The 52,874-nt window shown below is 38.4% G+C and overlaps 2 protein-coding genes across 3 annotated transcripts; one reads left to right on the top strand and one right to left on the bottom strand.

The window, feature by feature from the left end:
- Positions 1 to 7,312: 7,312 nt before the first annotated feature.
- On the top strand, positions 7,313 to 40,287 carry wdr17 (WD repeat domain 17). The gene is made up of 30 exons (XM_051703042.1): positions 7,313 to 7,368; positions 8,900 to 9,028; positions 9,228 to 9,411; positions 9,626 to 9,856; positions 10,358 to 10,609; positions 14,253 to 14,375; positions 14,487 to 14,674; positions 19,642 to 19,810; positions 20,147 to 20,238; positions 20,453 to 20,541; positions 20,668 to 20,754; positions 20,848 to 21,012; positions 21,627 to 21,829; positions 22,516 to 22,665; positions 23,342 to 23,472; positions 23,579 to 23,704; positions 24,193 to 24,348; positions 24,437 to 24,501; positions 24,583 to 24,715; positions 24,800 to 24,891; positions 25,129 to 25,228; positions 27,317 to 27,456; positions 27,647 to 27,667; positions 28,200 to 28,311; positions 32,111 to 32,252; positions 32,624 to 32,726; positions 32,838 to 32,939; positions 33,055 to 33,150; positions 34,791 to 34,974; positions 35,494 to 40,287. Exons 1-30 carry the CDS (start codon positions 7,324 to 7,326, stop codon positions 35,611 to 35,613), a joined length of 3,930 nt encoding a protein of 1,309 aa, XP_051559002.1. The 5' UTR covers positions 7,313 to 7,323; the 3' UTR covers positions 35,614 to 40,287.
- Positions 40,288 to 41,035: 748 nt separating this feature from the next.
- asb5b (ankyrin repeat and SOCS box containing 5b) lies at positions 41,036 to 52,508 on the bottom strand. Of its 2 annotated transcripts, none has more exons than XM_051703005.1 (7): positions 52,270 to 52,508; positions 44,768 to 44,847; positions 44,450 to 44,557; positions 43,925 to 44,079; positions 42,316 to 42,446; positions 41,893 to 42,084; positions 41,036 to 41,541 (listed from the first exon to the last, which is right to left on the bottom strand). In XM_051703005.1, the coding sequence occupies exons 1-7, from the start codon at positions 52,463 to 52,465 to the stop codon at positions 41,414 to 41,416; spliced, it is 990 nt and encodes a 329-aa protein (XP_051558965.1). In that variant the 5' UTR covers positions 52,466 to 52,508; the 3' UTR covers positions 41,036 to 41,413. The 2 variants fall into 2 exon arrangements, with proteins under 2 accessions (XP_051558965.1, XP_051558966.1); XM_051703006.1 differs by lacking the exon at positions 52,270 to 52,508 and adding an exon at positions 50,572 to 50,738.
- Between the last annotated feature and the right edge of the window lie 366 nt (positions 52,509 to 52,874).

Genomic DNA, 52,874 nt, shown 5'->3' with positions numbered 1-52,874 from the left:
TGCAGGCTGCACTCACTTTCATAATTTGGAAAGAATGACCATTAAAAAATATTCTTAAAAAATGCACCTTTTGTGCTTCACAAAAGAAAGAAGTAATTTGAGTTTGGAACAACATGTGGGTGATTAAAAATTGACAGAATTTTTGGGTGAACTACTCCCTTAATCTAAGCAGCAAGCTATATACACCGATCAGCCACAAAATTAAAACCACCCGCATATTGTGTAGGTCCCCCTCATGCCGCCAAAACAGCGCCAACCCGCATCTCAGAATAGCATTCTGAGATGATGTTCTTCTCACCAAAATTGTACAGAGCGGTTATCTGAGTTACTGTAGACTTTGTCAGTTCGAATCAGTCTGGCTATTCTCTGTTGACCTCTCTCATCAACAAGGCATTTCCGTCCACAGAACTGCTGCTCACTGGATGTTTTTTTGTTTTTGGCACCATTCGGAGTAAATTCTAGAGACTGTTGTGCATGAAAATCCCAGGAGATCAGCAGTTACAGAAATCCTCTAACCAGCCCATCTGGCACCAACAATCATGCCACGGTCCAGATCACTGAGATCACATTTTTTATCCCATTCTGATGGTTGATGTGAACATTAACTGAAGCTCCTGACCCGTATCTACATGATTTTATGCACTGCTGCCACACGATTGGCTGATTAGATAATCACATGGATGATGGTTGATGCCAGACGGGCTGGTTTGAATATTTCTGTAACTGCTGATCTCCTGGGATTTTTACACACAACAGTCTCTAGAAGTTACTCAGAATGGTGCCAAAAACAAAAAACATCCAGTGAGCTGTAGTTCTGTGGACGAAAACGCCTTGTTGATGAGAGAGGTCAACAGTAGTCTACAGTCTACAGTAACTCAAATAACCGCTCTGTACAATTGGGGTGAGAAGAATAGCATCTCAGAATGCTATTCTGAGATGCGGGTTGGCGCTGTTTTGGCGACACAAGGGGGACCTACACAATATTAGGCGGGTGGTTTCAATGTTGTGGCTGATCGGTGTATATAAGCACATACCCTGACCCTCAACTACTTGGATTCGTGCCCAGAGAGAAGTAAACAAAGATGAGCATGTCGGTAGTCTTACATTAGTAATGAAAAAGAGGTACTTACTGAGCTATCAAAATTATGCAAATGTTATCACAGATCTCATTTAAGCATTATTTGTATGGAAACATCGTCTGAGAAAGGAACTGCCATGAAGCAATTTTCTCAGGGTCTGTACTTCGACATAATGTGATGTCAGTAATTTTGCTCTCTGTGTTTTAGAAGATACATTTTGTACTTTTTTATAAATGTTTCACATATATTAAATGCCTTTCAATGTAGATGAAATGGCCATGCATGACTCACTGAAGTTACTCACAATCTGAGTACAGGAGCCTTGGATGGTGTTTGAGCCAACGCAGTGTGTGTGTAGGTGGTGTGGGCTGTTGGCTATATGTAGGCATGGTGTGTGGTGTGTGTGCTACCCAGGTGTAGGATGTTTGATTCTGGCCAGGACTCTCGCCTCTCCAGAAGAGCTCCTGCCACTTCATCTCAACCGCTTCTCAGAGTTAAAGTCTTCATTGCCTAGGAAACGGTTTCATGAGTGGCCCCTCTCTCTCTGTCGCTCTCTGTGTGTGTGATTTACCCTGTCTGCATCTCACTCACGCTCTCCCCCGCAGCCCAGCCATAGGGGTGGGAGGTGTAGTGGGGGTGACATCGCTAACAGAGCCAAATTTCTGCTGATCACGGCCTCTGTGGCATTTGGAGGCTTGAGGTCACACATAGTCACACACTAACACACACACACACACACACACACACACACACACACACACACACACACACACACACACGGGTACTTGATGCATAGTCTCAGCCTCAGATGCCCACAGACTGCCCGTGGTCTGTTAAGTATCCATCTGATGAATATTGCACACAAAACTGGAAAACACTTTCTTAATCTAGCAAGCGCTAATCTGATTGGCTGACTTTATGCAATTTTCGAGAGTAAGGAAACATATGCTTTTTATATTTTTTGTGTTTTTATGGTACCGGGTTGGTACAGAAATCACTTTTGACGATTAAATAATCACTTGATTTGTAAAAGATGCGAGGTTAGTGGCATAACATCTTTGAAAGATACTTAATTTGTTTGAGGCACTTAGTAAAAAGTAAACTAGATATTCACCAGCAAATTTTACATTTAAGGAATGACTTTGAAATAGTCTGTACTTATATTCCATACATTACTCTCTACAATTTATTTTCAAGGAAAGAGAAGGCTCACACACGAATGTCCATAGAAAAAATGGGACACTGATGACAATGTAAATCTTAAACGTTTTGTTTCTGCACTGAGCACATTTTTTTTTTACACTTTCTGCCCTTTAAATAAAATTCCTGAAAGTTATTTTTGCTATGGACTTTCACGTGCGAGCCATCTGTTTCCTTGGATTTAATTTTCTGAGCCTACGCACTGAAGCAACACAGATATATAAGCTTTTTCGGTATTTGGCACGGACATTTTTCTGCTTTTTGTCCACACTAAAATAATTTTTTGTGCAATTATTGCGGAGACTGTCGTGCCATTATTTAAATTTACTTCTTCCGTGCCAGTCTATTGTTGTGGAATAATATGTTTCAAATAACCCCGCCCCTAAATGGCATGTAGGAAAGATACGAATTGATTGCTTTATATGTCAGTCAGTAGCTCCTCCTGTCAAACTGGATGGATTCTTCCCAGAATATGCTGCAATACGAACCTTTTTGCCACAAAAGGAATAGATATATGCAAGACTAGTTGACACATAATGTGTCCATGGACTTTTTCAACACGATTTTAAGTTCAAATTTATATTAATGTACTGTTAAAAGAAAAGTGTATATCTTAATTCACTGGCCAACATTTTTTATCATTTTTAAACACATTTTTTGCCGACCGTAGTTCATTTCATTACGTTGTGAAAAAATGTTGATTAAAAGGACAAATATTTCATTCACCCTCTCAATTAATTGTGATAAAATATATCTTCATAATAATTATAAAATAATTAGCTAAATGCTATTTAAAATAGTTTTAGATGGAGTACAGCATGCATTGTATACCCAGTATTTCATTTTCTACCCAGTCTGTCTAACACCTCTTATGTCTGCCTGTCTAAACAAGACAATTTGGAGGGCCATTGATGGACCATTTTTGCATTTGCATTTTTTGCATTTGCAATGCATTTTTATCATAGGGGTCCTTTAAAATGGTTTGAATGGGGCATATTTTTTTCTGACCACTGTGGAAAAAGCCCTTATGTACTGTATGTCCTGACTGCACTGATCACAGGGGGAGATGCAATGTGGGCTGAAAAGTAAAAGTACAGGTATGTGAGTGCAACATTAGGCTGGAGCTGTTGACCATCAATTACTTTCACTTGGTCAAAGGCGTGCTTGAGGGACTCGTCACGCATCTGCTCCATAGGGAAATGCCCCTCAGGGAAGCCCCTGAGTACGGGAATTCCCTTGTCTGCGTCATCATGATGCGGAGCAGATGTCGACGGCCCTGGCACCGCCTCTCCAGCCATAGCGTTGCATGTCACACACCGTGACACTACTTTACAGGACCCATCCACACACATTACCCTCAATAAATATTTAAAGCCAGGCCAATTGGTTCCCAGAATTAGTGGATGGGTGAGGCGGGAATTAACAACGGCCTTGACTCTATGCCTTTTTCCCCTGAATCGTATCTCAGTGGTAACCACTGGATACTTGTGAATGTCACCATGCATGCACCTCACCCGTTTATTCTTATCCAATGCCCCGCCTTGCACCAAGCGTTGGTGGATAGAGGTATGGGAACAACCCAAATCCACAAAATTTTTTATGTGTATCCCCTTTTATCTTTACCGGTATCCGATACTGCGTTAGGGATCCGGATCAGTGTCCCCACCTCCATCACCGGACATTGATCCTGGCAGTGCCTGGCTTCCCTGCAACCCTGACAGACCGGCCCAGGATTTCTTCTCACACTCATGGGGGTGGTCTCGCCAACCTGGGGAGGAGAGTGTAGAGAGACAGGGGAGTAGGAGGGACGGACATGAGGAGGGGTTTGGATGGGGCTCCTCCCCACTTCCGGGGAGCCGGAACAGGCCGGAGGTGGGAGGGACGAGGGGAGGGGGAAGAATGAGACACAGGGGGTGGAGAGAGAGAAGAAAAAACACTGCATCGCTGTCACCTGGAAACAGCGCCACGTAGTCCTCTGCCAGCTGGACGGCCTCCACCTGCGACGCCGGGCGGTGGCACTGGACCCACTCGGTCATTCCTCGAAGTAGCTGGGAGACGAATTGCTCCAGTACCACCAGATCGACGACATCCATGGCAGTGTGGGTTCCCTCTGCCAGCAACCATTTCCGGCCGGCATCCTGGAGCTATTGGGCAAAAGCGAACAGGCGGTCGTGCCTCCCAAAGCTCAGGGACCTGAAGAGCTGACGACTCGGTTCGGGGCTATGACCAACCCGTTGCTGGATGGCTTTCCTCAGCTGTTGATAGTTAAGGAGGCTGGCGGCGGGAAGTTGTTGTGTGACTAGCTGTGCCTCCCCGGAGAGTAGGGGCAATAAGCGGTCCGCCCACTGGTCAGGAGGCCACTTCCATACCTCAGCCATCTTTTCAAACGAATCTAAGAAGGCCTTTGGGTCGTCATTTGGCTCCATTCTCGTCAGAGACACAGGTGGGGTTGGCTCCAGGGGGGCCGCAACGCTAGCGCCCTTTCTGGCGATCAGGCTCCAGAATACATGCCAGTCCTCCGCTTGTGCCTGGAGCAGGGCTTGGAACCATTGTTCCAGCTCCAGGCGTAGCAACATGAGGGCTTGGTGTTGGTCTTGCTGGATTCTGGCGAGGGACATGATAACTTTGTCCAGCGGTGTAGACTCCATAACGACTTTATCCTCCAAAGCCGGGTTTTCAGCACCACTGTGATAAGATCAAGTTCGTGGATGATGGAGGAGTCAGGAGACAGCGAATAGTTGGGGTGAGTATTTATTCACTCTTTCAGCGTCACACAGAAACAAAAAAAAAGGGCTGTTGGTGGCCAAACACACAAACAGGTCAATAGTGTCAAACACAACTGCAGGAACAAGCTCTGGTCTCTGTCTTCCACTCTGACACTCTGGCGTGCCTTTTCAGGTCTCCCTCTGCCATCACTATAATTAGAGACAGGTGTTAGAGATAATTAAGACCCAGGTGACGAGCCTAACCACTCTCTCTCTCCCGCAGACCGACACATGACCATGCCCCCCATGCCACACTCAGTTATCTTGGTTAATATTAATTTCAATATATACTAATATACTAAAGCATCTGCCAAATGAATAAATGTACTAATGCATTTTTAACATTAACATTTGTATATGTTAAATGCAATCAATTAATGCAATATAAACCAACATTTTTATAAATTATCATTAACCAAGATTAATAAATGCTGTAAATTTATATTGTTCATTGTTAGTTTATGATACCTAATGCATTTACGGTTAATTAGTATAGAACCTTATTGTAAAGTGTTACCCTGTAATTATTATGCTTGCAGTTTCCATAAGCTTATATTACTTAGAAAAAAGATAAAGGTGATTCCAATTGTGAAAAAGTAAAGAAATGCTGACTTGTCACAGCACCTAAAATACACACTTTCCCTAATATATTCATGTACATTTTACCTGAACATCTCCATGTTGGGGAATACAAGTTTTTGGACACATTATTTGTCATCTTCCGAGCTATATAATGGTTATTTTTTGGTGTTTTCTCTTTTAAAAAATAATGTTCTCATTACGTTGGTAGTGGTTCAATGGATTTTATGACAATATTCACAATGGTGGGGCCCATTTTCATGATTTTGCCTAGGGCCTCCAAAATCCCACAGGCTTAGGGCTGCTACCCCTCCCGTAAAATATGGGATCGTCCCATATTTAAAGATGAAATAATGCGTCCAGTATCGAATCAATACGGGATGCGATTTGTCCCATATTTAAGCTGGCCCGATGGTGTCACCATGAAATCATTCAAATGATTAATTTAACCTTGATATTCATTGGAAAGTGTGCCAACGATGGGTAAGGGACTGTAACAAGTTCGCAAAGAGGTGAAAGGAGGAAGCGGGAGACTGCGAATCCAACTCAAAAGGTATTTTTATTTTACAACTCAAAACCACGCTTTTCAGCGGCAACAATTCGACACAGTCTCTGGGTGTGTGGGGGTAGCTCTTTCTCCCCCTCACTGGCGTCTGGCTCGCCCTTAAATCCGTCTCCAACTCGCACTGCAATGACAAACAGCTGATAGAGACAATCATTGACAGATGATCCTTACCGTTCTCATCTCCCGATCTTGCTCTCCATTCACAAGCCGGCGCTCGACCACGCCCCCACCACCACAGGGACCATCTGAAAAGTTCTCACATTGAGCTAAAACGTGCCAAAACTGTGGAGGGTGTGGTAAGGGACCATTTGAAAACGTCAGCCAGTGCACCCCAACCATTACCATTGACTATTCTAGATAGATTGTCCCGTATTTTAAAACATAAAAAGTGGCAATCCTACACAGGCTGTCTTTGCCTCATACAAATGAGAAAACCAAACTTAAAAAACATAGTTTAGTTAAGATTTTCACAAAATAAAAAATTAGATTCAGTTTTGTTTCTACCAAACCTTACAGTGCGCCTTCAGAACAAGGCATGAGTTGTATGGAATTGTTTATTAGATTTCTGAATTATACTTTTGCATCCTTTAAAAATTGAAGTGGTCACCATCCACAGCCAATGTATGATAGTGAACAGAAATTTTTTTCAAAATAAATAAAAAAGTAATTTGGGTTTGGAACAGCGGGAGGGTGAGTAAATAATGTCTGAATTTTCATTTTTTGGGTTAACTATACCTTTAATCATGATAAGGGAGATGGAGGACAAACACCTTCAAGGAGGCAGTGCTGGGGTGAGATGAGGTGTGTGGTTGTGCGTTTGTGTTTGTGTTTGGGGGGGGATGAAGTGAGGGAGTTGAAATGAAGGGATCTTGCTGTTGCCTGGCTACCGGCGGGAGCTGTTCCGTCGCTCTTGTCTCCTGCCTCCTCTCCCACACGAGCAGCCTGCACCAGTCAATGAGCATGTTCTCTCTCTCTCTACCTCACTTGCTCTCTTGTTCTCAACCCCCACTTCCACATATACATGCGCTGTGGGCAGCAGTCGCACATACGCGCTCTGCTTAAACACTTCTTCTTGTACTCGCTAAGGCAGAACCACATTCAGCTTTGCATCTGTGAAGGGGAGAGGAGAGCAGACATGGAAAGCCTGTGCTGGTATAGCAGATATCACAATGAATCAAAGGTAGGTGCTACACCGGCTGTCTTTAGCCAGAGACATCTGGTGTAGCCTTGTCCCTTCAAATGTAAACGAGAGAGAGGGAGACAGATAGAAAAGAGGACTGATTCTCCCTAGTTTAATCCTATGCCATTCAGGCAGTCTGCATGTGTGACGTTTATATACAAATGTGACTCTACCACAGTCTGCGTGTTTGATGTTTACATACGCTGTGTACCTGAATGATGCTTACAACAATTGAGAGAGAACATTGATGAATGGCGTTTTTTAGGTATGAAGCTTTCATACAATAACAGTTAGAATGTAAGATTTTTCTCAGTGTCGGCTGTTATGGTATATACTCTACTCAGATATATCCATTAAAGTATCTGAATGCTGTTATACATGCATGTTGAAGTCTGAGTGCTATTACTCCTACGTTAAAGGGATAGTTCAGCTAAAATGAAAATTCTGTCATCATTTAGTCACCCTCTTGTCATTCCAACCCATATGACTTACTTTCTTCTGTGAAACACAAAAGGAGATGTTAGAGGAGAATGACAGCCTCAGTCACCATTCACTTTTATATTGTATGGGGGAAAAAAAGATACATTGACTGACTGAGTGAATGGTGACTGAGGCTGACGGTTCTTTTCATACTGCCTAGTCTTGCGTAGCCAGACCTTTGACTTTAAAACGGCAAAGGTCTAGGATCTATAGAAGCTTCAGTTGGCCAAGAACCGCCTACTTAGATAGGAAAAGCTCTCTAATTGACATGTAAAGCGATCAATCACAGTTGGTTTTGGCATTACGTGCCGTTTAGGTGTAGGGTTATTGGAGATTTATCATGCCATAATAAAAGACCAACATGGGGGAAAAAATTATTTATATAAGATTGCACAGAAAATGTACTGGCAAAATAGCAGAAAATGTGTAAAGAGTGCATAACAACATAACTGAGACATAACTAAGTAAAACAAAGCACAATTTTCAGTTGTGCTTGTGGATATCCGCTTTACTTTCTGCTACGTTCCTCAAATGAAACTCTGAATATAGTTCAAAGATTTGAGGTCACTAACCTGGGAAACTTGGACAAATCTGGTGATTATTTCATCCATTAAAATGCTTATTGTATCAACTCGGAACCTTGTGAACACGACTCTGTTCCCAGGCAGACTAATGAAAAGTACTACGTGCTTCTACTCACGTAAGTTCCATCAAACCAGCCAATAAGATTTAAGCTGAGTAGTTCGAGAAAGTGTTTTCCAATTTTGTGTGCTATGTGCATCAGACGCTTAGAGCACAGACTATGGGTGGACCATGGGCAGCGGTCTGAGGCTGAGACTACATTCTGCCAAATGTGTTTCACAGAAGGTAAACATTTTTTTATATGGGATTGAAACAACATGAGGGTGAGTAAATTATGGCAGAATTGCTGGGTGAACTATGCCTTTAACATTTGTCTGTTTTCACTACTGCATCAGCAGTGTTTTTGATCTGAGTACTAAGTCTAGAGGTCACAGATTCTCTTTGGTGTCAATGACATCACTGTGTGCAGGTAAAGATGTCTCAGGTGAAGCAGGTGGGCCTTTTGCCTGCTGGATGTCAGCCCTGGAATAAAGACGTGTGTGCCGCTAGTGGAGATAGGTTTGCATATTGTGCCACACTCGCCATATATGTGTACCAGGTAAGTGCTTTGTGTAGATTCCCCTCTTTAACTATTAGATTGTTAATTATAGTAAAACATTGACAAAGAACTGTTAATATAAGGAATTATCTTCTCTTATCTTTTTATCATTAAGTATTGAAGGCTTTCTGTTTATGATATTGACGTAAGTCAGGTTTGAAATTGTTTTAGTGGAACTTACTGAAGTCTCTCCCACCAGCTCGATCACAGATATAATGAATTTAAGCTGCGAGCGATCATGTCTGAACACAAGAAGACCATCACAGCCATATCGTGGTGTCCGCACAACCCTGATGTGTTTGCCAGTGCCAGTGCAGATAACCTGCTCATCATCTGGAATGTGGCTGAGCAGAAGGCAGTTGCACGCCTAGATAACACCAAAGGTACCACTGACCTTCTGTAGGAACACACAAAACAAGTGATCTGATGCCAAGTATCTGTAAGATACACCCCAATATTCTTATTAGTTTTTTAACTAAATGGGTTATTTAATGATTGATTCTCAAACTTTAACATGTATTCCCATCGTTATTGAATATTTGTTTACTTCCTTGTTCATATATGTCTGTTTGTGCCTTGTTCATTTGTGCATATCAGGTATTCCAGCCTCTCTAAGCTGGTGCTGGAACTCAGGTGACAGTGTTGCATTCGTATCCCACCGGGGTCCTCTGTACATATGGACCATCTCTGGGCCTGACTCAGGAGTCACAGTGCACAAGGAAGCCCACAGTTTCCTCTCGGATATCTGCCTGTTCCGCTGGCATCCACTGAAGAAGGGAAAAGTTGTGTTTGGACACACTGATGGGAGTCTGTCCATCTTTCAACCAGGTACAGTGACCAGTTTGAGGTTAGCTCATGTACAGTGATTTTATTAAAGAGAAAACATAAAAAAAAGAAAGAAAAAGAAATACCTAAAACTGTAATTCTATTAATAATTTGAACTGCATCCAGATTAACTATTATAGCACACTGGGCCTTATTCATGAAACACAAATGATTTTTGTGTAAATCAAAAATCATGTTTATAGTTCAAGTTGCACTTGGTGGTTTGCTCTAAGTGCACACAATACAAAGTATACAGTTTATTGTACACGTACTAGATAAAATATATTTCATAAAACCATTCTTATGCAAATTGTCACATTCAATATAGCGTGTCACAATAAGAACGTATTTATGAACGATAAACACTGAAATGACTTCTGTTTTCCCCCCCAGTATTTACCATTTTCCTTCATTTAAGTTGATGTCTTTTAAACCAGCCAGAACTCTTAATTACCTTTTTTTTTTTTATAATTACCTGCATCTCTTTTACCTGCATTACCTCAGGCTCAAAGAATCAGAAGCATGTACTGCGGCCTGAATCGTTAGAAGGCACAGATGAGGAGGACCCCATCACAGCTCTAGAGTGGGACCCCCTCAGTACAGACTACCTGCTTGTGGCCAACATGCACAATGGCATCAGACTGCTGGACACTGAGTCCTTATCCTGCATCACTACCTTTAGTTTCCCTAGTGCTGCGGCCTCTGTGCAGTGCCTGGCCTGGGTGCCCAGTGCACCTGGCATGTTTATCACAGGGGGTAAGATAAACACAAATACACTTTCCACATACACAAAGGTGCCAGTGGGAAATGGTACTTTTTAGCTCAATAAGGCAGTGTAACAGATAAAGGACAGGCAAGGAGGAGGCGGGAACTGGCTGAACAGTAAACATAAAGTTGAATAAGAAACTCAGCGTAAAACAAACATAAACACAGACACACATGCAGCGTGGCTGCGTGCATCTCTCTCTCTCGAACTGGTGCCTCTAGCTCCCCTTTATCTCACTCTCCTGCTGACCAGCTGATTCAGCACCGGCCATGCCCTCCTCCTCATCACAGGCAACTTCAATCTTTTTGTAGATCTCTCTTTTAGTTAATTTTTTCATTTCAGCAGGAATGTAGTTTGAAATCCCAGTTTCATTTTCTATTTCTATAATTATAATTATGTATTTGTTTCATTCAAAGATGTTTCACGTGTTCACTGGTTCATATAGTCCTGGAGCGCTTTAAGGTAAATGAATTTGGCGTGCTGTCCATAACGGAGGGGCTCGAGCACAGGACAGGGCTGGACTATCTGACTAAAGCAAGAAAAGAAAGACAATTTTGAAATAATAATTTGTATAGGCATTATCAAAAATAAAGTTGAAGATGGTGAGATGGAGGGATGCTGGAAGAATTGTCACTGGTGCGAGGGAATCAGCCACTTCCTTGGAATATGATTGGGAGGCCTAGATGAACAAGCTGCTCCCCAGCTTATGTTTGGAACTTCATGGGCGAATTTCAAACTGCGTTTTTGCGCCCTTGAAGGGCACTGCAGGAATGGGACACCACATGAAGGGGGGTTCCAAATGAATATTATTATTATTATTATTATTAAAACAGCAACAGTAAGCAATTTTAAATAATACACAAAAGGCAAAGTTTGAAAAAAAAAACTATTACAAAAAGTATATTTATTTGCAACAAATTAACAGCAATAAATAAGAGATTCCTGTTGTTAGAACAGCTGTGCTGTGTTGTCATGGTAACGTTTCAGGCGAAGATAAAGTGGAAGTGACATTTGTCTTTCATTACTCCCTTCATCAAGGGTGATCCAAATGGTCATACATGAGACGCGAGTGCCCTGCTCCCTCCAGAGTTCCCACTTCAAGGGCTCAGCCCTTCGGAGGGAGTAGGGCATAGGGATGCTCACTTCCGTTTGTAATTCGCCACATATATTGTAACAGGGTTGCATGGTCAACCAGTACTAATGAAATATTGCGATACCAAAAATGTTAAAACTGTACGATATCATCTTGTTGGTAATTTCGAGACCATACTGCAGTATAGTGTTATGCTATAGCGCATGATGCTCAGTGTGGTGTGTTTAGTATTTGAGAAGCTGTGAACAATTACATAAATTCGTTCTTCAATGAGATTTCGGCTCACGAGTATTTCAGCATTTCTTCTTCTTCTTCTTCTGGTTATTGGCAGTTGGCAAACCAGCTTTTGGAGCTAAAAACTACCATCAAAAACACACAGGAAGAACTCAAAGATCCGTCAAAATAAAAGTTCTGCCAAAATAAAAGCTCTGTTTGAGACAGAAAAAGATTACTACTGTATAGAAAATGTTTATATTCAAAGTAATAGCAATAACACTACAAATAACAATAATTTAAATGGTTTTATTATTACAGTTACCATCTTCATTTTAAATAATAATAATAATAATAATCATTATTATTATTATTCAGTGGCGGGCCGTGCGTTTAAAGTCTAGGCCTTCAGTGTGATTCATGCCATTAAGAAAACACAGTTTCACAATTAATAAGACACCCTATGCCTTTGGGCATTATGTCGCAGCTAACTAGTAATAACAATTTACATTTTATAAAACACGTCCACGCACGAAAGCCAGAACTTGAAACGACACTTAATGCTCAAGCAAGCATAATTTTAACTGCAGCATGACTGTTTTATGAAATGAAGGTCTACCGAACAGACATTCAAAAATCATAATTTTTCATAAGAATCTACCAAGGAGGTCTATAATACCTGGAAAAATCTATCTAATAATATTTGCGATTTAAATGTTGCTTGCAATACATTTTGTTTCGTCAGGGTACACGGTTATGCTGCATTCCATTCAAGTTGGATGTGGGATATTCCTACTTGATATCTCCGAACATAAATGCATTCCATTCCCCGATATTCGGAACTGCAACGCTCCTGTTAGCTTAGCAGGGGTTTGACTCTCATTAGAGATGTCTCCTAGCAACCCAACTGATAAGCAATGCTGCAGCGCTAGCATTTGTGCTTCAGGTGTACGATTATTAAAAGAGATTATAATTTACCATGTTTTATACACCTGTTTCAGCAGGCGTTTGTTAAACAAGCTTTAATATCATGTAATGTGGAAACAAACTCATTTATCGATATTATTTAATAAAGTGAACGTTTATCACTTTGTATATCTCCCTGAGTGTGGACATGTTTGTGTGACATCATGCCCCTGCATCTCGGCGAAATGGGAGTTGAGAATTTCTGCATGAGCCTACAAGTTGTAATTCTGTCTTAAAGATGCATTCCATTGCACTTTTCCTAGCAGGAATGTGTAAAATCCGACTTTCCGAGTTGAATGGAACGCAGCACTACTTTTCAAAACTTGATCCGACACTGAATGCTCAAGCAGCCTAATTTACTGTTAGAAAACACCTGATGTTGCTATAACAATGCAAAAAGCACTTATCAATTTACTTGAAGTGAAAATCAGTCCTCCTTTCCTGTTTAATAAATTAAGCAATCACACGGTCATGCAGAACATACCGTGTATTTATATCCATAAGGATCTCTTTCTCAACGGCGATAGCGGCAGTGATGACAGCCGACTCGTCAGATAGCTTGATCTTACGCTTTTCGCTCTCGAATTACGTACATCACTTAAAGCGTGATTGTGTCACTCAAGGCCAGCTAGAAGGCCTAGACCGGGACATATCCTAAAGATCACATGCACCAAAAACAAATAAATCAATCTGATTGGCTGATGAATCTGACAATCTGACTTTAGTTGCCCATTCATTTGCACTGCTGAGGGATTCTGAAGAAATTCTGAAGGCCTGATGGGGTGGAGCTCAGACTCACGCGCTGCTTCGGATTCGGGCATGCGATTTGTGAAACAGTTGTCACATTTTGCATGTAAGCATCAAAGAATAAATTCTGACTGGATAAACTTTTCGTTTTTCTCTATTTGTTTGTAGATTAATTAAGAGTGGAAAGCGATTAAAAATACATAGGCAAAAAGGTCAATGAGAATTATTTGCCATGTTAGGCCAGCAGAGAAGGCTTTGCTGGCCCTGAGAAATCATCACTGTTATTATTATATGTAAGCAGTATCACAAAATCAAGTGTACTGAATATCAGCAGGCTGTGATTCAGCTGTAGCAGCCTTCTGCCACAGTTAATCAAACATTTTGTCATTAATGTTTTCATTTATAATGTACAGATTTGTTGTGCAGCATTTTATTTGACCAAAATCAAGTCCTTTTCTGTGTAATTTTATCAGTAATCTGAGGCTATTTATTTTTTGCCTAAGTATTGATTTAGTTTCAATACCAAGGTACCAGTGCTGGTATTGTACCGAATCCAACGTCTTGGCATCAGAGCAACCCTATATTTTATGTTATGTTGTTTCTTCTAATTAAAGATTCTCAAGTTGGCGTGTTGAGAATATGGAACGTATCAAGAGCGACACCTCTTGATAACTTCAAGCTGAAGAAAACCGGCTTCCATGCACTTCATGTTTTGAATTCCCCGCCAGCGAAAAAATGTATGTATTTTCTTGGTCACCATGTATTAGCATTTACGTTTGCCTGCCTGTGTGTGTTTATGTATGCCATCACAATGACTCATATTGATCTTGATGTTTTCTCACTCTTAGCCTTTAGCTCAAATTCCCCTTCCAAGAATCATTACACCTCCTCAACTAGCGAGGCTGTGCCTCCACCTACTCTCTCACAGAACCAGGCCTTCTCCCTCCCCCCTGGCCACGCTGTTTGCTGTTTTATGGATGGGGGGGTGGGACTCTATGACATGGGCGCCAAAAAATGGGACTTCCTGCGGGACCTGGTAGGATCACTGTCATACCTGTGGGGTAACATACACTAAAAGCCTGAAAGGATTGTTACAGTTTATAGAATTAGTGCACTGAAAATTATTTAATGTTTTCATGTTATATTTTTGTAATACATCTTACTAATTCATTCAAGTAAGCACCCATGGAGGATGTATTTAGTCATCTTGCTTTTGAAGAGGTGCTCTGGATGTGTTGTAATGCTGGTTTTAAAGGTCACCTGATCAATTCCTCCAAGAGTGCGTGTTGCTTAGTTAGAAAAACAGCTCATGTTGTTTCCTTGAAAATGCAATGCAACTCCAAACTTCATAAATAAATAGGGATTATTGTGGCCTTACTGAATTATTGAAATTGCATCCATTTTTCAAAATGGACCTTATTTGTGCATTATTTTTTGGTTTAGTTGTTTTTATTGTTTTATTGTTATAAAGGTTTTTCTCTTGTGTGTACAATTTAAATAAATAATATGAATAACTACAGTCTTGACCAACACAAAATTGGTAAACAGTGATGTGAAAACGTATTTCTGATTTCTTCTATTTTTGTGTATTTTTCATACTAAATTGTTTTAGATCTTCAAACTAGATATAACATAAAAAAAGGCAACCTGAGTAAACACAAAATATAGTTTTATTGAAGCAAAAAAATTAGCCAACACCTATATCACCCATGTGAAAACAAACTGCCCCCTTAAACTTAATAGCTGGTTGTGCCAACTTTAGCATTAACAACTACAGCCAAACGCTTTCGATAACTGCAGATCTGCGCCCGTATTCACATTGATTTGTATCTTACCACTAGGAGTTCTCCAAAGAGTTCCCAGCTAGGAGTTTTTGCTTAAAACCTATTCACAGAACTGCTAAGAGCAAGTTTTACTAAGGAAATCATAATATAAGAGTAAGGCAGAGTTGACCTCGTTGCTATGGATGATGTCATGTTATAAGAGTGCGCTTTTTTGGATCGCCCACAATGATTGGTAGACAGGGAACCGCTATTTGTCAGCTAAGACAGACAAAGATATATATACGTACAATATATACACCGGGTATCCCCGTGATGTATATACACCGGGTATCCCCGCGATGGTCGTGAATGCCCTCTTTTTTCTCTGCGGCGAGGGTGCATCTGTGTGCCAGGAAGCGCAGAGTTTTAAAAATCTTTATCTCCGGTGTAACTGGGTTGTTTCAGGTTTTGGGAGAGGTAACAGCATCTCTAACTAAGTTTATTTGCGATTCAGTCGATACCTTTTTTTAAAGGTCAATGTAAACATTATAATATTTATAATATTATAATATTATATTATTAAAATACATCAGCTCCATTGTGAATCAGGCAATACCTTTTAAAACGGTCAATGAGAATAATAGTATTCTAAACCATTGTATTTAATGTGGATTGACGACAGCAGCCATGCTTCGGATCGTTTGTGAGTCTGTCACTCTCAAGGATTTAGAAGTCCTCAGGAGGGCGTCTAAGCTGTCGTGGGTTTAAGAGTTACTTTTAGTTTCAGCGTTAAAATGCTTCATGAATTACTCTTAGATGAATATTTTACAAGTCCTAAAATTAGGATTGACATGCCCCTAATTTTTTAAATTTCCACATTAGTAGCTACTTTTAGCCTTAAGATTTTTTGTGAATACGGGCCCAGTCTTTCACAGCGCTGTGGTAGAATTTTGGCCCACTCTTCTCTAGTTCAGCCACATTGGAGGGTTTTCGAGCATGAACTGCCCATTTAAGTCCTGCCACAGCATCTCAATCGGGTTCAAGTCAGGACTTTGATTAGGCCACTCCAAAACTTTAATTTAGCTTCTTTTGAGCCATTCAGAGGTGGACTAACTCCTATGCTTTGGATCATTGTCTTGCTGCATAATCCAGTTGTGCTTGAGCTTCAACTCACGGACAGATGACCGAATGTTCTCCTTCAGGATTTTCTGGTAAAGAGTAGAATTAATGTTTCCCTCAGTTATTGCAAGTCGCCCTGTCTCTGAAGCAGCAAAGCATCCCCACACCATCACACATTGTTTGATTTACGCCAGATGTAACGGGACCCCTGTCTTCCAAACAGATCCACTTTTAACTTATCATTCAACAGAACATTCTCGCAAAAGGTTTGAGGATCATCAAGGTGTTTTTTGGCAAAATTCAGATGAGCCTTAATGTCCTTCTGGGTTAGCAGTGGTTTTCGCCTCGCCACACTTCCATGGATGCCATTTTTGGCCATTGTCTTTCTGATAGTGGAGTCATGAACAGTGACATTTATTGATGTGAGAGAGGCCTGCAGTTCCTTGGATATTGTCCTTTGCTTTTTTGTGACTTCCTGGATGAGTCGTCACTATGTTCTTAGAAGAATTTTGGAAGGTCGGCCACTTCTGGGAAGCTTCACTATTATTCCAAGTTTTCTCCATTTGGAGATAATGGCTCTCACTGTGTTTCTTTGGAGTCCCAGAGCCTTTGAAATAGCTTTGTAACCCTTCCCAGACTGATGTATTTCAATCACATTTTTCCTCATCATTTCTGGAATTTCGTTCGACCATGGCATAGCGTGCTACTGGGTGAGACATTTTAGCCAGCTTCATGCTGCTGAAAATGTTCTATTTATTTGCTGATTTGATTGAACAGGGCTGGCAGTAATCAGTAATGTGTCTGGTCCAGCTGAACCTCATTACGAATGCAGTTTCATAGATTTGAGGATTTAGTAAATAAGGGGGCAAATACTTTTTTCACACAGGCCCAGTTAGTATTGGATAACTTTTTGTTGAAAAAAATAACATTATCATTTAAAAACTGTATTTTGTGTTTACTCAGATTGCCTTTGTTTTATGTTAGATTTTGTTTGAATTTTTGAAATATTATATTTTGATTTTATAAAAATATGATAATATGATATTTGTGTATGAGATATACACAAAAACAGAAGAAATCTGTATAATTTTTCACAACACTGTATTTTAAAGCTTAGAAGCTCTGCTTTACAATTCATGTAGGCATTATGACCAAAATTGAACGAGTACTTTGAAATCTGCATACAAATCAGAAGAGTTCTGTTTTGATAATTTATATATATATATATATATATATATATATATATATATATATATATATATATATATATATATATATATATATAAATAAAATTGCAATCAGTCAACCTCATCAAATAGCTATGTGTCATATGTTGTTGGAAAGCTCTCAATGAGCAGAATACAACCAGCCTTGTTTTACTTACAGACACAAATATAGCGAGTAATAGCTAAGTATATGTCTTTGACATTTATGTTTCATCTGAACAGGAGTTGCTTATATGCAGCATTTTCGCTTATAACTTCACGAAAGTAAACAGAACATAAAATATCACATAACATTTATTAGAGGTGGCAATTATCTTTCAAACGAGCCCACACATAACGTAATCGGATGCATAGATCATTAGATAATCCACACGAAGCACAATGTTACATATGACCACCAGGAGATGGCACCAAGTACTTGACCGACTTGATGCAGACTTTTTGGGTGCTTCACAAATGGAAGGCTGCAGCCTAGTATGGCTTTGTCCTTCCTAGACCAGTCCTTCAGAGGCTGTAGGCTAGACTCCTCAGCATCCAGCGCTAGAATGAGACGGTTTATTAAGTGTGCATGGCAAACCATAAGCTTAGAACCATGTGTTATTTTACTTTGTTTAGAAAACCCATATACTTCAGAAAATGAGAAATATGTCCTTAATCCCTTAATTATTTTAGCAAAATGTTTTATTCACAAAGCTAGAGTCACTTTATATAATACATTTTGCAACACTGATCTTAGAATTTAAAACGGAACCCTAGACTTTTAAAAACTATAAAACTTTTCAAGCTTTTCAAATTCACGTAATTGCCTTTTTATTCATTTGATTTATTTCTCTTTTTGGCTTTGTATCTTCTAATTTGTTGTATTGTCTAAACAACTTGCATTTTTTTTATTTTTCTACATATTATCATTGCTGCAAATGCAAATACAAATCTGAAGAGAGAGAAAAAAGTAAGTTGCGTCATAAAGGTTTCTGCCTCCGCGGTCACTCGACTCGCTTTCCACCATTTTTTGCAATTATTTGGGACATGTGCAAAGGATTGTGGGTGATTTAAGGCCATGAAGGATACACCCGATGCGTCCTCCAAAATATGGCAAATGAAGGCTGCAAAACAAGGCTGCCTTCCAAGTGTCCTCACAATTGAGATGGCCTTCGATGGTGCTTGATGACGTGGCAGCCGAGATATCCAGCCAAACGAGGCTTCCGATTGAGAAGCACCCATTTAGTCAAAAGGCTAATTCTGTAAAATCTCTTTACTAAAATGATTTAATATTATTAAACCTAGAGTTTGCATATGTATTAGTTCTTATGTACAATTATTATGTTTTATGTGTTTGGCGAGACATTTGGACACATGGTGACGTTTTTTTTGTACACTAGGATAAATTATTTTTGTAATGGTATACATTTGTATTGCTTTTTCATATAAATACAAACATTTTTCTTAGTTACAGTTGACATGATTGGGAACAAAACAAGCAGTTTTTTGGAGCCACCTTATTTACACCCAGAAATATATAATGTGAAATCTGAAAAAATAAGAAACACTTTTTTTTTGTGATTTTTTTCGCAGTTTCTTAGGCTGAGATTCTCAGAATTTATCATAATCTATGTAATTAAAAAATTGGAAAAGTTTTCTTTATATTTATACCAAGACCCTCCTTTTTCCTTTTTTTTTATTTATTTTTTTTATAAGCCTTTACTTTTGGGTATGCAGCTCAAACAGGAAATCTTTAAAAACACCCTCAGAGCTTAAAGGGTTGAAGTTTGGAATGAATGTGGCAAAGCGCAATAGCCGTTTCTTAATCAATGTTAATCAATAATCCAACAATGCTGTAGTCTTTTGAATTAACAATACAAACATTGAATGTTGTTTAATTTCCATATGTGTTACAGGGTCATGTTGAAACTATATTTGACTGCAAATTCAAGCCAGATGATCCAAACCTTTTAGCTACAGCTTCATTTGATGGAACGATAAAAGTCTGGGATATAAACACCTTAACTGCTGTATACACATCACCTGGAAATGAGGGAGTGGTCTACTCTCTGTCCTGGGCCCCTGGTAAGAACGATACACAGCAGTAGCTCAGAACAACAGCCCATGTTACCACTGCACGCTGTAAAAAAGTGGTAACCTGAATTTGATACCTTTAGGATCATTTTTTTTTTTTTTTACCTGATCTAACCCTTAAAATTATTTTTGTTGGTGTAACCTAATGTATGTTGATTCATTGATGTTAAATAATAATTTTGACTTGAATAAAATCAATTAATTATAACAGATGTTGTTACCACATGAAGCAAAGTTTTTACGTTTTTTAGGGGGGCTATTAGTGAAACTCTTTGTAACTATTTGTTTGTATTTTATCTTCTTTATTTTCCCCACTGTAACCTAAAGGAGACTTGAACTGCATAGCAGGAGCCACGTCAAGGAATGGCGCCTTTATTTGGGATGTGAAGAAGGGGAAAATGATCATAAGATTTAATGAGGCAAGCCAAATACTAAACAAATTATGTATAAAAGATAGTTTTTTCTTGTTTTAACTGTGTACTGATTTGAAATAGTTTATAGTTATTCACCATTATTAAGGCTAATTTATTGTTTTAATTGGGATTAATATTGTCATTTGAAATTTTACAAATTTTAATTTTGATTACACAATCTTAACAATAATTTGAAGTCTTCATTTTGACTGGAATTGTCCTGCAGCATGGGAAGAATGGTATATTTTGTGTCGCTTGGAGCCATAAAGACTCCAAAAGAATTGCCACATGCAGTGGTGATGGATTTTGGTGAGGTCCATTTAAATTTGGGTTAACATTCTTACATATTATCCTCATAGATGTGACCTTTACATTCTTCCTTTTTTACTTTTTTTTTTTTTTTTTTTTTTTTTTGCATATGGTATCTGATTTCAGCATAATTCGAACCATTGATGGCAAAGTGTTGCATAAATACAAACATCCAGCAGCAGTGTTTGGCTGTGACTGGAGTCAAAATAACAAGTATGTATACAAATCAAATATGCTTTAATATGTAGAACTTCTATTCTCATTGTCTAGTTATACACTGTATAATCATCTATCTCTCTCTTGAAGAGATATGATTGCCACTGGCTGTGAAGACAAGAATGTTAGAGTCTATTACTTGGCCACCAGCTCAGACCAGCCACTAAAAGTCTTTGCGGGTCACACAGCCAAAGTATTCCATGTGCGTTGGTCACCACTCAGAGAGGGCATTCTGTGCAGCGGCTCAGATGATGGGTAACCAGTCAATTAAAATCTCCATTTACACTCAATAAATGTATAAGTTATAATCTTCAAATATTACGTATGGCATGTTTCCATAAAAGCTTTTGTCTTAATACATAGCTATCATTTAATAATTGATAATTAATACAAAAAGCCTTGGTTTAAAGTTTGAGTTATTTCGCTACATTACATTTTTTTATTTATGTGCCTTAATGTAGGTAAACCCTAACACCATTTTCTAACCAGGCATGATGGTACCAATTTCCAGCAACAAGCAATTTGTCTCTCCACACTTAACGCGAAACTGCTGCATGCAAGTCGTGATAATTGATGTTTAATATACATTTAGGTGAAGCGGGACCAGTTAGATTTCACAGTGGGTGGGGCTACTCAGCATGAAACCAGAAATACAAACCTTGCGATTGACCATATGTTCCGTCACTTGCTATTTTTCGCAGTTGGGCTGGTTATGATAAAAACTCAGATTTGCATGGAAAAGTTACCTTATTACCTTTTGCTTTATTGCATCGCGCCTAGTTAGGACACTGTGTAATGCTAATAATACTTCTGACATTTTACCTCACTTAATTTAGCTTCATACATGTCTGTTTCTGTATGTTTTATAGAACTGTTCGTATTTGGGATTATACCCAAGATGCCTGCATTAATGTGCTGAGTGGCCACACGGCTCCGGTTCGGGGTCTGATGTGGAACACAGAGGTTCCGTACCTTTTGACCTCAGGGAGCTGGGACTACACCATCCGTGTCTGGGACACCAGAGATGGCACCTGTCTAGACACTGTATATGACCATGGAGCTGACGTCTATGGTACTGTATTACATTCATAAGATATATATGCTGTGGTTATTATGGTGGTGTCTGTTTGAAAATATGTTATTATTAGTTCTACATGCAGTATACTGTAGATTAATTTCCAAGTCCAAATTAGAACACATACGGTGTTTGCTTGGTATTGTTATGGAGTTAATTAACAGAGGTTCGGGAGGAGCATGTTCATTTTAATCTGACAAATCACAGCCCATGAGCAGGAGTATATAAGCCACTGCTTACCTGCTTCCTGTGACAACTCTCCTGACATCCCACCTCCACCCTATCTCCACCTATTCTCTAGATTCATTATCTAAATAAGTAAAGTCCGAGGGGGTAATCAGGACTCGAGTTGAGTCTCGAGCTCCGAGCCCTCCAGTATACGGACAGCAAGCCAAATACGTTTAATGCTTCAACAAGATTACATTAACACATGAACTACTGAAATACATTACAACAGCTAGTCTTGAAAAACACAGCTGGCTGATTTGAGCTATGGCAATAGAAGTGAGAAAACTTTGAGTAGTGAGGACATCTGTAATACAGGCACACTTATTTTTCTCCATGGACTGTGATCTTGTAGGACCGTAGATAGGAGGAACACTCATATGTTATTTTGTGTCATTCCAAGTTACAGTAATAATATATTATTCATGCAGCCTTGTTAAAAATATGAAAACCCCCAGGTCTGACGTGTCACCCCAGCCGTCCGTTCACTATGGCTTCCTGTTCCAGAGACTCAACAGTCAGACTATGGTCACTCACTCCACTAATTGCCCCCCTAATGGTCAACATCCTCACTGACCACAGCTGGGATGACATCATTGGCAACACTGGTAAAATCATTCAGCAAAAGCTGAAGTGTGTAATTTTTTCGATGTTAAAACACTTTATCTCACCCAAACTTAAAACAAACATGATAATTCTCTCATCTATTACTCACCCTCATACGGTCTCATCCTTGGTGCGTTCATGAGAGAAGCTCATTCACACACTTCCACGTGCTTGATGTTGAAAATATCTTCATAAAATCTTCAAGTCATATGAGTTTGAGAGTAAATGAGGGTGAGTAAATGATGAGAGAATTATAATTTTTGGGTCAAGTATTCCTTTAATATGCAGAGACAACTATAAATATGTATATATATGTAAAATGTTCGTGGGTTGATTTCCGTGAAAAGTGTAAACATTGTGGCTCTGAGGCACTATCAGAACATGTTTGTTTGAGCATCCTGACCAGCCTGAAGCAGCAACATTAACTTAACCAGTGGATTTGGTTTGGAGCGGATCTTTCTGATTGTCCAACCAACAATAGATGAGAGGAGTGTTTAAGATACCTAAAAAACAATCATGATTTATGCTATTTCATTTTGTGACTCTGTTTTCACAGAAATTACACACTTTAGATTTAAAACACATAAACATATTATTTACTGTTTATATTATTATTATTTTTTACCTTATCTTGGTTTTTGAAGTTTGATATTAAGCAGTTTTACTTTATGATTGTAGATCGTGCAATGGTGCCTGGAGCCCCTCCCCTCCTGTGTGGAAAAGTTTCCCGAGATATCAAACAGGAGCTGGATAAACTCTCTAGTGATGTGCGCATGAAGAAGCTCCGATGGTTCTCTGAATGTTTCTCTGTGGGTAAATCTCAATGCAGAACTCTCACAGGACTTTCTATACAAATAAATGGCAGTTCTGTGGAGGCTTATTGAGAGGTCTAGAGGATTTGCTTTCTCTTTGTAGCCACCAGGGGGAAGTCATAACCTATGGGACTTGGTTGCTGTAATCAACGGGCAGGATGATAGTCTTCTCCCACAGAACTATGGGCAGGGTATAATGCATATGAAACACCTGGTGCTCTTCAAAACTGTAAGTATAAATTGAGACATAACGTTCATATAGTGTGAAAACTGAAATGTAAAATGGAGTTCTTCAAGTTTCTGTTGCATATTCTATTCTCATTAATGGTGCACTCTACTCTATTCACAGTCAGCCATGATTAATGTATTCCATCACCAAAAGTGTCTGATAATAGGGGGAATATTGAGATTAAATTAGTAGTATTCTGCTGATCATGTGCTCTCAACATGGCGACCCCCAGGATGCATGTAAAATAAAACAGCTTTTCATAGGCTAATGACGTGACTGGGGTTTTTGTCATATGTGAATATACATGATTTTACTTTTTTAATGACGGAAAACTACTGAGTGCACCTTTAAATACATACAGTATGTTAATATAGTCATTTTTAACTTTTTAAAATCTTATGAATAGATTGTTAGCAATAATTAATCATTCAGTGTTTTTAGTTATGGATAGTGATCATGAATTTTCACTGTAAGTCTCTTCTATGTAGTCTGAAGCACAAGAACTGACCATAGTAAAGATGTCGAAGTTCGGGGGTGGTATTGGAGCACCTAGTAAAGAGGAGAGACTAAAGAGTGCAGCAGAAATCCATATCAGACTGGGTCAAATCCAGAGATACTGTGAGCTTATGGTGGAACTGGGAGAGGTAAGATCTAAAAGCTTTAAAATCCACTAAAGGTTTTAAAGTTTTGGGATTTTTAGATGATTTTGATTGTTTATTATGTTATTTTTAGTGGGAGAAGGCTCTTTCTGTGGCCCCTGGTGTGTCCATGAAATACTGGAAGAAGCTCATGCAAAGGTATGTCATATAGTCCTCTTTATTTTTAAATCATTTGTTATGAATAAGTCGTTATCATCATTCTTTAATTGTTTTATGCAGGAGAGCAGATCAGCTCATGCAGGAAGGCAATGATGATGTCATTCCATACTGCATCGCTACTGGTGATGTGAAAAAGCTGGTGAATTTCTTCACCTCTAGAGGTCAGCTGAAAGAAGCAGTGCTGGTGGCTCAGGTACAGGTCATTGTGTTCTTTTTAAGACAGTGGACCTCTGTGTTGAGTGTCATATGATATTCTGACTTTTCTGTTGTTTATCAGGGTGCTTGTGAGGGCAACATTCATGGATCTCAGATCACATCAATAAACCATGCTGCAAATTCAGATAATGATAACATAGAGAAGTACTGTGGGTAAGTTATACTTAGTATAAAGGGGTCATATCATGGGGAATCAAATTTTCTTTGATCAAATGAGATAAAAGAGTTAATTGTGCTATATAAACATACTGTAATTTTCAGTACATAAAATTTACTCCTCACTCTAAAAAGAACATTTAACAAAACTAAGCTTTAAAAACAATTCGTTCCATATTTCCTCAGCAGACTTTCATCAGACAGATCTATTCTTTCTATTCTATCTATGTCCAGGCTGTTGCATCGAGTGTGTAAAGAGCTGGCTGAGTGGTATTTTCAAGATGGCCGTGCTGTGTTGGCAGCCTGCTGTCACCTAGCAGTAGACAACACAGAAGTAAGCACTCAATGCTGAGAGATAATAGTGACTATAACAACATTTAAAATCAGAGAATCTCCATTAATATTTGTGATCAATGCCAAGACAATAAAAACTTCAAATATATCTGCTACTATTGTCTTTGTGAAACATTAGCCTCTTAGGAATAATGCTGCCTTCATTTGCTATCTCAATTATCTTCTTCCCACTTCTGAAATTGTAATTACGAGTACTTCACTTTGAAGTGCTTTGTTGTCAGAAAGGAAAGGAAAGAAAACACGGAGGTCGACAGGTTCATTCTTGCATATTTCTTGGGGAACTCTTATTTTGACACCGTAATCAGTTTTGGGTGTAATATAATCACAAAGGAATCAATTACTGTAATCTAATAACTTTTTATACAAAAATTAGTGTAGCACATTACATTTCAAATGCTTTTAATGAGATTATAGTTACTGAATTTCAATTAAGTGAAAGAAAAATATACGTTCGGGAGGAGCTTGTTCATCTAGGCCTTCAAGTCATATACCAAGGATGTAAGCGCCTGCTTCCCTCGCTTCGGTGATGATTCTTCAAGCATTCCTCCACCTCCACCTCCCCATCTCCACCTTTATATTTCACAACGCCTATACCGATTATTACTTTAAAATTGTAATTCTGTTTCTTGCTTTAATCAGATAGTCCGGGGGTGGCATGGGATGGGATGGGGGAGATTTTCAGAGCTCAAGGCCAGTCCTGTGCATTAATATGTAACTCTGTTTGCATTTCCGAGACAGCTGAAGGGCATGCGTCCCCTAACAAGTTAATAGCTGGGTTTCCATCCACATGTTTTTATGCACATTTTGGGATATCACACAAAAACTGCTGGATGGAAATATAATCTCCATATTGCAAATAAAAACCTATGCTCCTTTGAGGTGGATAATTATTTTATTTTTTTTAAAAAGAAGAAATGCGCATAAACTATGACGGAAACACATTTACCGAATAAACTCTAACTGAATTTATTAGGAATACGAGATGTGCATCAAAAAAAGTAATGTGTCTGAATAACTCGTTCATAATTGGACTAACCATAGGACCAATTATCGCATCTGAAATGTTGCTCTGGTCATCCTGAAAAAACGGTGTCTAGAAAATCAAAAGCCTGCATAGAGTTTGCAGAGCAAATAAGTTGAATACAAACATGAATTGTTCCTAAGAGCAGGTTTATTGACACTTTTGAAAAATATATTAGAAATCTGCATGACAAAGACATAAGGAAGCACGTAGTGCTCCCAGGATAGACAAAAGCATTTTTCTAGTATTTTATTAATAAAAGAGTCACAGTGGCTACAATTTATCTGGAAGTGACGATTTTGTTCTTTTGATCACATGGGATGGAAACACGGCTTATAATCACACATTGTTTTTGCGATACAAATGTTTTTCAGATAAATTAAATTCACAACTTGGATGAAAACATAGCTAATGAACAAGGAGGAAATATAGACATTATTTTGAATTCTTTGAGTGGAAAATAAAAGCTTTTCTGTGAAACGTGTTTTAGAAAGTAATGTAAGTAATTAATAGCGTGATTACTTTTTCTATGAAGTAATTAGTAAAGTCAGCAATCTGATTATAATTTTAAATAGGTAACTAGTCATTTGTAGTAAATTACTTTTTTGAGTAACTCACTCAAACAATGACCGTAATTCATGTTAGTCAGCTTGCCTTGCTGACAATAATAGAATTTTGGTCAAATACATGGTATTTTCTGTAAAAAAAAAAAAAATGTACAAAATGCATTAAATAGGTACTGATTATATGACGATAACAATGTGATAACAGTGTATCTGCATTTATGAAAATTTATAAAACCTATCATTCACTACAGAAACCATACTGTTCTCTGACAAATTGAAAGCCGGGTATCAAAATTATCTACGAGTTGCCCAGTTGTAATTACGATTTGGGGGGCTGTTTATGGGCAACTTTCAAGTAGAAAACTTTTATTTACGATAATTCCAATAGCACCTGAAGGCAGCATAAATGTAAAATGTTAGGCCAATGTTATGTGAGTGTTTAGATAAGGGACTAATAGAGTTTTTATCTTCCTTGTGTCAGCTGGCAATGACGTCTCTGATCAGAGGCAATGAGCTGGAACTGGCAGTGTGTGTGGGCACAGTGCTGGGAGAATCAGCCAGTAAAGCCACCCACTATGTTCTGGAGCTCTTGGCCAGAAAGTACATGACCACTGCCACATGGTAAGCTTAAAGCTGATCCATCACATCAGTGTGCCTTGAGTATGAGGCAGGTTAATCTTAAATAGTTTGCACACTTTCGTCTAAATGTAACCAATCTCTGTTCATCGGTCATGCACAGAAGTGTTGATATCACCCTGATAGTCATCCTTACTGCACACCTGTTACATTTTTTATTTCCATCTCTCTCTAGCTTTCCATCTGTGACATACAGGTATTTTCTCTGCCTTCCTTCAGTGTATCAGAGTATCAGTAAATTTTGGTTTTGTTTATGTTCATCTGCTTTACAGTCTTTGCTTATTCATACTTCATAGATAATCTTTCTTAAAAGATCATAACTGACTTATTTGTTAGCCACCCTCAGGATTTCATCTTTTGCCATTTTTCAGTGCATTCAGTTAAGTTTAACTAACCATTTTGAATATAACTTAAGTGATTACTGACATGTATAGTGACAAGTACTGCAATTGCTAGCATGTTTTCCCACATTTAATATATATATATATATATATATATATATATATATATATATATATATATATACACACACAAATATGCATACATATCAAACTCAGTTATCAGTAACAAAATATGCTGCATCATACACCTTGTTTAATTTTCCAGAAGAAGTTTCATTTATAGTTCTAACACTGATAGTACATTTTCATAGACTGTCCTTTTGCATCATCCTCTGCTATGCTATTGCTCTGCTTTACTAATGTGACATTTGGTCTTCTACTCCCCAGGGATCTTGCGGCCAGATTACTCCAGATGATCCCTGATAATGAAATTTTGTTAGCCAAACTGTGTGCCTTCTACCCTGGCAGCTCAGCCGAAATCAATGACCTGCACGAGAAGGTGACTACCTCATTAATATGTTCCAGAAGCAGCGTTGATAGGTCAAACATTCAGGGCTCGAGCCCCAAATGATTTTGGTCCAGCCCTGAATGTTTTTGTTTGGAATTGCAGGTGTTTGAGTTGAACTGAAGTAAATGTAAAGGTAAATGTTGGTTATTGCAGCGGTTTTCCTGCAAATTTAATGATATTCATCTGCCGTTTGGTGCTTTATACACGCTCAATATGCTTCCTCATCTGAAACACGCACGATTCAAGCCTGGTTTTTGCGCAAGTTTTGGAAAAATTATGGACAAGGTTTTCCTCTTGTGTAATATATGTTCTTTTTGAATGAGTTTTAATAAATAAAATGGTCTTGTTTGACTTCGAATATTCCTAAAGATTACTTAATTCAATAAGATCCTAATGAAAGGAAAACAATATCTGTTATGGAGTAGGAAAAAGCATTTTCACTAGCACAGTCTCAACTCACTGAAGTGGTCTATTAATGGGTACAGTCAGAAAATTATTCTAGTCTTATAACTAATCTCATAGAAATAAGGTGTTAATTAAATTTTGTTCCCTATCTGTCACTCACTCGACGTTGTGTCAATGTAGTGACACTAGGGGTCGCTCTTGGGAGCCCCAAACACCTCTGATCTTTGAGAAAAGGCCAATGGGAATTGGCAAGTGGAATTTGCATGCCACTCCCCCGGACATACGGGTATAAAAGGAGTTGGCTCGCAACCACTCATTCCGATTTTTTCTTCAGAGCCGAGCGGTGTTGAATCAGCGAGTTCCACTGCCGTTCCATTCACTTCACGATTGTATACTGTTGGATATACGGCGCATTGAAGTGGGTCTGCTTGTACAGACTTTGTGCAAGGTCAGGGAGGACGAGGAACAGGTTATCCTGGTGGCGCCATACTGGCCCACCCAGACTTCATTCTCATAGCTCACGCTCCTCATGACAGCCCCTCCCTGGCGAGTTTCCCTGAGGGAGGACCTCCTCTCACAGGTATGGGGCACCATCTGGCACTCATGCCCAGACCTCTGGAATCTCCACATCTGGCCCCTGGACGGGATGTGGAAGACCTAATTGGCCTATCACTGGTGGTGGTAGACACTATCACACAGGCCAGGGCTCCCTCTACGAGGCAGCTGTATGCCTTGAAGTGGTGTTTGTTCGTGAATTGTTGTTCTTCCCGAGGTGAAGACCCCAAGAGATGGCAAGTCAGGCTAGAGGGGCGGCTATAGCGGCACACCACGACATGGTGGATGGTAAGTCCCTGGGGAAGCACGACCAGGTTCCTTCTTAGGGTCTGCGGAGAGCCCTGTTTGAGCCTCTAGAGTTAGCTGAGTTAAAGGCTCTCTCGTTGAAGACGGTCCTCCTGACTGTGCTCACGTCCATAAAGAGGATTGGGGACCTGCAGGCATTCTTTGTCAGTGACACCTGCCTGGAGTTCGGTCCGGCGTACTCTCACGTGGTCTTGAGACCCTGACTGGGCTATGTGCCCAAGGTTCCCATGACCCCTTTTAGGGATCAGGTGGTGAGCCTGCAAGCGCTGCCCCGGGAGGAAGCAGACCCAGCCTTGTCGTTGCTGTGTCCGGTGCGCGCTTTGCATATCTACTTGGACTGCACAGAGAGCTTTAGATGCTCTGAGCAATTCTTTGTTTGTTTTGGGGGACAGTGGAAAGGGAATGCTGTCTCCAAACAGATAATTACCCACTGGATCGTTGATGCCATCGCCTTGGCATACCAGGCCCAGGGCATGCCATCCCCTCTGGGACTTAAAGCTCACTCCACTAGGAGTGTGGTGTCCTCCTGGGCACTAGCTAACGCTGCCTCTCTAGCAGGCATCTGTAGAGCAGCAGGCTGGGCAACACCCAATACCTTTGCAAGATTTTATAATCTCCGGGTTGAGCCAGTTTCGTCCCATGTGTTGACAGGTACGAACAGGTAAGTGTGCAGGCAGCCAGGTGTACCGCTTGCGCACAGCGCCTTTCCCCTCCCTGAGGGGAAGATGTGCACTTTTTCCCCCATGCGAGTTCCCGAGATGGGTGAACCCTGGATGTCCTACCTCCTTAGCCCTGCGGCAGGCGAATTTGGTGGAGGAATTCGAAGCTGGGCCCAGTACGTGTGATAGTATGCCCTGTACTGGGGTAGGTGCTCCACATGTGCTTGTTACGTGTGGTAACCCCTTGTGACGTATTTTCCACGGTACGGTTTCCCTGAGGGCAAATCCATGTCTCCCTTCGGCAGGGCCCCCTGCCACCGGTCACCATGCTGTAGAGTTCCTCCCCTCCAGGTAGGACCTACCACGGGCTTCTTCTACATGTGGCTGGTAAGCCCATGTGACGTATTCACCACATGTTAACCTCCCCTTCGGCAGGATGTGGTCTCCGCGGTGTCTTCCCTTATGGGAAGAGCGCCTTCCCCGACGCAAATACATATGGCCCCAGCTGAATACATTTTATTTTTGAGGGAGAAAAAAATAAAAAGAGAAAAGGTCACGGCTGGCACGGCCTGCTCCCATTGTAAATACGTCTTGTCAACTCCCCCCCGGGTGCGAAGGACCGTGCAATGTCGACACTATGTTGAGTGAGTGACAGATAGGCAACATCTTGGTTACTGTTGTAACCTCCATTCCCTGATGGAGGGAATAAGACGTTGTGTCCCTCTTGCCACAACACTGTACTACCTGTACCCTGTCTCGGCTCCTCAGTGCAAAACCTGAATGAGTGGTTGTGAGCCAGCTCCTTTTATACCCGTATGTCCGGGGGAGTAGCATGCAAATTCCACTCGCCATTTCCCATTGGCCTTTTCTCAAAAATAAGAGGTGTTTGGGGCTCCCAAGAGCGAACCCTAGTGTTCCATCAGGGAACGGAGGTTACAACAGTAACCAAGACGTTTGATTTTATATAGCACCTTAAAGTAAAAAATCTGTGTCAAACTCAAAATGTTACAGATGCTCAAATGGAAAATAACTCAGAGTACTAAAATATTTTATATACCATATAATACCTTATAAAACCATATATTTTAAATAACATAGTTTAAATCAAAATACAATGGTATTGTTGCGGCAAGCTATTTATTTATTTATTTATTTTTAAACGCCATTGTGAGAAACTTGTAAATACTTTAAGTCTAGAGATGCATTGTATCACGTATTTACATTCAAGTTACACAAGAAAATTTAGAAATGCTGCTCCCAGACTGATTAAAATCACGTTTCAATCACATTTTGCTGTTCTTTTAAAACATTTCTCATGGGGGAGCATGCCCCCGGACCCCTCTACAAAGTAAGGGAACACTATTTTACTTGATAGGTGAATCATGGGCTAAAAGGCTAGAAATGCCCCTCCTATTTGGAAAACAAAATACAGTATTATGTACATAGTTTTTATTTCTATGCATTCATAGCTTATAGTTGGATACAAGCCCCTGATGTTTTGGCCTCAGCCCATGATGTTTTCAAATCCTAGAGATGTCCCTGCGTTCAAGAGCTACACACTACAAGCATTAAACATGACCCTAAATCAACAGACATGTTTTTATTTCCTGTTTCTGAAAGAATTGTGGCCATTTGATTAACATTAACAGAATGAAAATAAGTGAATGGGTTTGTTTTAGTTAATTGGTCAATTGGATTTAAATTTAATTCTTAAAACACTGTGCATGAACCAAAGAAGTACATATGCTGTTTATTATTTTAAATGAATATACTATTTTCTGCACAGGAATTATAAATCATAATTGTTCAATATATATATATATATATATTGAACAATTATGATTTATTATTATTCATTTTCACAGTGCGGTCTACCGACTTTAGAGGAATGTAAAGACCTTGCTAAGAATGCACACGCTGAGGGAGAAATCTTCCAAGCAGTAAAGTATTACCTCCTGAGCTCAGAACCAGAAAAGGCTGTGCCCATTGGCATCTCATTCGTCAAAGGTTTGTGAGCGCTGAGAGACTGAGAAAATGTATGGTTGTGTTAAACTTTTTTACACAAAAATTGTGAAATGTTTATTATTATTATTATTATTAACAATAATCATAATTTTGTATAGATATTTATACATAGGCACATTGTTCTGTATTGGTCTGCAAAACTAATTTCAAGCATTTAAGCATAATACTTTAGATAAAAAAAATATTTATGTCTCAAAGGAGTGCCATGTTCAGCACCCTCTCTGAAAACCGATAACCTCACCACAAAGTTGTTTTTTATGTTAATAATTAATAGTGTGTGTGGTAAAATCATAATTACCTGCATCTTGAGTTTGTTTAAGAGATTGATTACTTGTCAATCTCCCCCCTCACAGAACAGCTGAGCTCTCCTGACTGGACAGTGGACTCTATGTACAATATTCTAGATCTGTTGAGCTACATGAGAACAGATCGTCTTATTCTCCCAAAGTGTAGTGAGTAAGTCAGTGACCTTTTCCTCAAAAACACCTGTCAGTGTAATTTATTGGAGCTTTTTGTTCTGTACCCATCTCAATCTCTCTCTCTCTCTCTCTCTCTGTCTTTGGCTAGAGACCGCAATGAGTTACTTATTCTCTGTGGCTATATTGGTGCACTATTAGCCATTGGGAGACAGTATTCAAGTATAGTGCCAGCACTGTATGAATACACAAGGTAAGTTACTTAAAACTGTGGTCATTTATGACATGTTACCCAACATTAAAACAAATGAGTATGGTGAAGGAATAATGTGCCTTCTCTCTTTCTCTCTCTTCCTGTTTTCTCTTAGTCAGCTGCTGAAAAGGAGAGAAGTGGCTGTGCCATTGCAGATAGAGCAGTTGTCTGTAGAGTTGGAGGCTTGGAGAGTCTGCACACAATCCCTGAAGTCTGTACCGCAATACATGACTTATAACACATAACACATAAGTTCATAGCACATCATAACAGCTCTGTTCCAAAACCAAGAGAGCCGCCTACCTAGACAGCATTTTAAGGCATCAAAGGCGCTTGCCATGTAGCATCGCATGTATGGCAATCCAAAAATGTACGCCAACAGGTCAGTGAACAAACTGATGTTGGAGCCATTATAAATACTGAAAAGTATTTACGATGCATTGTAATGAGAAATAGGATGTTTTCACCTTGTTGTACCACCTTGTTAGCAACACGTGCACTGGCAAATGGGACCCAGTCCTATGCCTGTGGCCCTCTCACTGCGTTATGAGATATGACGATTAAATTTGCTCATATAGAGTGATTTTTCTCAGCATAGAAGCTGCATCATCTTAGCAAATATAGCATGTTTCAACTGAATTTTTAATGCCGCACAGAGGTGGCTAAAATTGACATAGGAATCACATTCATGGGGAAACATGCTCGAAACATGTGCTTGAATGTTGAAAATGTATTTGCGTGCTTGCGAGACTAGTCCTAAGAATATGACAGAGCAGTAGAGTAAAGACACTATAGGAGCCAGTCTATGCTGTGATGTGAAGGAGGGTGTTTAGAACGGAGATCCATTCTAGAATTGTGGAAACGCTTCCCTCTCATTTATGGCATTGTGAAATATTTACAGAGTGGTTTAACCTCCTGAGTCTCTAGTCTAGTTAGTTTCCATTTCCCTATTTGATTTGTAACTTGTAGCACCTAATAAACATGCAAAAAAAAAAAATTCTAGAGCAAATAGTTTTCCTAAACTTATGTGTACAGCGGGACTAAGTTGTGAAATTGTAAATAATACCAAGCAATAAAAAGTCAGATTTGTTTATCAAATTGTTTATTATGTTTCCAAGAGTGTTGGTTATTCATGTTTTTGAGACATTACTGGCAATACATCAGAAATTAGCATAATTCATTCTGATTCAAAGTATTGGCCAGCATCATCCAATCATAAAATCCCATCATAAAATTATACATTATACATTTTTAATCTATATATTGATTACCACTGTCCCATGTCTGGTCCAGACATCATCTGCAGCCTGAATTTAGTGGTCAGAATTTAGTAAATGCTGCATAGGGAGCTAGGGGAGGCCCAGGTCAGGTGGTTGCCTAGGGCCTCGGAAATCATAGCACCGGCCCTGCCATCATCAATACTATTATACCACCCCACCCCATAAACACTCATGTGTGATGTCACCATTTTTGGGTGTGGCCCCATCTCATGGCTCGTGGGAGGGCCCCCAAGATTTGTGGTAGGCCACTGCACAGTTGATAATGCCAAACTCTATTTAAATCAATTGTCAGTTAAGTCTGCTATGCACTTAATACTTATGCAGAGCATTTAAAATGAGTCACTTTTAATGTTCCATTTCAGTTAGGATGCTGCCTTAGAAGGAAGATTGCTTTGTAAGTAGAAGACAGCAAGGCAGCTCTAGGTTTTTTGGCACTAGGTTTTGGAGACAATCTAACATCTCTGTTGACAAATGAAGATGAAGATACTTTGAATAATTCCTCTCTTCCTCTCTCTTGTTCACATTCTCTCTTTTTCATGCACACATGTGAACTATGAACACATATACACAGAGCAGCAGATGAGAGCTCATACACCCCACCATCTGAAGCCCAGAAAGTGGAGTACAACCAGCTGTTGAGTCGGATGAGAGAGGAGCCAATAAAAGGCCTAGAGGGTCCTGACTATGTCACTGGCTCCAACTTACCCAGCCACTCTGAAGTCCAGATCTCCTGCTTCACTGGCCTCAGGATACAGGTGGGCCCAAAGAATCTCAAGAAAATCTCCTGAATATCTCAATTGTTTCTGCTAGACAGCACTGATATTACATGGAGAGCAAATGTAGAAATCTCCTGCTAATCAGATTTTTCTCCTTTAAAAAAGTATCCTCTTGTTTTGAAAAAGATCTCAACAATGTTCTCAGATTTGTCAAGATACAAAAGTCTGTAATAATCAAAAGTCCAAGATTTCAACATAAACATTTCTCATCAATTTCTTCCAAGATGAAATTATCTGATCTATGATATCTACATTTGTTTTAAAGATCTATACTCTTACTGTATGTCAATCTTAGTTCTTCTTAGGAAGTTTAGGAGAAACTTATAACATCTGAGTTGTTACTTAAGGGAATTATAAATGAGAACACCATATTGTCTCCTGATATTTGAAAGCGATGCTGAACAATGCAGTTTTCTCTAGCTAGGTGTCTCTGTGTGTCACTTTTGTGTCTTAGCACTAAGCCTTTGAACTCAAATCTGTCTTTGCTTTGACTGGCAGGGTCCAGTGTTCTTCCTGGAGGATGGCAAATCAGCAATTTCTCTAAATGATGCCCTGATGTGGGCAAAGGTGAACCCTTTCTCTCCACTGGGGACGGGCATACGCCTCAACCCCTTCTGAGCACAAACTGTGAGCAGTATTATGTCTTGTCTGGCTCTGGAAAGTCAGCATCTGGTAGGGGGCAAACATTCCCCATCTCTCTCAGAGAGCTTGTTGTATGTCATAGAACAGCAGAAGTTCATAAATTGTATTCAAACCAATATTTCTTAAAGCTTTGCCATTTCATGGTGTGCTTATTAATGTGCAGCTTGCAGAGTATATGCAAAGAATCAGATGACAGTATTTAGGTTTGCAGTCAATACTGTAGTCCAAAGATTGTAATTCTAGTTGCTGTTTAGTTGGTATTATCAATGATTATTATGAAGGTGTAGCATTTGGTTCATGCGATCTTATGAATGTTTTGTAGATCTTTTATTTCAAGACTTGAGTACAGGGTATTTATCTGTGAATATTTGTTTGTTTGTTTGTTTATTTATTTGATTTCATTAGAGACATGTTGTGTTTGCTGCATTGTCACTGAAACAGTTAGGTCTGTATACACATTATTTTTTAGTTGAACCAAATAGGAACACTGAGAATTCGAAACCTCAGTGGCTTTCCTAAAGCATATTGTAATAATCACTGTTCAATGTTACGCCATTTCATTCAGGGATCATTATGCATGTTTATTATAAAGTAGGTCTGCAGGTTTAATATTCATCTTAATTAAAGGAATATTCCGGGTTCAATACAAGTTAAGCTCAATCAAAAGCATTTGTGGCATAATGTTGATTACCACAAAAAATTATTTCAACGACTCCCTCCTTTTCTTAAAAAAAAAAAAAAAAAGAAAGAAAAAGAACAAAAAAGCAATAATCAAGGTTACAGTGAGGCACTGACAGTGGAAGTGAATGGGCTTATAATTTTATAAAAGCATTTGCATTAAATAGTCTGTTAACACTCATATGTTGTTTGAGCTGTAAAGTTGTTTAAATCGTCATTTTTACAGTCATTTAAGAGTTTGTTTACATTGCATTGTCCTGGCAATGAAGTTGTAAAATTGGCTATAACTTTACACAGAAAAGGTTAGTTTTTAAGCGATTTTATCACACTACAATCATGTTAACATGCATATTGTTTACATCTTGGTTATAATTTTGAAATAGTGCATATGTTAGTGTTTACGGATTGGTAAGGTGACCAGGTTTCTGAAATTGAAAAATCGTATCTATGTACTTATCTATGAATTAAAAAAAGGGGGACAATTCGGATAATATGTACTTTGTCTATGGTGAATGTAGTAATGTGATGAACTATGGTATATCACTGTTGAATATGTCTCAATGAAATTCTGTTATGGTGGTAAAGTTGACACCTGCCCTTGGTCACACTCTTTGCATCAGTCTTCTTAATCTCTTCTAAAGTTCCTTCTCTTCTCCTCTTTTCCTTCACCTTTACCTGGCACTTTCCTAAAAGTAAGGCGGTAGGCTTCTAACTTGTTTGCTGGCAAACTGGCAGAGGAATTTCAAAATAAATGAGCTCACTGGACTACCATTTCCCTCAGCATTACAACTGAAATCATATGAAACACTTACACTCATATCCAGGGGCGTCGATTCCAGGGGGGATGGGGTTAGTAGATTTATATCTATTCAACAGTTAGTTCCGGTCCTCGAATCTGATTGGACGAGAGACATTCCATGAGCACTGATGGTCTGACACCATCAGCACTCTGAAGCTTCACAGTGTGTGTCACTCCACTTGTGTTCGTGCTGTTCTAAACTAAAGTATAAGAGCAGTGCAGATGTGTTAAGAGCTACAGTTTGTCTTTTTATAACATGTATTTTTTTTTACACTACATATGTTAACCAGCAGGTGGTGGCAAAAGATCATTTTTATGTGTAATATGAGACAGGTGACGTGAAGTGAATCCGCTTCAGCCAGTGTTTACATACAGCACTCCGTAATCGCTTGTATTACTACTACTAAAGCTAGGAAATAGCTTTAAACGGCTTTAAACGACCAACTTCAGCATTATGTCTCATCACAGCTGAGAGACACAATAGACTGATTAATTACACAAACTGAAGGCGCTTACCTCTTATCGGACTTTCCACATTGGAGTGTACACACTGTTTAAAATGGAGGACATTGCGGTTTCTATAGTGATCGACTCTTGCGCAACGGCTACCGTGAAATAGGTAGAATTACCCCTGCTTGGACGGCTACTTTTCCACTGAGAAAGCTGATCTTCAGAAAGCTGACAGCATCTCTGCTTGGGTGTGGCAACAGGTGATCGCACACGCTCTGTCTCCCTCTCTCTCTCTCTCTCTCTCACACATATACACACACACATCCATCCATCCATCCATCCATCCATCCTTATCCAATAACTTGTTAGAAACAGCACAAGTCGTGATACTATTTATGAAGTGAAATTTTTGAATTACTAACGAAGGCTTGGACGCATCATTTGGTTTGAACCAACAATGGCAGATTTTGATCCGCCGCGTAATAAAGTAGTTCCATGCACAAATGCGTTTTTAAGACCGTACTCAGTTTTTCCTAATTGTTTTTTTAATTTACTTGTTCATTGAACTGTTGTATATAAGCAATATCACACTCGCAATCGTGCTATATGACCCTAAATCAGCACTGCTGTGATTACCTATGGCTGAATCACAGCAGTGCCGATATAGGGCCATATCACACTCTTGCTCATGTGATATTGCTTAATCATACCATGATCAATGGAAACATGTAAATGCTTCACGTTGCAACCCCCTCAAAGTTTTAGCCAAATCTACGCCCTTGATTATATCAGGGCCTGAAATTCATTTCTGAATGGCTGATTGCCGCCCTTAGATGCCTCATATTGTTGGAGATTTTTACACTTTGTAGTCATGACACAAAGACATTAAATATTGTATAATTATTATTATTAAATTATTTCACCTAACTGTTTCTATCAGTTATCTCATATGGACCTGTTTTTCTTAATTATACCTTTATTTTGATCAAATCTTATGCATTATGATGCTTCTTTTCAGTCACTTGTTTTCCAGCAAGGCACAATGTAATCTATACTGTAATGTGCTGATTTACATTTATTGTTGTTCTTTGAAGATACTTTATTATGCATTTCATTTCTTTTTCCATGTTATTAATGTCATATTCTTATTTTAAATGCATTAATTTTATATAATACATAATATAACTTATTTATAACATAACTAGTATGTGTCTCACCTTGAAGCTGATAACAATGATGATGATTCTTTTCAATTGCGCTTGCTCCCTGGTACTGTTCTTAATGGCAAAACTGGCATGAACAAGTAATCAGTAAAGGAAGATGAATGACTTAAAGCTGCTATAACGAGCAGCCCCCTCTGTTGGTCAAAATAAACAGCACATGGTAAACCTTGTTGCTGGTAGGCTTCAATAGTGGCTTTCTTGCCATGTATTTCCACTTTGCGGACTGTTTTGAACACACAGTAAAAACGGGGACATTTCCAAGGACAGCTCCTGTCAGGGACAGACCATCAAAAACCAGAAAACAGGGATGTCTGGTCACCCTACGGACTGGCCCCATTCACTTCCATTGAAAGTGCCTCACTGTAACCTCGATTTTAGCTTCTTTTCTCTTTTATCTCAAGAAAGAAATGGATGAGTCGAAATAATTTTTTGTGGTAACCTACATTATGTCACAAAGGTTGTCGATTGAGCTTAACTTGTTTTGACCCAGAATATTCCTATAAATTTAGCAGCATTATGTACAGAGAGTGAATAGAACATAAAGCCTCGCTGTTATTCTCAAAATGTATGTCTAGAAAAACATAGGCAATAAATCTGAGAAAACGCACAAATTAAGAAAGACATTTCTGCTGATACATAGCTATACGTTTGGAATGTACTTCTGAAATTAGGAAGAAAAAGACAAAAGTATTTGTATCAATATGGCATAGTACATTAGACATACTGTAAATATTAAATGTCAGGCATTCAGGCTGGTAAAATGTTAAATTGCAAGCATTGTCTTGGTTTTAAAAAATGGTTTTAAGGAATTATGGAAATTTTGGTTTTATGGTAGAAAATCCAGACACAGAGACTATTTTCATCAAATTGCACTGTGAAATGTATTTATTTGTATATAGACTTGTTCTAGAAATAATGTCTAAACTCCAAGCTAAAATCTGTGTAAATAACATTATGCATTCACAACAAAGGGAATAGTTAAACATCACAAATTGATCCAGTAGTTGAGTCAGGCATAGGACTGAGAATGGGACTTACCCAAATCCACCAAGTCTACAAGCACAAAATCACATTTAACTTGTTTATTTTGAATAATGATATATCATAAAAGTGCATGGAAAGTTATGTAAGAATCAGCAAGATGTGTCACTCAAGCTTACCTTCTTTTTTGTGACCATGATTTGATAATTGCTATTAAAAGATCAAGTGACCAAGAATATTACTAGAATATACTGTATTTTGTTTTATTCTTATGAGAACTGTATATCACTACTTCAGACATTTTTCTTCATTAAAAAACATGATTCAATTAAATTAGAATTGGTTTTAAATAAAAGAGCTGATTAATATGAATTTTGAATCAAGGAGGACTGAAATGTCCTATTAGTTTACCAACTGCAACTGTAATAACAAAGTGAACTTATTTTGTAATAAGTAAATGTTATTTCCTAATTGCTTATTCCTCAAAAGTATAGAAAATGGCTGTTATTCCCCACAAACTTTGCTTTTGTGACCAGGACAGTGATATTTTGAAATGTACCTATTTCCAATGAGAAAACGGGTGAATTTGTGTCTTTTCGTTCACATAAAGTCAGAAAAAAACAACATATGAATCCAAAATCCTTCTTTATCTGTGGTCCGACAAAGACACCGGCTTTGACCTTTGCCTCAGACAGCTTAGGGAAGAAGTCTTGAAGGTACTTGAAGGCTGCCGACACCTTATCTAGAGCTCTGACAAATTGTTTCATAAGGCCCAATTTGATGTGCAGTGGTGGCATCAGCACCTTCCGGGGGTCCACCAGTGGCTCCCACTTGATGTTGCTCCTCCCCACAGAGAACTCGGTCCACTGTGGCCAGTCCCGCCTGTGGTAGTGCGCCTTGGTGTCCCTGCTGTCCAAAAGGCAAAGATAGCAGGGAAACTTGGTAAAACCACCTTGGAGACCCATCAAGAATGCCACCATTTTGAAGTCTCCTATGACCTCCCAGCCGTGCTCATCATACTTCAGCAAGGTCTTGATGCTGTTGTAATCCTCTTTGAGGTGCACCGAGTGAGCCAGGGGAAGAGACGGGTACTTGTTACCATTATGGACCAGCACGGCTTTGAATATTACTTTAGTATAAATACATGTTAATTTGGATTCATATGTTGTTTTTTCTGACTTTGTGAACAAAAAGACACAAATTTGCCCATTTTCTCATTGGAAATAGGTACATTTCAAAATATCACTGTCCTGGTCACAAAAGCAAAGTTTGTGGGGAATAATAGCCATTTTCAATACTTTTGAGGAATAAGCAATTAGGAAATTACACTTACTACCCAGAAAAAAATAAATAAAATAAAAAATTGTTACACAGTGTTATCACATTACGCATGCAGCTAACATTGACAAAATGCACAGGTTACGAATGACTAATATAGATATTATTTACCAAAATATAAGTGATGTTCATTAGTTGCACAAAATATACTGTATATTATATTAAAAAAAAAATTAAAAAAAATATTTGAATATATCTGAAGTGAAAAGAATGGCCAACATGATAGTGTTTTTTAGTAGTCACAAACATGGTTGGGTACCTTTCATATATTAATGCACTTAATTTATGAAAACAGAGAATAGAGAGTCTATCTGTACTGGAGAAAACTCTTGAGCAACGTAGGCAGTTTGAGATGAGGGATCAGGTGCAGTCTGGATCGGCCCATGTAATTTCGGATACTCAGTCGACACAGCTGACATAGAGACACTGGTGTGGCTATCCAAGAAGAGAGTAAAGGTTAGCATTAAAACATCATTAGGGGCCATTTACTCAGGTCACATTTTTGTTTTCAAACTCAGCTAGATGGCATGGCATCTTAAAAATGTGGTGCTAATGTTGCTAGGTACTAAAAAAAACAGATGTGAAGCAACGATCAAAGACGTTCACCTAGCACATATTAACACAGGCAATTAAAAAAGTGCAGACTGATGCAAGAACTCTTTATGTGTGAATGGCCCTTCGTAGATGATTAATGTCTACAACAGCTTTCAAACAGTCAACTGAGTGGTAACAATAACCAAAAAGCTATCAGATATCAAAATTAGCAGCTAAGAAAACAAACATTACCCTCATAAAGCAGGAGCATGCCCTCTGCTGTACTGCTGGGTGGTGCTGTCTCCACCGGCTTTTGTAGTTCCAGGTTGCGAGTGTTGATGTTAGCCCCGAATTCTAGCAGGACTCTTATGATTTCTGGACAATCCTTCTGTGCTGCAGCATGCAGGGGCGTGTCCAGGAAACGGCCCTTCTGCACATTGGCTCCTATGAAAAAACAGATCCTTTTTTTTTTTTTTAGAGCATCTGATGAACAATCTAGAACTAAAAGTAACAGTAAGATGGTATGTGACCTCAGCACCCCATAATACACCCAGTCATTTAAACTGTTAACTTGTTTTGAACAGTAATAGTGTGCACATGGATGGGACTTTGTTATAATAACTAAAATGACAGAATTGACTTTGTTTCACAGTCAGTATTTTTTTACAAACACACCTCCATCCAGAAGTTTCTGTGTACACTGGAGTTCCTGGGACATACAGGCAATGTAAAGTGGTGTTCCTAGATGCGGGATGTCATAATCTACATCTGCTCCCCATGCGATGAGAGCCTCTACACATGCTGCCCTGCCTGAGACATCAAACACATCCATATTTACTTACACTGAGAATTAAGGTAGCATTGATATGTTTGGAAACTCTGCAATAAATGCTATAGATTTATACAATTCCTTCACTTAATACTTACACTTACAAGAGTCACACCTACTTATTTCTTTATTCTTACAATTTTCCAAATTTTGGAATAAGAGTCATCAAAACTATGAAATAACACAAACAAAAGTATGAGAATTAAGCAGAGACCAAATAATGTTCAACAAATCAATCAAATCTTACATATTAGATTCTTCAGAGTATTCACCCTTTACCCAGATTACAGCTCTGCACACTCAGGGTATTTATTCAACCAACTTCATAAGGTACCCACCCGGGATGTTTTTTAAACAGTATTGAGAGAGTTCCCTTATACAGTATGATGGGCACTTGTTGGCTGCTTTTGTTTCACTATCCAGTCCAACTCATCCATTTGAAAAAAAAAAAAAAGGTTTTTATTTTTTTATTTTATTTTTTTATTATAATTGATTGGTAACACTTTACAATAATTCGTTAACATTAGTTACTGCATTAGGTATCATGAACTTACAATGAAAAATTTATTTTTTTACAGCATTTATTAATCTTTTTAAATGATAGTTAATAAAGGTACAATTGTTCATTGTTAGTTCATAAACTAATTTTAATATATACATCTTTTCATTTTAAAAATGTATTACTATATGTTGAAATTAACATTAACCAAGATTAATAAATGCTGTTAAATTATTGTTCATTGTTCGTTCAGGTTAACTAATGTTGTTAAATACTATTAACAAATGGAACCTTATTGTAAAGTGTTACCAATTAATTATTATAAAATATTTGTATGTACTGTATATATACATTCAGTATACCTTTATATTCGTCAAAACTAATTTCAAGCATTTATGCATAAGGCTTTAGATCAAAATGTTTTAAAGACCACAAAAACATATTCCAAAACAAATTCAGTCAAGTGTGTCCAAACTTTTGACTGGTAGATAGTACACTTTTATTGGTAAAACTTTACTAAAAGGTTGCATTTGTTAACATTCATTAACTACATTAGTTAACATGAACTAACAATAAACAATATTTTTACTATGACACTTCCTAATCTTGGTTAGTGTTAATTTCAACATATACTAATACATTTTAACATTAAAAGTTGCATATGTTAACATTAGTTAATAGCCTACATTCTGAACTTACAAGAGCTAACAATAAACAATTGCTTTAAAAAAATTTTTTTACATTAGCCAATGTTAATAAATGTTATTTAAAAATATTTGTCAATGTTAGTTTATGATACCTCATTCATTTACTGATGTTCACAAAGAGAGCCTTATAGTAAATTATATCCTTCAACTTATTCAATCCATAACCATTTACCATCCTCAAAAATAAACGTACAACATTGGATTATTTTGTGTTTCGACTAAAGGTGGTTAGCAAGTAAGCAGAATGACTTGCCTTTGCTGGAGGCCTCATGAATGGGTGAAGGTTGGCACGCTTCTGCCTGTATTTTTGCTCCATGTTCTAACAGCACCTCTGTGCAGGTGACACTACCTGCTGAGCAGGCATTAAACAGCGGGGTCACACCATCAATGGTCGTGGCATTTACCTACCACACAAACAAACATGTTATCAATCTGAACAGAGTCTTCCAAATATATCAATAAACAAAGAGCAAGAAAACATACAGTATGAGAAGTCTTTATAGCCATATGCAGTGATTTAAATACCCAATGTCCCAAGTTGGTCCTGGCTGATTAAGATCTGCTCTAAATTTCTCTCTGTCAACTCCAAACTAATTATTATCCAGCCTGTAAACTGTATTTGTGGGTTGGACTTTTAGACATTTAACCCAATCATATTAAATATAAATTAGTCTGCCAGCACAAGGTGCAAATATTTTGTTTCTTACAAAAACAAGCGTTACACATCCTTGGTGGGTAATATAAATTTCTGCATTTTTGTGATTATTAACTCACATTGGCACCAGCCTCAATGAGAGCCCTGGCACAGGCTACATGATCTCTGAGACAAGCTTCGTGCAGTGGAGTGACATGGTCAATGGTGATGATATTTGCACTATAACCCTGGCAATATGGAAACAAAACAGATATATTCAACATTTACATTTACTTATATATAAGACTCTTTTATCCAAGGCCACTTACATAAACAAATACCAAAAAACATGAGATTCATCAGGTTTATTATAATATTATAAGTATAATATATATATATATATATATATATATATATATATATATATTTTTTTTTTGTAAGTGTATATGTGTGTACACCTGAGAGAGAAGGGTCTTCAGGGCCAGCAGTCGACCCTGACATGCAGCTTCATGGAGTGGAGAACGATCTGCCCATGAACCTGTAAGACGTGAATGAACACACATTGAATGAATCTGCTGCAAAAACTAAAATACTGGCACCCAACATTGTGTAACATCAAATTTTATATTAATTATACAACTTATAAATTAACATAATATACTAATAACCCACAGTTTTAAAAGTACTGGCCTGTACACGTGTGATTTAAGAGCCTTAAATATATCCACTCAACCACAATCTGACTTGATTATTTCTGGAATATTCTTAAGTGAGAGTGGTGTGTTTGCAGGTGATTTTGACACTGCCCACCGACAGCTGTTGAGAAGAGAGCTTGAGAGTGGAATAGCTGAAAATGGCAAATCATTATCAACTATTGTGAGAGTGGGCCAGCTCTCTACAACACAATAAAAGGTCGACTCATTTAAACAGTTGAGCAATTTGAAAAGATTCTACAGTGCAGGTGTCATAAAATTAAATATTTTTTTTCACATAAATATGCACAATACAAAAACATGGCTGAATTTATTTTAGAACTACATCCACAGGCACATGTATTCAAAGAGTGCAACATGATTACATGGGAAATCGACATGCTGCTTCCGAATGTTCATGTACCCTGAAATCGTCCACATTCTGCTGAATGACTAACAAGCGCAATCCCCATCAGACATTTTTGCATTCAGTGTATAAATACATATATAACCAGTCCTGCTTGACCCGATTTGAACCGGCGTCAGCTGGCATGGGAGGCGGGCGTCCTAACGAGGAGGCTAAAGGCTACAGCCTCTAGCATCAGTCGCTTGTGTGCCTCTTGAGGCCAGGGGAGTGAGGTTTACACATACCGTACAGCTATCACATATCTGGCGGCTCCCTTTACATTCACCCCCCTAAACCTCACTCCCATCCGGGTCACGGCACCACTGTAACCAGTCCTGCTCGACCCGCTCCAAGCGGGATTTGAATTGCTGTCAGCCAGCATGGGTGGCAGCGCGCTAACAAGTAGGCTAAAGGCTACAACCTCTAGCGTCAGTCTTGAGGCCAGGGGAGTGAGGTTTACACATACCGCACAGCTATCACATATCCGGCGGCTCCCTTTACATTCAGCCCCCCAAACCTCACTCCCATCCGGGTCACGGCACCACTGTAACCAGTCCTGCTCGACCCGCTCCAAGCGGGATTTGAATTGCTGTCAGCCGGCATGGGTGGCAGCGGGCTAACAAGTAGGCTAAAGGCTACAACCTCTAGCGTCAGTCTTGAGGCCAGGGGAGTGAGGTTTACACATACTGCACAGCTATCATGTATCAGCTGGCTCCCATTACACATATATAATCAATTCACTGTATATATACATCAATCCACTGAAAGTTAGGTTAAGGGTGTGGGTTAGGATGTACAGTTTATAAATGATGCATTCCTGTTGACTGTATTACATCATTTACAACTAAAAATACAACTCACTTTTGGTGCCATTCTCTGGACATTTCAAGTGGAAACTGTAGCTCACACATGCCCATAAGTTTAAGCACCATCTCCCATCAGACATTTTTGCATCAATCTCTAGCAATCTCTAAAACATGGGTTCTGGTCACTATGAGACATGGGTTCTGGTCCCGTGGAAACCAGGAAGTAGTCGCTTTCACATAAACAATAGTGAGCATGATTCGGAGGTTGCATTTTTGCTCTGAAATTGCATTTTTATTACACTGATGTTTATGTTTAGGGTTGGGGTTTGGATAAGGGAGTAGGTTTAATAAAATATCCATTCCTGTTGACTGTTTTATCTTATTTACAACTAAAAATACAACTCGCTTTTGGTGCCACCCTGTGGACATTTTACCTCAACAACACTTCCAGCCTCAGCCACTGGAGGCAGTTGTTCAAATTTCGGTAGAACTTTTGAAATCTTGAGTCCTGACGCCAAATTCACAGTGCAATCAGTCGGAATGTTGACATATGTAGGTCTTATATATTTTACTTAAAATAGTTTTCAGTACAGGTGAGCATGATCTTTTTACTACGAAGTCATTATAAAGAAAAAGCAATAAAAGCTAAAAAATTTTAATAATGTAAACAAACCTACACAAAATGAGCCAGAAGACTTATTATTCAAAGGACTATAACTATATACTTTGCATTAGAGCATTTTTTTTTTTACAATATTCACACTATTCTCGGTTCTTTAATATCGGGTCTACCGATAAATGCCATCTGGTGGGTATCTAAACAATTGTACCCAATGGCATTAACGCCACTGAGAATTCAACAGGTATATTAGGGTACATTAAGGTGTAAGGTACATAAATATTATTATTTGACTGTTTTATGTATCAGTCATTTATGCATAAGTAAGATTTCAGAGTGTTACAAAAAAATGCTTGACACATTGCATTTTAAGCTACATAATATTTTTTTATTATAAATTGTAAATAAAGATTGTAAAAAAAATAAATAATTTCTGCATATTGTTTATCAGACACATTTAAAAATAATAGGTATCAGTACTGATTGAAACATTTATATACAGTATATACTGTATATCTATCTATCTATCTATCTATCTATCTATCTATCTATATATATATATATATATATATATATATATATATATATATATATATATATATATATATATATATATTATATATATATATATATATATATATATATATATATATATATATATATATATATTCTATGTAATAATACTTTTTTTGCACCGTTCCATTCCCACAATTTCTTATTTTTTCCCCTATCACTTTAAAGACACATACACACACATACTCACACACAACAGCACGCACAGCATGCAATATTATAAAACCTTCAGCTCTGCCACTTGATGAAACCACTGCATAAGCATAGACTGACCATAGTGGCAACAACACAACAACCGACAACACTACCTTCAGCTATCCTCTATTTAATTTCACATCAAAAATCAACAGAACCAATACAGAACAGATGTCAGGTTGGTATGTACGGAAGGAGTTTGCATTGGTACAAGGATATAGCAGTTTCTAATGTGAATATTTATCCATTCAGAGTGTATCAGCGAGACCTATAAATAGCATGAGCGCAATCTAGCCTCAACGTCATATGATAACTGCCCTTCTGCAACTGCCATTCCTCGCACAGTGCGTGGCCTAAGAGAGTGAGGTTCCATTCTGCACATACCCAAGTCTCCATCGCCCCAAGGCACATCTAGCCACTGATACGTATACGCCATACCCTGTAAATGAGAGGACATCTGATATCTTGGGTAGGACTAGAGCACACAAAAGCAGCCACCTTCTTTTTTTAGCTTAGCTTGAGCGACGGAGGTGGATTGCCACCACTGGGATTCTAGACTGGCATGTGGAGCTTTAGGTCACAGCTGTGCTTAAGTTAATTACAATTATACTAGACTACTAGATACTGTACTATGTGTTGTGATTATATTTAATGAAACTGTATACAACACTTAGTTCAAGTTAGACAGTTAGACAAGTGCCATTCCAAGAGTGCTCATATTTATTATAAAGGCACTGAGATGCTTTATTGTTTAAATCACTCCACTTGTCTGTGTTTAGAATGTTTCAGACAGGCTGTCAGTCTGCGCATTGCTTAGCGACACACAACTCTTGATCCTGCTTTAGCTTCGTTTGGAACTATTTTCTTTATTGAATAAAAAAATTAAAAAATTATCTGTCCATATTGTGCCTTGAATGTAACATCTAGAACTGTTATATAAAAGCAATATCACACAAGCAAGAGTGCGGTGTTATCAGAACATCTGTGCTGATATGAAAAAGGAGTTAAATGAGTTCTAACTAGTTAAAGGGATAGTTCACCCAAAAAGGAAAATTCTTTCATTATTTACTCACCCTCATGCCATCTCAGATGTGTATGACTTTCTTTATTCTGCTGAACACAAACAAAGATTTTTAACGAATATCTCAGCTTTGTATGTCCATACAATGCAAGTGAAACTTGGCCAGAACTTTTAAGATCCAAAAAGCACATAAAGGCAGCATAAAAGTAACCACACAACTCCAGTGGTTTAATCCAGGTCTTCAGAAGTGATATGATAGGTGTGGGTGAGAAACAGATCAATATTTAAGTCCTTTTTTTAACTATTAATCTCTTCAATCACTTTCAAATTCTTCTTTTATTTTTGGCAATTTGCATTCTTCATGCATACAGGGAGGAGAATTATTGGTTAAAAAAAAAAAGGATAAAATTTATTTGTTTCTTACCCACACCAATCAATCTTTGTTTGTGTTCAGCAGAAGAATGTCATACACATCTGGGATGGCATTAGGGTGAGTAAATGATGATAGAATTGTCAGTTTTGGGTGAACTATCCCTTTAATTAGCAACAATGTACTTTATATCAGAGCTTAGTTCCAGATCGTGAAAAATGTGATATTGGTTTCCCCTCCGCCTTATGGACCTTTATCACTGTGAATGCTGACTGCCTGGTGACTGCATACTAAAAAGCACTTCTTTATTGAGAGACTCTGTGAGAGCTCATAAATATTTCAGATCTTGTTCTGTTCATGTGACTACAGATGGGCTCTATACAGACCACTTGTTGTAACTGCCCAGCTCATCCAGATAGAGAGTAGATCGAGAGACAGTCCAACTATTCCATGGGAGACTGTAAATATATAATGGAATCCCAGATACCAAACTGAAAACTGTCACTGACTGCTGGAAGTTTAATTGAATATAACATGACGCAGAAGGAGTTCTGTTTTCTGAAAACAGAGCAAAGGCAAAGTACATTGTGTTCACTTGAACTCTGGTAGCCTTGCTAAGAGGGTTCAAATGTCGGCAAGCAGATTTAACTAAACTTAGCCTTGAGCAGTAAGACTTGGTTTAATCCACAACTTTTTTTTTAGCTTAATATAATAGTCAGTATAGGCCACATGCCTATAGCACCTATACTGTTTATATACTCTTAAAATCACTACTACATATAGTTTGCAGCTAGTGTGCTAGTTGTAATTGGGTTGTGTGTAATATAAGAAAGATGAACAAGGTTTTGAAACAAGTGTTGTTGATAACCAGGTTTTTAACTAATCTACTCTGATCTCCTTTCATCCATCTAAAGAAATGAATAAATGGCCAGTATTTGTCATATAGTGTCATTGATATATGTGTGTGTGTGTGTGCTACCTGTGTTTGTATTAATGGATCACTGTTCTGTAACTACTGTGTTATTACATAAGCATGCATAGTCTCTCATACACAGAGCATAAAACTATAATAGGCTACAAATCATATTCTTTTTATGAAACTGAATTCAAAATTCAGTTCAGATTCATGTGACTGTCCAGTGTCCACACTGCAGGTCATATTCATTTTTCTGCTGCACTGAGAATTATGTTAGCAGGTGTGTGCGTGCTTGCATGCCTCTGCCACAACGTTGCAATTATGTAATTGATACCTCTACACTGCACACACAGACCACTCTTTTATATATATATATATATATATATATAAATAAATAATTGACTTATTTTCTTTAATATTAACAATTGTAATATGTACTTATCAATATATTGATTTTTTTTTTATTATATTACCTGAATAATATGTTTTATAACCATAAAAATATGTAATATTAATAATATTCATACTCATATTGTCTATGTAATATTAAATGTATCATTTGCCACATAAGGTCCGGCCCTATACAAATGTATATTAGCCTACTGCAAGGTGACAGCAGGGTGCAATGTAAATGCACATTTATTTACATGTGTCGCTAACTCACCTTGACTAGTCAAAATACCCCAGAGCGATCTCTTTTTAGCAGAAAAATTGTCGATGTCCTCTCGCTTTCTTTTCTTTTGTGGATTATATGAGCACTCGGTGTCTCTGCAGGGAACTTCAGGCATGTTTGCATCGGATCTATGTCCTCTTCTTTATACAGAGATGGAGCGAGCATAACTAGTGCCTCTCTCTGATTGGTTGCTCGGCATGTTGTTGTTTCAGAGCGCAGTAGGGTCATGTTGATCACATGAGCGGAGTGCGAAATTACACATCCTACTATGGCGAAGATTTAACTCATGAATAAAAAAACGTCACGATTACGTAATGTTAACTTGCAGAAGCGTCCAGTAATTCATATACATGAGCAAAGCCTTCGCTGTGGTATAAAGTGCACGAGCTCCTCGTGGACCCTGTGGCGGTGGGTGGGATTACACTGCACTAATTTTATCTCAGGTTAAGATTAGAAAACTGACACTATTCCGACGCAAGTTTCCGGTAATAGATTCAGGAATCACACTATGTTCTGATTTTTCCATCTGAACGCAGACAGTTGAAAATCCTTTACATTAATCAAATATAGATGTATATACTGTAGAAGTACATTTTGTCATTCGTTTTATTATTATCATTTGAGTACGAGATTTCTGTCTGTGTTTAGACATATATATATATATATATATATATATATATATATATATATTGCAATACAAAATATAACATTTACAAACAAATAGCAATAAACAATATAAAAACAGTAAGACAAAGCACCTTATATTGTCTTATAAGTACACCATAAAAGTAATTAGACTTCAGAGAAAACGGCATATGTCCTGTTATGTCATTTGGAGCATGATTTGATAATCAAAACACGTCAGTTATGGGTTTGTTGTTGTCAGAAGCCTAGCTGCAAAGTTGTCCAAATAAACTGAAGAGTAAGCTGCATATCATACGGAATGTGTTGCTTAAAATAAGATATATTTTATTATTCACTTTGAGTGTATTGTTGTTGCACATTTTTCAATTTAATTTCAATTTATAACATTTCAGTTGTGATCCATTGCACAAATGTTATTAAGCAGGTAATATACAGGGTGGAACAGAACAGAATAGAATAAGAATGAAAAGTGACTGACAGAACGTGAGTTAATGAAAACCATACATACATACATAAGAGCATTTCCACAGACAACAAAATCTTTACATCTGTGTTTACCTTCAGGCTGCAGAGATTCAAAGAATGTAGTTAATATGCAAATCTGTAAACAATCTCTTTATAAACCGAATAAATCACTGATCACTGAGGATGTGAAGATTTTGAGGATGTGAGGGAGCAGTTTTATTTGTACATTATTTTGGCATCATACATTTTTCGTACAACATATGAAACAGGCTACAGCTTTTTAAACATATAAAACTATCATCTATATATCCAAACTCTACCCAGCGATTAAAACAAAAACTGTTATGAGACAATAATTGTCTTTAACTCACTGTGAGATAAGAATAAACTGACCCAGTTTTCTTTGTTACAAAATAGGCCATGCTACAGAACCGTCATCTGTCACTTCCAAACAAACTTTTTCCAGTGCACTTTACAAGCAGACATAAAAAGTGATATGACCAATCTCACCCCACAGACAGATCTCAGAACATGCTCCAAAATTTATAATCCGCATAAATCCCAGTTTAGCCTACTTACTGTGCCCTTGGCCAAAATCATAGAACTCGGCTGCGATCCGGGCCGCCTCCTTACGGTTTCCTTTAACCACGTAGAAGTGGGTCAGTATATTTAAACTGATCTTGACAAAGAGTTTGAAGCAAAAAAGGACAAAAATCGAGAGATAGACATTGGAATACTGCGGGCCGATAGGCCGCTCCTCCAGAATCTCAGTCATTGCTGCTGCTCAGTCACAGTAAATGTTTTGGAATGGGATCCAGGGATGTGTTGATGGGGATCATATGCCAGGCCAGCCCAGTTTTTCCCGAGGCAGCTGGGCTCAGAGTAGGGATATTTAGTATCATATCAGTAGTTGGTTGGATGACGCAGATTTACTTTCAGCTGAATGGGCCCCTTGATTGAAGTGTTTGTCACTCAACAGTTTGTTTATAATGTATTATTACTGATTTGTATTTTACTGTATTGCTTGGTGATAAATAATGTGTTCAGATGCTTTAAGAATCAACTTCAGTACATTTTGTGATTATTTGCTAAAGGGATTGTTCACCCAAAAAGGAAAATTCTCTCATCATTTACTCGCCCTCATGCCATCCCAGATGTGTATGACTTTATCTTCTTCTGTAAAT

The sequence above is a fragment of the Myxocyprinus asiaticus genome, chromosome 7 (genome assembly GCF_019703515.2).
Source record: "Myxocyprinus asiaticus isolate MX2 ecotype Aquarium Trade chromosome 7, UBuf_Myxa_2, whole genome shotgun sequence".
Taxonomy (NCBI): Eukaryota; Metazoa; Chordata; class Actinopteri; order Cypriniformes; family Catostomidae; genus Myxocyprinus; species Myxocyprinus asiaticus.
The sequence above is the reverse complement of the archived record's forward strand: the minus strand, read 5'-3'. Positions and strand labels throughout refer to the sequence as shown.

Coding starts and splice junctions, on each gene's coding strand:
- wdr17 (XM_051703042.1), top strand. CDS start 7,324: ATGGAAAGCCTGTGCTGGTATAGCAGATATCACAATGAATCAAAG. Junction 9,857..10,357: donor TCTGTCCATCTTTCAACCAG/GTACAGTGACCA, acceptor GCATTACCTCAG/GCTCAAAGAATCAGAAGCAT. Junction 28,312..32,110: donor TCAATGACCTGCACGAGAAG/GTGACTACCTCA, acceptor TCATTTTCACAG/TGCGGTCTACCGACTTTAGA.
- asb5b (XM_051703005.1), bottom strand. CDS start 52,465: ATGACTGAGATTCTGGAGGAGCGGCCTATCGGCCCGCAGTATTCCAAT. Junction 44,558..44,767: donor TGAAGACCCTTCTCTCTCAG/GTGTACACACAT, acceptor CCATATTGCCAG/GGTTATAGTGCAAATATCAT. Junction 42,447..43,924: donor GAGGCCTCCAGCAAAGGCAA/GTCATTCTGCTT, acceptor TGTCTCAGGCAG/GGCAGCATGTGTAGAGGCTC.